The sequence below is a fragment of the Phocoena phocoena genome, chromosome 14 (genome assembly GCF_963924675.1).
Source record: "Phocoena phocoena chromosome 14, mPhoPho1.1, whole genome shotgun sequence".
In the NCBI taxonomy this organism is placed as follows: domain Eukaryota; kingdom Metazoa; phylum Chordata; class Mammalia; order Artiodactyla; family Phocoenidae; genus Phocoena; species Phocoena phocoena.
The window spans coordinates 9,842,745-9,914,833 of record NC_089232.1 but is presented as its reverse complement, the minus strand read 5'-3'; the positions used below and the strand labels follow the sequence as shown (position 1 = coordinate 9,914,833).

Here is a 72,089-nt window from a genome sequence, read left to right as displayed (position 1 = left end):
ATGAGAACACCTGCAGGCAGGGAGTCTTCCCTAGGCAGAGCCAGGACAATGATCCAGCCACGTGGGGTGGGGGAGGGGAGGCCTCCAGAGGTTAGGAGAGTCTGACGTGGCCCTGAAGGCGAGTACCTGTTGGCAGGGGCAGCTCTCCAGGTGAGAGATGCTATGGGTGTGGGCAGTAGCAGGGGTGGTGGGGGAAGAGCGGCGGACAGGCTGGTCTGGGGAGGTGGGATAGACCTGACCAGGTTTTGGTGAACAGAGATCCCATGGAAGGCAGCGGCTGAGGACACGGACCCTGAGCCTGCACACGTGTGTGACCTCTCAGCCTCAGGGCCCTTGCCTGCAGAAGGGGAATATTCATCCTGCCTCACAGGTTGTTGGGAGGATTCAAGAACTTGGTTCAGGTAAGCACCTAGGACCAAAGAAGGCTGAGGAAGTGTCAGCTGGGCTCACCAGCATGGGAATGAAGGAGGGAAAGGTCTAGAATGATCCTAAGTCTCTAATCTGGGCAGATGACGGTTACTGGCATTGTGTTTATTAATTAACCATGTTCCTGACATTGTCAGAAACTCAGACTGACACTTCTGCTTCTCCCCACAGAACTGAACATTTAATCAGCCATGACATACTTTAAAATAGCCCCACCTAGAGAGAGTGGCATAGACATATATACACTGCCAAATGGGAAGTGGATAGCTGGTGGGATGCAGCCACATGGCACAGGGAGATCAGCTCGGTGCTTTGTGACCGCCTGGAGGGGTGGGATAGGGAGGGTGGGAGGGAGGGAGATGCGAGAGGGAAGAGATATGGGAACATATGTATAACTGATTCACTTTGTTATAAAGCAGAAACTAACACACCATTGTAAAGCAATTATACTCCAACAAAGATGTTAAAAAAAAAAAAAGCCCCACCTAGTTGATGACAGACTGAAATCATACGGAAGTAATCACAGCTCAGGAATACAAAACAGGGCAGGTGGCCATTGAGAATCTTGTCTCAGACACGTCCCTGCACCACTGAGAACTTCAACATTTTCTTAACTATATCAAACCAAGGACACCAGTTGTTTTTAAAACAACATCTGTGGTCTCAAGGTTGTTCCCCCTTCTAACTATACAATCACTTCAGACTCCAGCTGATCCTTACCTCCTGCCGGCTCCAATTATAATTCTTGATCAACAACTCGTAACTAACTGTGGCCTTGTGGGTTTTGCCTTTATAAGCGCTCTCCATTTTGTAGTCCAGCAGAACACAATTCAAGTGCTTCTTGAATCTGGCTCTCCTGGGCTGCAGTCCTAAAAAACCCCAAATAAATGCCTCTTTATTTCCATTAAGTCTTCATTCCCCAAATTTTGACTAACAGAGTAAACCAACTTTCAGTCCCTTGGGAAGGAAGCCATTTCTGCCAGAGCCCTCTGACCGCCAAGTGCAGGTCACTGTCATGGTCATGGTCATCTGACCAGACCCTTCAGTCCCTTAGTTGCCCAGGCATGAGTAGCCAGACCTAACAAGCTTCACTCCTCCCTCCTGGGGGCAGTGCTGGGAGGGGTCGGGGACATTCCAGATGAAGAACAGGAGGCTGGAGAGGCCAAGAGACTCACCTGAGCACCCAGTAAGTTAGCGCTGGAGCAGGCACGCAGCCTCAGGGCTCCTGGGCACCCTCCTCTGAATGCTGCCCCCCTTGTCTTCCTGCCCCTGCCACCCTCCTCTTTTTCCCTCCAGTTTTATTAAGATACAATTGTCATATAACATTGTAGAAGTTTAAGGTGTACAACACGATGATTTGATCTATGTATACATATACTGTGAAATGCTACAACTGGTTTAATTAACATCCATCACCTCACATAGCTGACACAACCTTTTCTCCTTGGGATGAGAACTTTTAAGATTTACTCTCTTAGCTACTTTCAAATATACAGAAGAGTGTTGTCACCTATTGTCATCATGCTGTACAAACATGCCCGGGACTTATTTATCTCTAACTGGAAGTCTGTACCTTTGACCATTTTCACCCAATTCTCCAATGCCCTAGCCCCACTTAGGCAACCACAAAACTGATCTGTTTCTATGAGGTAGTTTTTGTTTGTTTGTTTGTTTTAGATTCCATATGTGAGATCATACACTGTCTTTCTCTGACTTACTTCACTTAGCATAAGGTAATCACTATCCCAGAGAGACACCTGTACCCTCATGTTCACTGCAGCGTTATTTACAGTCGCCAAGACACAGAATCAATCGAAGTGTCCACTGACAGGAACTTGAGGGCGTTGTGTCTTCCTCTTTTAACATATCCCACCGCTTTCTGCCACTTGCACTGAGGCAGAACAGAGAGAGGGGCTAAATTAGCAACCTGCACTGACCACAGGGCAGGAGGTCAAAAAGAGCCATCCCTGTGAGTGTGGAGGTTCAGTGCCCGGGCTCTGGGGCCCACCAGCTGCCCTGAGGACTTCAGTTTCTGGGGTAAGAATGGATGACGACCTTGCGAATCACAGGACAGCATCCACCAGCGGCTCGGGAGGGGCACGGCCGTCCCTGAGAGTCATGCACAGATCACCCAGCCCACTCTTCGAACACTGTACCACGAACGTCTGTGACGATGCCGACGTGTCCCCACACCCAGCCTGCTCCCGGTGTCCTGCTCTCCACACCACCAGCCTCTGCTCTTTAACCCTACGAGCACCTCGCCCACCCCCACCTCCCAGGCAGATGCCCTGACTGGTTGCTTCTCTGCAGATGCTCGCCCTACCCACCCCCCAACAGGACACAGTGAGGCTAGAAGGACCGAGGGGCTCTCAACAGCTCCCAGGAGGAAGAAGTTCTTTGGTCCCAAGGGCCCCTCCTGGGACTCATTCCTATCGCCCAGGTCGGGAAGGGATGGCAGGCAGGGCAAGTGCAGGTGGACAGACAGCATATTTTTGCCAAGCCCTCACTTCTAAAAGTGGGGCAGGGGCCTCCAGTCTCGGCCTGTGCCCTGCCTTGAGCAAATAATGCCTGGAATGCACCCCGAGACAGCGTGCCTGGAGAGCTGGCCTCTTCCACCAGATGCTCTGATAGGGCTGCCCGCCCTTCGCCCCACTCTCCTAAGTCAGGTGTATTTCTGGCCTCTGATTCTAACAGGGGAAAGATCCTGGACCCTTTCGGGGGTCTCCCGACAGGGTGTCCTCCGTGGCCCGGCACAGCCCTCAGCGGTAATGGAAGGCGCAGGGGACTCTGGCCTCACCAGGCAGGGAGGTGGGGGAGGATTAGGGGGAGAAGAAGCTGCCACGTGGTCACCATAGGGCCCCATCCTGCCCCCCCACACCCGCTCAGCTCTGCTCCCTCCTGGGATCCACACGAGGGCCCCCAGTGGCTGGCGTGAACCCCCAGTGGGACGGAAGCTAAGAGCTCCCCACGTGTTCTGTGGCGTCACCTCACGGCAATCCTACCAGGCAGGTGTGATCACCGTTTCCACGGCGCAGCCTCGGATCACGCCCCGCTAAGGTCGCTGCTAAGAGGCTGAGCCCAGCCCTGAAGCAGGGAGGCTGAGCGGGCGCCCAGGCAGGGAAGGAGCCATCCCCGAAGAAGCATCGCATTCCCCACCTTCCCCGGTCCCCTCGAGCACCTGCCTCCCCCGCTCCCCCAACTCCATACAGGTTCTCAGCTGCCCCCGTTCGCCTTTGGGGCTTAAAAGGACTACGGCCCCCGAGGATGTTGCATTTTAGCAGGAGACTCTGAAAACCTGCAAGGAAGGATTTAACAGTGTTTGGCCACCAGGATCCCATCCTTCCCGGCCCCGAAACCTTTCTCTCAAGGAGACTCTTCTTCCCGCTGGGTGAGAGAACAGACCCCTCACACCCCCAACCCTGAGGAGCAGTAAGGAGCCCCAGCTGGACCCCGCGAGCTCCCGTCTCCTGGGCCCAGAGAAGTCATTTCCCAGAACAGCTGTGAACAGGAACAGACGCGGCTGCAGAAGCCGCCGGGGTCCGGAGTTGGCAGGAGGCAGGGAGAGGTGCCCGGGACAAGGCCAGCAAAGCGACATACAAGACGGCTCTCCTGTCACTTGCCCAGAGGGTGGGCACTAGCGTCACTGGCAAAGCTCATTAACAATTCCGAGTATATAAAAACAGAATCTGAATAATAAAGTCTAATCTCTTTTCCTCCTCTCTTTTCCTTTGTGCTCAGTCTGGTGTCACTTGGTCAAAGGGTGCCTCGAGCAGTGGCTTCGCACCCGGCACTTCAGACGGAGCTCCCACAGCCAGGGGCTGCGCCTGACACCTCAGCTCGGCGGGCCGTGTGCTGACGGTGCCCAAGACACTCAACCCGAGATGGCGGCGGCGGGCGGTGTGCAGAGACGTTGCCCCGCCCTTCAGTGTTAAGTGCAGTGAGCAATGCGCCTGCGCTGGACCTGCAGGAGCCCACCCGGCCCTCCATGGAAGAGAAGCTGATTGAGCAGCCCGGCCCGTAGCCTTTCGCGAAAAGCGTGTACTCTGAGGCCGCTCACACCTCTCCATTCTTTCATCAGAGAATAAAACTTCCCTTCGCTTCTGAATCGAACTCCCTCTCGTTCTACTGGCACAAGTGATGCCGGACAGAAGGACCTTTGTTGGGGCCTGAATCCAAAGTGTCGGTAACATGACTACTTTTCTTTTCCTTAAAATAATTTTATTTCCCATAGGGTTAATATCTGTGGTTTTTTGTTTTGTGTTTGTTTTTAAAGGGGAGGGATTTATTTTTTTCTATTATCATTAATTCAACCAAAATACTGTAGCAGTTTTCTAAATCTCTCAAGTTGTGAGATGTGTTGGATATTCCCTCAGTTTTTTTTGACGTTAATAAGTCTCTCCCAGAGCTCTGCAATCTGAATTGGTTGTCCTGTTGGGACCTTGTGCCCAGCTGTCCCCTCATCATCACTCTGCACGTTCCCTCACCTCCCTGCCACGTTGCTCTCTGGTTTCCTGTGGTCCATACAACCCTTGCTCCTTGTTTGGCTCACTCCTTCATTTGGGGGAGCACATGCTTTAGTTACTTCCTAGGAAATAGTTCAATGGGGACTGAGGTGGTTGCTTTTAGACTGCTTGTGTTTGAAAATATTTTATTCTACCTTTGCACTTGATTAATAGTTTAGCAGGGTATACAATTTGGGTTAAAAATAATTTCCCTCCAATCATCAAATAAATAACAGCTCTGAAATCTTGAATGCAACAGAGCAATGCTTCACATATACATAGCAGATATACATTTGATTATCATCATTCACAATAACTAGGTTCTATAAAGTCACCACAAACACTGGCTTGGTAAATACTGAACTACTGCTCCTAGGATAAATACAGCATCAGGTTCTATAAGCCTATGGTCACTACGTTTTCACCAGCTGGCAAATACATCACCTTGTTTTATCTGTGTTTCTGTTTAAAGACACCTTATTTAATGTATTTGGTTGATTCATTAACACCGAATTCATGACGAACAGCACTATAATTCATTCCTGAATGAAGCTTACCTAACACAGGTATTTTCCCCATAAGGCACATTACAGCCTTTTTGCGCTTAGGGACACTAGTCAGCACTAAGTGTGCTGCACTAACTGTGCACCATTTTAAAAAGTAAAATCACCAACAGAGAGCACAAAAATGCAAAACACATGGCGCTAAATAGACCGTGAAAAGGATACTTGGCTACAGGACAAGGGCTGAAACGTGAAAGCAGAGCACCACCTTGTTCAACCTCAGCCAGAATGTGCACATCAGGCAACTCAAATTCCCAAGTACTCTGCCCATGTCCACAAATGACCCAGAAGTACCATAAGGATCCACTTCAGGGGTAAAATGAATATGAGCAAGTTGGCAAATTCACAGTACAGAACAAATAATGAGAAGCAAGTGTACGTATTGTCAGAGGGATGCATGACCCAAGTTGGATACAAGTCCTTTGTCAGTTATATGCATTGTGAATATTTGCTCCCAATCTGTGGCTTGTCTTTTTGTTTTCTTCTTCTGCCTTTTGAGAAGCAGAACATTTATTTTTATGAAGACTGGTCTACCAATGTATCATTTTTATGATTTGTTTTTGTGTTTCTAAGACATCAGTTATTGCCTACCCGGAGGTCTTCAAGATTATCTTCTAGAAATTTTATTGATTTAACTTTTATATTTAGGTCTATGATCCATTTCGAGCTAACTTTTGTGTGTAGCCTAAAGTAAGGTCAAGCTTTTTTTTTCCATATGAATATCCAAGGGTTCCAGGCACTAAATGTTGAAAAGACTATTCTTTTCCTCCTTGAATTACCTTGGAGTCTGTCAAAAATCATTTGACAATATATGTGTAAGTCTGAAATTGCAGAAAATCAGAGAGTTCCATGATGGCCTAGTGATTAGGATTCCAGGCTTTCACTGCTGTGGCCCGGGTTCAACCCCTAGTTACAGAACTAACATCCCACAAGCCACGTGGCCAAAAAAAAAAGTACCCTCTGAAATTTCAGAAAATCAAAGGTAAAGAAAAGCCTTGAGAGAAGCCAAGGGAAAAAATATCTCACCCATAGAAAAGCAAAGATAAGAATTACATCCATCTTCTCCTCAGAAACCATGCAAGTAAGAAGCGAGTGGAATGAAATGTTTAAAGTATTGAGGGGAAAAAAATCTCACCAAACTTGAATTTTGTATCCTGTAAAATTATCTTTCAAAAGCAAGGGAGAAATAAAGACTTTCTCAGACAAACAACAATTAGGGAACTTGTCAAGTAGACTTGCCTTGCAAGAAATGTTAAAAGAAGCTGTTCAGAAAGATGGAAAATGATATAGGCCAGAAACTCGGGTCTGCATAAAGAAAGGAAGAGCATTAAAGAAGGAAGAAGTGAAGGAAAAATAAAAATTTTTTCTTAGTTATCTAACATACAACAGTTCCAAATAAAAATAGTCACAGTGTATCACTGGTTATAAATTATGTATAAGTGAAAAGAATGACATTAAGGGACGAGAGGGAGGAATTAGAAATACTTTATTATTATAAGGTACTTGCACTACCCATGAAGTGGTACAGTGTTATCTGAAAGTGGACTTGGATTAGTTGTAAGTTTATGTCGGAAACTCTAGGGCAGCCACTAAAAAAAAAAAGTATAATGACATGCTGAGAGACGATGAAATCATATAAAATGCTCAATTGTAACAACACACACGCAAAGCAGATAGGGGTGGAAGACAACAATAGGAACCGAGAACAAGGGCAACAAGAAAGGGCTCTCAGAACCCTTTGGTTGTAGCAGGCACCAGGGATCGGTCTCCCCATCTGAATAACAACTGTGCTGGCAGAATGTGATGTGACTGTTTGGAACTGTGGAGTCTACTGAAGGTTTCTGACGTTCAGGGAAATGCACGGATGGTGAATTGTGGCTAATTTTGGTCAGCTTCATCCCTCAGCACAGTAGCAGCTCCCCACCCCTGCTTTAAGCCACCTGGCAGGCAGCTGTGCCAGTGCCCTGGGAGCAGCCTGCACACAGCTTGCTGAAGCCAGGGTGAGCAAAAAGGACCCTGTCCCCCAAATACCAGGGATCTCTGCTCTGATCACTGATTGTTGCCTCTGATCAGAGAGGTGTAGACAAAAAGGCTGGTGGCTAATTTTGTTGCACCTCCCACAACTGTTCGAAGTCCCTCCACCTCCAGCTGAAGTGACTTTAAGGGGATTTAAAGGGATGATGCCCTTTTCCCCTTCTCTTTATTTTTCTCTTTTTCACCTTTTGGGGGTCACACATTAAAGAGTAGGAGGTTCAAAAGGAGCTGCATATACAAGGAACATTATAAAGTGACCATTCATACCCAGGGAAAGGCACAGACTCAGAAAAGACCTGAGAAGACCTTAAGTTTACATCTTGGCATATTCTTGACATAGAGGCAACCTACAACAATATAAATACATACATACATAAATTTAAAACATTTAAAAACATCAAACCCTGGGGAAGGAGGAGAATCTGATTTCTGGAGTTACCACATTATTAGATTAAAATGTCTACTTTTGAATCTGTCCCTGAGAAAGACCTAATGGCAGATCTAACAGACAAAGACATTAAAACAACTGTCTTAAAGACACTCAAAGAACTAAAGGAAGATGGGGACAAAACCAAAAAACACAATGTACGAACAAAATGGAAACACCAATAAAGATATCGAACACCTAGAACGAAGCAAACAAAAAAGTTCTGTAGCTATATTTTAATAACTGAAATGGAAATTTTTATTAAAGGGATTAAAAGGCAGGTTTGAGCAGGCAAAAGAAAGAGTCAATTAACTTAAAGAAATTATCAATCTGAGGAACAGAAAGAAAAAGATTGAAGAAAAATGAACAGCGCTAAGGGACCTGTGGGACAGCATCAAACAGATCAACACACAAATTGTGGGAGTCTCAGAAAAAAGAGAAAAGGGGAGAATAAAACACTTGAAGAAGTAATGGCTGAAAACTTCTCAAATTTGATGAAAGACATGAATATAAACATCTAAAATATAAATTCCAAGTAAGATAAACTCAAAGGGATCCACACCAAGACACATTACAATCAAATTTTCAAAGGACAAGCACAAAGAGACAATCTTCAAAGAGGCAAGAAGTAAATCATCACATACAAGGGATCCTCATTAAAACTACCAGCAGATCTCATCAGAAAATTTGGCTACATCATATGTTAGGCCAGAAACTGTCATACAGATTTTAAAAGATAACTATTATAAAAAGTAACTTATCCAACCACAACAAGAAGTCAGAAATCAATAACAAAAGGAAAACTTGGAAATTCACAAATTTGTAGATATCAAACAACACACTTTAAACAATCAATAAATCAAAAAAGTAATCACAAAGTGAATTAGAAATACTTAGAGATAAATAAAAAAGAAAATACAACATACCAAAGCTTATGGGACACAACAAAGCAGTGCAAAGGGTGAATTTCACAGCTATAAATGCTTACACTGAAAACCAAGAAAGATTTCAAATTGACAACCTAATTTATAAATTAAGGAACTAGAATAAACTAAACCCAAAACTTGCAGAAAGAAGGAAATAATAAAGATTAGAGCAGAGATAACAAAATAGAGAATAGAAAAATAATTGAAAAACATCAATGAAAGCAAGAGTTGGTTCTTTGAAAAGATCAACAGAATTGACAAACCTTTAGCTCGATGGACTAAGAACAAAAAGAAGACTCAAATTATTAAAAAATTAGAAATAAAACTAAGGTTGTTAATACTGACTCTATAGAAATAAAAAGGATTATAAGAGAGTATACTGGACAATTGTACACCCATAAATTGGGTCAGCTAGATGAAATGAACAAATTCATAAAAACACAAAACCTACCAAAACTAAATCACGAAGAAATAGAAAATATGAATAGACCTATAACTACTGAGGATATTAAGTAGGTAATCAAAAATCTTGTGACAAAGAAAACCCCTAGACCTGGTGGCTTCACTGTTGAATTCTATCAAACATTTAAAGATGAATTAATATTAATCTTTCTCAAACTTTCCCCCAAAAATTGAAGAGGGGGGAATACTTCCTAACTCATTCTATGAGACTACCATTACCCTGATAGAAAAGCCAAAGACACTACAAGAAAACTACAGACCAATATCCCTTATCAAATGGAAATTGCAAAAGCAATTTCATTTAAAATGGCATCAAAAAGAATAAAATACTTAGGAATTAATTTAACCAAGGAAGTGAAAGTACAATGAAAACTATAAAACATTGCTAAAAGAAATTAAAGAAGATGTAAATAAGTGAACACATACCCACGTTCATGGAATGGAAGACTTAATATTGTTAAGATGTCAATACTACCCAAAGTGATCTACAGAGTCAATGCAATCCCTATCAATATCCCAAAGATATTTTTTGCAGAAACAGAAATACCCATCCTAAAATTCATATGGAATTTCAAGGGACACCTGACCAGCCAAAACAATCTTGAAAAAGAAGAACAAAATGGAAAGACTCATACTTCCTGATTTCAAAATATCCAACAAAGGTATAGTCACCAAAACAGTGTGGTACCGGCATAAAGACAGACATGTTAACCAATGGGATAGAATAGAGAGCCCAGAAATAAACCTCTGTATATACGGTTGAATGATTTTTGACAAAGGTGCCAAGACCATTCAATGGGGAAAGGACAGTGTTTTCAACAAATGTTGCTGGGAAAACTGGATATCCACATGCAAAAGAATGAAGCTGATCTCTAACACCATACACAAAAACAAACTCAAAAGAAATCAAAGGCCTAAATGTAAGACCCAAAACTATAAAACTCTTAGAAGAAAACATAGGACAAAAGCTTCACGACACTGGATTTAGCAGTAATTACTTGTACAGAACACCGAAGATACAGGCAACAAAAGAAAAACAGACAAATTAGACTTCATGAAAATTTTAAAATTCTGTCTCTCTTCCATCTGGAAGTTCATCTGTATCCTTTATCATATCCTTTTATAATAAACTGGTAGGCGATAAATAAACTGTATTCCTAAATTCTGTAAGCCACTCTAGCAAATTATCAAACACAATGAGGGAGTCATGGGAACCTCTGATTTACAGCTGATGAGTCAGAAGCACAGGTGACAACCGGACTTGCAACTGGTGTGAAGTGGGGTGGGGGCAGTCTTGAGGGACTGAGCCTTTAACCAGTGGAATTTGATGTTACCTCCATGTAGACAGTGTCAGAATTGAGTTAAATTGTAGGACAAGTAGCTGGTATTGCAGAGGACTGCTTGGTGAGGGGAAACCCCCCACATCTGCTGTCAGAAGTGCTGGGAGTGTGGTAGTACTGTGAGAGTTAAGGAGACACACAGGAGGGGACCTTGGCTTTTCCCCACTCAAAATGACAAAAGGACTCTCGGAATATCAGGAAAGAAGAACGACTGAAAGAGCAAAAACATGGGTAAATAAAATAGGCTATTTTTTTTTCTTCTTTAGTTTTTTTGTTTTTGTTTTTTTTTTTTTGCGGTACACAGGCCTCTCACTGTTGTGGCCTCTCCCGTTGCGGAGCACAGGCTCCGGACGTGCAGGCTCAGCAGCCATGGCTCACGGGCCCAGCCGCTCCACGGCATGTGGGATCTTCCCAGACCGGGACACAAACCCATGTCCCCTGCATCAGCAGGCAGACTCTCAACCACTGCGCCACCAGGGAAGCCCTGCATATTATTTTTTATTAGGTCAGACTAGAAGCCCTGCCTCCCTAATTTGCTAGTTTAAATGAATATTTAAAGTAGTTTTAAACTAAGATATGTATGTAAAGTTCCTATCACAGTAATTGGTATATATGATGTGCTCAATAAATTAAATCTATAATTATTTGTTATTTGTAAATAAAGAAATGTAAGGTTGGCCTTTCCTTTAAAAAAAAAAAAAAAAAAGTGACAATCCAAAGTGTGAGGGGTTGAGGGCTTCCCTGGTGGCACAGTGGTTAAGAGTCTGCCTGCCGATGCACAGGACACGGGTTCGTGCCCCGGTCCGGGAAGATCCCACATGCCACTGAGAGGCTGGGCCCGTGAGCCATGGCCACTGAGCCTGCACATCCGGAGCCTGTGCTCCTCAACGGGAAAGGCCACAGCAGTGAGAGGCCCGTGTGACGCAAAAAAAAAAAAAAAAAAAAAAAAAAAAATCAACAAAGTGTGAGGGGTTGAGTCTCTCCTAGGTGCCAGAAGCAAGAGATGCCAGGCTGAGCCAGGCCAGAGGGAGGCCTAGGTGGCGCCTCTCTTTAAACCTGACCACACAGAGCGCTTCATACCCTGGGCAGCCTTCACTTCTTCCCAGTCCAGTTTGATGTTTGGAACCTCATCTTCCGGCTCCGGATCCTTTCTCAAGGCCCCCTTGGGGGAGGCAACCACGATGGGCAGAGGGCCACATTCCTCCCGGAATTCCACAACATGGAGACTCTTCTTATCAGCCAGCTGTTGATGGGTTTCCTGGACACGACCAAATTGAGAATACGAGGTTAGATCTATGAGGCTGGTCTAACATGGTCCAGCCCTGATACTTATCTTGCATGGCCAAAACTGTTTTGTTGATTAAAATGTAGCAACTCTTTAAAATTCATTAACTGAGGGTGATTATTACAGCAGGAAACATGGCCCAGGTAATATAATATCAAGTTTAGCTGTTTACTGAATTATTTAAGTGATTAAAAACAAGATCTTAGGGCTTCCCTGGTGGCGCAGTGGTTGAGAGTCCGCCTGCTGATGCAGGGGACATGGGTTCGTGCCCCAGTCCGGGAAGATCCCACATGCCGCAGAGCAGCTGGGCCCGTGAGCCATGGCTGCTGGGCCTGCACGTCTGGAGCCTGTGCTCCACAACGGGAGAGGCCACAACAGTGAGAGGCCCGCATACCGCAAAAAAAACAAAAACAAAAAACGAGATTTTACTTAAAAAAAAACCCACAATAAACTTAAGTCTGTAACTTAAAAAGCAGGGACTTGCTGTGGCTAAACTATGGTGACCTGCTGTGGGCGGAATCATGTCAGCCTCATCTCCCCACCCCCAAGTGGGATAAAGGAAGGGCCTTGCCCTCTGGGCTCTTGCCTTACTAACCCTCCTGATCATGTGCCATACTGTGCCCAAAACTGAACCTGAACCTCATCGTGTCCCAGCTCTAGCTACCGATTTATAGGACATGCAGGGAGAGATGTTAAGGATCCTCAGATGTTTAGCACCAGGCTGGGACAAACAACCTGATTTCTTCAACAATAAAAAAATGCAAGGAAAAAACAGAGGGGAACTTACAGATTAAAAGTGATTTAAAAGACAGCAAAGATTTAAAATGTATGGACCTTTTCTGCAATCCAATTCTAACAAATTGTATTAAAAAAAGTTTTTTAGGGCTTCCCTGGTGGTGCAGTGGTTAAGAATACGCCTGCCGGGCTTCCCTGGTGGCGCAGTGGTTGAGAGTCCGCCTGCCGATGCAGGGGCCACGGGTTCGTGCCCCGGTCCAGGAAGATTCCACATGCCGCGGAGCGGCTGGGCCTGTGAGCCATGGCCGCTGAGCCTGTGCGTCCGGAGCCTGTGCTCCGCAGCGGGAGAGGCCACAACAGTGAGAGACCCGCATACCGCAAAAAAAAAAAAAAAAAAAAGAATCCGCCTGCCAATGCAGGGGTCACGGGTTCGAACCCTGGTCTCGAACGATCCCACATGCCGTGGAGCAATGAAGCCTGTGCACCACAACTACTGAGCCTGCCCACGTGCCACAACTACTGAAAGCTGCGCACCTAGAGCCCGTGCTCCGCAACAAGAGAAGCCACCGCAACGAGAAGCCTGTGCACCACAGTGAAAGAGTCGCCCCCGCTCGCTGCAACTAGAGAAAACTCGTGCACAGCAACGAAGGCCCAAAGCAGCCAAAAATAAATTAATTAATTAAAAAAATTTTTTTAATCTGACAAATGGATACATTTCTATGAACACTGACTAGATGTCTGATATCTCGTTACTGTTAATTTTTTACGTATGATATTACTATTGTTGGGTCCTTTTTAATCCTTATCTTTTAGAGATACATGATAAAATATTTATGAGTGAAATAAATTGATATCTGAGATTTGGGTCAAAATGACTAGGGCTGGTTGGGGGCGGTTTAGAGAAACAAAACTGGCCACGGGCTGCTAACTGTTGATGCTATATAAGAGAGCCATGGGGAATCATAACAGAAGGTAGCCATAAAAGTCGGAAAAAGGCGAATAAACTTAATAGATGGTTTATTGATAGTAATTAAAATACCTAAAATACCACGAGAAATGTACAATCTCATGCTTCCAGACTTTATGCACACCTTGTACTATACTAATTCTATATACGTTTGAAATTAGAAAAGAGAAGAGCTGATTCATAAAAAAAAACAACATAAAATAATTTAAATTGGAGTGTCTTATAATCAGTGGCATGTTGCTCACACTGCTGTCATTTTTTTTCTTTGAGTAGCACAATGCGACTCTCTATAGCTGATGGCATTTTAGAACAGGTCTACTTGACCATAAATATGACCTATCTAAAACAAATAGCTTAGCTACATCAAACAGTTAAACCTCTTAACAGTAAGTGTAAATTTAGAAGTGCTTTTGAAGGGTGTTTTAGATAGTAGTAACACACACACACACACACACGTTTTAGACAGTAGTAACACACACACACATACACACACACACACACAAACACAGCTGTTCAGAAAAGGTTTTTTAAGCAAAGCTTTTTCTTTCAATTAATTTTCCTATTTTAAACAGAGACGGCTACAATTATTCCATGGATCACTTTATTCAGAAACAGCCATCACACTCTGTCAGGAAGCCTGTCAAAGTCCTCAGCAAGTGGAGGTCAGCAAATGTCTCTTGAACCTGGCTGTCTTTCTGCTCACCCAGCTCTGCTAAGGTCCACCCATCCTTTCAAGGCACAAGCCATCCCCACCGAGCTGGCAGAGAGGCAGCAGGCAGCCCAGAAGGGGGGGCCCGTGCAGCGACAGCCCTTCCTCCCTACCGCTGGAGTGACTGTGAGCCTAGCCGAGGCTGAGGGGGTGAGCTGGGCAGGGGCCCAGAGCTCCCATCTATGTGGAGAAATAACCTGAACTACTAATGTTCGTATTCCTACTGACTCAGATGTCCCTCTGAACTACCGATACAGGTGACATGAAAACTGACTGTGCTTCAGTTGAAGACCGCTCTCGAGTAGAGGTGCCCGAGGGGCTTCACCCCAGTTCCAAAGGAACGGACGAAATTAGGAAAGAGACTTTCTCTTTTTACTTTACATCTTTATGTCGTTGAAGCTTTAGAACAAGCGGGTATTCTTTCCATAATAAAGCAGATTATAATTACTGGCTTTTAAAAATACTTAATTTTAAAACTTCAAAACACCCATAGAGTATTTTTTTACAGGATAATTCTCATGAACTAACTCGTCAGCTGGATTAACTAACCTGATGCAGCCACAGACAACAAAGAATGCCGAGTCCTCAGGTGGCCCGAGAGCAACTCCAGGACAGCCCAGGAGACGGTGGTCTCAGAGCACACAAATGACATACAAACTAGCCCTTCTGTTTCAGAGCCCAGGGAAGTTACCTGGCGGGAGAGCCCGTGGAAGAGGCCCCGGGTGAGGTTAAGCATGTTGACGGAGCCAGAGACCTTGGCATACATGTCTTTGATGCCAATGAGCCGGCAGATGGTGATGATGGCCCGGTGGCAGCGGAGGCCATAACCTAGAAAGAGGAAGAACAAGTCAAACACCTGCCCACCGCCCACGGTGCAGGCGGCATCTCACCTGCTGGCTTCGCACAGCTTCCAGTCTGGGTTTAGGGGATGCTGGTTCACATTCCCGCTTCACCACTTCCCAGCTGGGGGACACTTCACAACTTACTTAACTTCCACAATGACACTTATTTAAATGAGATGTTATAAGGATTAAAGAAATAATATATGTGTTTCTTAAACATACGGGCAAAAAAACCAGGGCTGTTAAGATTAACAGAGATGCCTGAAGGTTCTTGGTGCCCCATGTCCATGTGAACTAAGACTCGAGGGACACATCTGTTCTCAACCTCCTTGAATGCTCAGAGGCACTGAGCAGAGACATCCACCTCCTCCCGGAAAAACTCTTTTAGCTTCAGGTAACACACCCTCTCCCAGACTTCCTCCTAGCTACTGGCCCATCCTTCTCACCTCCTCGCTGGCCTCTAAATCTTGGGTGGTTTCCCCTCCAGCCATTCGCCTACTCTTGTCTACCTGTAATCCCTTCCCTAGGGAGAGCTTTAAAAACACAAAGCAAACACATCACTCCCTATTTAAAGCCCTTCACTTCCCACTGTCCCTTGAATTAAAATAAGTACAGTTGACCCTTGAACAGTGTGGAGGTTAGGGGAGCCGACCCTCCACATAGTGGAAAATCTGAGTCTAACGTATAGTCGGCCCTCCATGTTCTCAGTTTCTCCATATCCAAGGTTCCACATCCATGGATTCAAACAGCCACGGACTGTGAAGCACTCTAGTATTTAGAAAAAAAGCCAAGTATAAGTGGACCCGAGCAGTTCTAACCCACGCTGTTCAGGGGTCGACTGTAACAAAAAACTCCATGGCCTTCAAAGCCCTCTGTGACTGACACCTCACCGACTTCATCTAGAGACACCACTCTCCGTGTGCTGGCCTTCCCGCCGCAAGGACTTTGCACTCAGTGTTTCCCTCAGCCTGCTCTCCCTGCACAACCCCTTCTTACCTTCAATGTCTCATTCAGATACGTCCTCCTCAAAGAGACCTTCCCTGACCACACTAGTGAAGGTGGCCTCCTTCCTCCCTCCCCACGCCCTCCCCTGCAAACCAGACCCTGATGGCTGCTTTCAAGCACTCAGCCGAACTTGTTATCCGATGTTTCCCCTCAGCAGAATGCAAGTTCCATGAGAGCCAGGATATTGTTTGCTTCCTGCTGTATCCCCAGAGCCTAGATCAGCCCCTGGCAAATGCAGGTGGGAATGATGCAGAGAAAAAGCCCAAATTTAGACTCTTAACATTCTGATTAACCAGGCATGGACCTCAGCACGTGCCTTAAAGGCAGGACTGAAAACTACAGCTTTGATTAGAAGACAGGGAAGATAAAAAAGGTAACTTCTGCAATTAAAATGGTAGCAGTCTTTCCAAAATCATTCAGATAAAGATGTATCCAAAGTGACATGTCTAACAAAAACACGACACAAGCCACAAATGTAAGCCATATATATGATTTTAAATTCTCTCACAGATATGTTTTTTAAAGTTTTTTTAAAAACAGGTAAAACTGATTTTAGTAATGTATTTTATTAACCCAATATGTCTAAAACATTATCATCTGAACATGTAATCAATACAGCAATATTTTTGAGGTATTTCTTATTCTTTTATACTAAGTCTTTGAAATCTGGTGGTATTTGACACTTCCAGCGTCTCCCAGAAGCCACATTTCACATGCTCCATAGCCACACAGGCCGCAACTACCACATGGGACACACCTTAGCACAGGTCTAAACCTTAATGTCTAAGTGTTCAACTCAATACTTTTTCTAATAATAAGATAAATGGTTTTTATCTGGCATATAAATGATTAATTATGACTTTAAAGCAGAAGGCAAGTTCTGGTACACTAATAAATAGGTACTGTATTTGATTTTTATTTCTCTTGGTTTATTTCCATGCCATAGCTCTAGCAAAGTTGTATGAGAAGCTTTGACATGAAAAATTTAAATACTGTTTAATATTTTATCTTCTGATCCAGACCTTGTAAGTATACCTAGAGTTATATGAGATCATTTTTACTGTAGAACCACAGGTGAAACACAAATCAGAATGTTCAAGAATTCTACACCTCGAGACCATTGGGCATGACTGGCATAGCTCCATGACCCTGAACTCTGCCTGCTTGCTCTTTCCAAGACAGGAAGAAGGTCCATCTCTGAAACCTCAGAGCTCAGTGTAGCACCTGGTTCACAGAAGATGTTCAGTCAATACTTGGTGATGAGAATAAATGAGTGGAACTGAACAAGCTGTAAGAAAAGAACCATCTGGGACTTCCCTGGTGGCACAGTGGTTGAGAATCCGCCTGCCAATGCAGGGTACACGGGTTCGATCCCTGGTCCGGGAAGATCCCACATGCTGTGGAGCAACTAAGCCTGTGAGCCACAACTACTGAGCCTGCGTGCCACTACTACTGAAGCCCGTGCGCCTAGAGTCCGTGCTCTGCAACAACAGAAGCCACTGCAATGAGAAGCCCGCACACCGCAACGAAGAGTAGCCCCTGCTCGCCGCAACTAAAGAAAGCCCGCGTGCAGCAACTAAGACCAAATGCAGCCAAAATAAGCAAATTTATTTAAAAAAAAAAAATCCACCTGCCAATGCAGGGGAAATGGGTTCAATCCCCGGTCTGGGAAGATCCCACGTGCCACAGAGCAACTAAGCCCGTGCGCCACAACTACTGAAGCCCACGCGCCTAGAGCCCATGCTCCGCAACAAGAGAAGCCACCACAACCAAGAGTAGCCCCCAGCTCGCCGCAACTAGAGAAAGCCCACGCACAGCAACAAAGACCCAACACAGCCATAAATAAATAAATTTTTAAAATTAAAAAAAAAAAAGAACCAGCTAGTAGCATCAATGAATTGTCTAGGAGTAACCAATGTTCCCACTACAAACCCAACTATTCACTCACTCAGTTACTTTTTTTTTTTTTTTTTTTTTCAGACGCGGGCCTCTCAGTGTTGTGGCCTCTCCCGTTGCGGAGCACAGGCTCTAGACGCGCAGGCTCAGCGGCCATGGCTCACGGGCCCAGCCGCTCCGCGGCATGTGGGATCTTCCTGGACCGGGGCACGAACCCGTGTCCCCTGCATCGGCAGGTGGAGTCTCAACCACTGCGCCACCAGAGAAGCCCCAGTTATTGTTTCTTATTCATTAAGTGCTCTTCCCACCTACAGTCACCCCTGGAAGTGTTTTAATCATGAGAGCCTGGGTAGGATGACTGCTTTTTATTTCCCCAAAAGCCTCAATCTTCTTAAATCTAACTTGGGCCTTTACATTTTGGTGTTTTCAAAATGAGTTCAGGTAAAGGTGAGCAAAAATAGAGGGCAGGATGAAATTGGTACAGTTTCTCTGCTTTATCTTCAACAAATTATGAGTTTTTTTAGTTACCTCTGGTTTGTTTCTTCATCTTGATATGCGTCCTTTTAAATCTTAAAGAAATATCATGGTATACTGGAGGGTAAAAACATAAATATAAGAAGGGTTAGGGGTATAGAGTTAATGCCCTTGCAACTATCACAAAGCAACCAATAATACCCTGAGCAGCCACCACATGTTGGCCAAGGATGAGTAACAAACTCCGATTTCACTCGTTACTAATCTTCTCAGGAAAGAAAGTTTGTTTCTACATTTTATATATTTATGTGTAAGAATGCAGTAACAAGCAGGGAAACACAGAAACACCCACAGAGATATACAGCCACACATAAATAAAACAAATATAATCCTGCAAAGTTTAAAAGAAAAGATTAAAACTCACTTGTACGGTCTTCATATCGTTCTATATAATGCAAATAGTGAACTGCCTTGTTCTTTGCCTGAAAGAAAGAAGGAAAACGTTTTTCTTAAATCTACTGTTAGAATTTACATTTCTTCAGGGATTTCAAAAAATACCTTTTATAAAATATTTTATTATGGAAAATTTCAAATTTACACAAAAATTTCAGTATATACTTCTAAAAGCTAAGGATTTAATTAAAAAAAAAAAAAAAAACGTAAGTATAACATCACTATCACACCAGAAAACAAACCCAAAACAATTCCTTAATATCTCTGACAGCGTTCAAACATTCCCCGCTGTCTCGTAATGTTGGTAAGCAATTACAAGTCTGACAGAAATGATGCAAGAATACAAGCACTTCTGAAATTGCTTTTTCTGAGGTAAGTAACCTTTGACAGTTAAGTATTTTTTTGTGGTTCCCACAATGTCTAGCATACAGCTTATTGGTCTTTTACTGTTAACAAAGGGAAAATGCACATACTTTTCTGAAAGCATCTGCCCGTTCACTGGCTTTCCCAATGGCAAAACCTTTAAAAGAAAAAGCATAAATATGAAAAGGGGCATAAATTTGCCACATAATGTCTTTTACCACATTTCAGGTTTCAGTTCCTACAACATTTCACAGTAGTTCATCTTTCTTCTGCCCACAGAAAACCCGCTATCCAAAACAAATGACAAAGCATGAGGCTACAGAGATTTGCTTCTTTGTTTTGGGGCATTTTGGAAACATTACATTTGAACGTACCTATGAAATTCAAGGTTAGATGCATAACATTACCTTTTATAAATTTCTAGATAAAACTACACTGAATAAAAAAACAAATGAAAAACCCAAAAAACCCCTAACCATGCTAAATTAATAAGGTAAATGGTTTTCACAAATTCTGAAAACAGATTAAAATAACCAGAACAGCTGGGAAAAAAACATACACTGCTAGACATACACGGAAATAAAAATCAATGATTCCTGAGTTTGTAAATGCTTAATCCTGTGAAATGAGGTTTACCACAAGTTAAGAAAATGTTTGCATTATTTGCTATCACCATTATTTATTTTGAAGAATGTATTTTGTTTTTAAATTATACACAGAAAAGTAACATAAGACAGTACTGTTCCACGAGATATGCAAGACATCTGAGAAGCTGGGGCAAAAGGGGCTGTGGATTACAATTACTAGTTTAAAAAAAATTAAACCATATGAGTCCTTGAGGAATATATGGGTGAACTTACTTGCTATAGAAAGGTATAAAGCTTCTGTGATTTAAAAACTTTCATGTGGAAAAAATTTAAAACTAAGTCAAAACATATGATAGATAAAGGGCTAATGTCCTTAACATACAAAGAGGAAAATCATTGAGAAGAATAATCACCCAACAGAAAGTGGGTGAAACACATGAACTAACAGATCTCAAAAAGGAAATTATAGCGGCCAACAGACATGCAAAATGGTGTGCTAACTCTCATAACTAAAGAAATACAGATGAAAACTAAGAGTTATGTTTCATATCGCCACTTACTTACAGCCAGTAAAGTCTGACTCTATCCAGGCCTGGCAAGGGTGTGACGGTGCAGATAAACATAAACGGATGCAGCCTTTTGGGAGGGCAATCCGGCAACACTCATCAACATTTCAAATGCATGTAACTTAAGAGGCAATTTCACTGCAAGAAATTTCCCCCATCGATATGCTTGCAAAAGTACAACATGACATGTACAAGAAGCTCACTGTTTTCATAAATAGTAAAAAAAAAAAAAAAAAAAAAGTATAAACAACATAAATACTCAGCAATAGGAAAAAGGTTACAAAAATTACGCTATCCATACACTGGAACACGATGCAATCAATACAAAAAAATGAGGGGGAATCCACTTATGCTAATATATAAATCTCTGGGTATAATACTAAGCGAGAAAAACAAGCTATAAAATTATGGATATAATATGACCCTTTGTATAATTTTTTTTAAAAAGATATATGGTGATATTTGAACAAAGAATTTCTGAAAAGATATAAAAGTAACTGTTAAGAGTGGTTTCCTTTGGCAACATACTATCTACAGGTATTAATTGTTTTGAAAGTGTCAGTATGGATTTAAATAGGCAGTTTTCCATTTTTCTTTCCACTTTTCTTTCCCTTTTGAAATGTATTCATGTATACATTTCAAAAACAGATGTTCACTATGGAAACTTTAGAGAAAAGTATCAAGAAGAAATTTAAATGATTGGCAAACATACTAATTAAACATTTTTAATCTTTTCAGTGTATATCCTTCCAATCCTTCCAGTCTTTTCTTTGCATATAAACATACTTGTAAAAAACTGGGATTATATTATACAGTTCTATATGAAGTGGGTTTTTGTTTGTCTGTTCATTTGACTTACCATTATTTTGTAAGTAATTTTCCATAATTCTTTAATGGCTATAGACTATTACAATGTATAGCTATACTCTTCTTGTAACTGTGTCCCTACTGTGGAACATTTAGTGTCCACCCCCCTTGTTTTTCACTATTATACATAAACAATAGTGTCTTAAGCCTTTTAAAATATTGTCTTCATGGAAAAAGGCAGATGTAGGAAGATCCTTCTTTTGACTCTAAGGGATTATATGGGTTTACCACAAGGTATGTGAGCCCAAGCCGCTGAAAGATTTAATTAGTCAAAAAAGCCTGAACCCACTGACTCCACAGCTGAGCCCAGGCCACAGCTGTCCCTCCACCACCAGCTCTCCGTATATGATCACAGCCCCATTCACCTGCAGCTCCTCTGCCATTCCCCACAGCGACCAGGACACGGACTGATCTCTTTCTTCCCTCTTTTGCTGTCATGTTGAAAACATTCCTCACCTAAAAGAAAATGTTTCACAAATATTACACCTTAAGAAAATTCTGAAGGAGGGAACTGGAGTGACCTCCTCACACACACACAGGCACACGTGGTGGATACACACATCATCCCTCAATCCCACGAGCACCAACAGCACACTTTCTCCAATGGGAAACCTCCATCTGGACTGTTTCTTCAGGAGTAAAACGGAAGTAAGGCTTTCTCTTCTTATTTCACAGCCTTGTTAGAAAGTCTGACTGAGAAACCTTTTAAAGGATTTGAAACTGTAAAACTCAATGCACCCTATTTTAATGAACGCACCACAAGAAAGATAAAAAGTTGCCGATTAAACTCTGACATAGTTTATAACTAACTGATTATAAAAGCACATCCTTCGAATTCCCTGGAGGTCCAGTGGTTAGGACTTGGCACTCTCACTGCTGGGGCCTGGGTTCCATCCCCGGTCGGGGGACTAAGATATAACCAGCTGCAGGGAGCAGCCAAAAATCAATCAATCAGTCAATCAATCACATCCCAATATCACAGATGTTAAAATATGAAAAAATGTGCATCTTAGAAATGATAAAATGCAGTGTATAGAAATAATTAGCACAGGACTGGATCTCTATGGGTTAGGCTCAACTGAAAATAGAAAATTTGGAAATACCTGCTTATTATGAACTACAAGAAAATCTGCATCTTTTGGGCATATTTATAAATTTACCAAGAACTATGAAACGTTAACTAAACTGCTTACATGGCAGCCCCTTTCCCATAAGGTAAGAAAAGGGGGCTCAAGCCCACTCCTGTGGATAATCCTACAGTAAATCACCCAGACAGACAAGAGTTCTTCAAAGGAATTAATTTCAAAAGGGTGTAAGCTAGGACCCAAAGACTTAAAATACTTGTAAATATATCTTAAACTCTGTAATGCAACTGATATTGAAGAAACAATATACACATTCAATCGCAAACTCAATACATGATTATTGCATATGGCATTTAACACAGCATGCAGCACTAGCTCAAAGGGAAGCTGACTATTTTAGGAAACACCCTGGAAAGAGTGATTGCAATTTACCTGATACAGGCTTCAGTTTCAAGGGCCTACAAGCAGCCCAGCAGATCATTTCCCCACCAAGAGCTGGACATACACAGTAACTCCAAGCTTTCTACCCTTCCCCATGGCTCCCCTCAATCTCTGCCCGCTGAACTGAGCGTCAGATACACCAAATTCAAGGAGAAATTGCTACTGCAACCTTTGCTTTAAGAAGGAGGAAATTTAAATGCAATCTCCAAATTCTGTTACCAACCATACCACTGAAGTTGCTTTGTCTTGAGACCTTACTGGGTGGCCCCCCAAAAGGGCAGCAGTCAGAAAAGCCAATATGATCAAGTAACTGAAATTAAAGTTTCATTATTTCCTTACCCAAAGCAACTCTGTAGCTCAGAAAAAGTCATGCATCAAAGGCTTTTCCTCACTGTTCCTCTTACCCTCTCCACCCACCCCACTCCATCCATCCCAACTTCTCCGAAGGCTTAACTGGGTATTTAATTCAGCATGCCCACCTCAAGTATTCTGGTATCGAAATCATCATATGTTTCTGTAGGGAGAAAAGAAACAGGTATACAGATAAATGTGTCTATATAATTAGTGTATGAAAGTTTTTTTTGTTTTCTTTTTTGTTTTGTGGTATGCGGGCCTCTCACTGCTGTGGCCTCTCCCGTTGCAGAGCACAGGCTCCGGATGCGCAGGCTCAGCGGCCATGGCTCACGGGCCCAGCCGCTCCGCGGCATGTGGGATCTTCCCGGAGCGGGGCACGAACCCGTGTCCCCTGCATCGGCAGGCGGACTCTCAACCACTGCACCACCAGGGAAGCCCCATCACTGACTTTTAACTAAGAAAGAATCTCAGATATTTTGGTGCCACTATCAAAGCAACACCCTGGTCCTCCATCATCACCAGAAACTGTTCTACCACTAAATTCATAAACTCAACCATTATCTCCCTGACTGCATCCTCCCACCTCTCCAGCTCTCACTCAGTGACTGAAAGGTGATGGTCCTTGGGGCTTCCCAGCACCTCCAGACTCTTCACCACTGTTCCCCTTCCCCATCACCCCTCTGGTCTTCCAGTCTCTCCCACTCAGTCAAGACACCACAGTCCAACACTTCCACCAGGTCTTGTGAATATCCTCAACTCCCTCACCTCTTCCCCTCTCCACCACACTATCCAGGATGGAATCAATGCAGCTGTCTGGGCACACCTGACCTGCCAGGTGCTGCTGTAGAGAAGTCAAAGCATGGGACACACTTGGGCCACTAAAGACTCATGGTCTCCAACTCAGTCAAGTCCTCCCTGCTGCCTGCTGGCCTTTTACATCCTTTTAGTTAGGTCTCTCTCCTCTCACCACAGCAGCCATTTCAAACACTCTCTGTGTTCTTTTATTTTTAATGACTTTTTACTATAGAAAATTTACATTCATAGGCAAAAAAACACCCCCAAAAACAGTAAAACGTGAGCTTATGTACCATTAGCTAGCTTCAACGGTTATCAACTCACAGCCAATCTTCTTTCCTCTAAACTCTGTCCAAGTCCCACTCCACTGGATAATTCTGAGGCCCGTCGCAGATACCCTACCTTTTCATCAAAATATTCTGGTGGCCATGCTCATCCATGCCCATCTCCCCCTCACAGACTAACTGAAGGCTCCAGAGAGACAGCATTCACACAGGCCCCACCCCCTCCTTCCACTACCAACAACACAGCTTACCTGGCTCTGTCCCCTGCCCTTTCTTCCATCACAAGTTCGTCCATTCATCTATACTCTAAATCTGGGCCCTCCCTAGGGACTTAAGTTCATGGGTTTTTTCCTCTCCCTCCTGTATCTTCATTCTCCCAGTGGAAGCATTCTGCTCAGTCCTAAGCATGCTGGCCTGAGGCTCTCCACCTCAACTTCTCGTCTCCTCTTTGAGCCAAACTACAGAAAGCAGCGCAACCCTTGTCTATTTCTTCATCTCCTATTCATTGACAAGAATGAATATTTCAGATGATTTTTACTTCTTTACGTACTCAGGAAGCAGTGGGGAGATGACTTTGTTTTCTAATTTACTCTGATAAATATTATCAACTTTTATTTCATGTGTACTTTTATGAGGCTTAATGACAACTATTTGGTTTCTTCTGTTATCAAAATAGCACTCCCAAGCCATGCTGCTCCACACCCAATGACCAATAGCATTTGGGAAACTGCATCTCACAGATGACTTATACAGAGCCATATGCACACCACGAAGTTCAAATGCTCTGAGAAGCCACACCATAAACACACCAGAACCCAGTGCTTTGCCCCCTATTTGTGGATTACTTCTTGGCTTATAGGCCTCTAGTGCTCCATAAAATACATTTGGGTAATAATGTGAAGTTATTTCAATGATGCTCAAATCCTTTTTAGGAAGAAGGCAATCTAAACAGACGAGTAAATAAAATCATATCAAAGAATTCCAGAAATAGGAGTGCTTTCTCTGTCACAATGTAAGCAAAACCAGGACTCTGCTACCTCCATTGGGACCAGGGTCAGGGGGGCCAAGACTGACGCCTCCCCATGTGTTTCCGCTCCATCCTCGCTCCCGTTTAACCTTCATCTTCCTCTTCCAGTCCCACTCTTCTCTCTGCCGGACCATATCCGCCTCTACCTTCTCCTGCTCTTCCTTGCTTCTTTGGGCAATGGTCTGCACAGCTCCATTTCTCATAAGAGGGACATTCAGACCAGGCCATAGGAAGCCATAACGCCCTGAAGGTTTAATAACATACATAAATAAGGATTTTTTAAAAGCATTCATTTCTTGAGTATTAAAATGCCAGGCAATGTGTATATAGATAATGATACCGCTGGTGGGAGCTTAAGCTAACATAATCACTCTACAGGCCACTTGGCATTGTTCATTAAAATTTTAAACATACCTACCGTTAACAGTTAGTAATTCTACTTACTGGTATTGCCTAGAAAAACACTCCCATGCAGGTATGAGGCATATGTGGGCTTGGACAAGGATGTCCACTGAAGTGTTATTTGTAAAGGCAAAAAACAGAAACAATCTAAATGTCCAGCAATATTGGAACAGTAAAATGAACTACGGCATATCCAACCTATGAAATACTCTATACTAAATTCAAAGAATAAGTTAGCACTATAGGTTCTGATATAGAACAATTTCCAAGACCTATTATTGAGTGAAAAAAAGCAAATAAGGCAATATGTACCATATGACATAATCTATTTTTAAAAGAAAATATATACTCCTTTTAGGGTATTTATATATATAAAAGCATTAGAAAATGTCAGAAGGAAACACATCAAAATGAAATCAGTGGTTTCCTTAGGGGAGGCAACTGGGATTGGGGGAGATAAAAAAGGCATCAAGGGGGACTTTAGGTTTCTCTATTTTTTTTATTGAGAAATTTTTTTTACTGAGTAAGTATACATATATGATTGTTTAAAATGTTAAAAAAATAAATAAGATATAAGGTAAGTCATGGAGAAGAACATGCAAGTAGACATGCAACAGCTACAAGTGCAGTGAAAGGTGTTTTCTTTACATCCAAAAGCCTATTACTATCAAAGATAATTTGTCAGCAACCACAGTTAAGAATGTTGATTCAAGTATACTATTTTTATTCTTTAAAAAACACAAGTATAAACAATCATGTGTTCCAGAAGTTGGCAAAGTAAGGCCCACAATCCAAATCTACTCCACCACTTTTTTTTATTTTTAATAAATTTATTTATTTATTTATTTATTTATTTTTGGCTGTGTTAGGTCTTTGTTGCTGCGTGCAGGCTTCCTCTAGTTGTGGTGAGCAGGGGCTACTCTTCGTTGCGGTACGTGGGCTTCTTATTCCAGTGCCTACTCTTGTTGCGGAGCACGGGCTCTAGGCGCGCAGGCTGCAGTAGTTATGGCTCGCAGGCTCTAGAGCGCAGGCTCAGTAGTTGTGGCGCACGGGCTTAGCTGCTCCGCAGCATGTGGGATCTTCCCAGACCAGGGCTCAAACCCGTGTTCCCTGCATTGGCAGGCGGATTCTTAACCACTGCCCCACCAGGGAAGCCCTAGCCCACCACTTACTTTTGTAAATAAAGTTTTATTGGAACACAGGTATGCCCATTTGGTTATGTATTGTCTATGACTGTTCTTGTGCTACAACAGCAGAGTTGAATAGTTGGAAAAGAGACCATGTGGCCCATAAGGCTAAAAAAGTATTTACTACCTGGCCCTTCAGAGAGAAAGTTAAGCCAGTTCTCCAGTTATTCCACCTTCTACCTCTGAATCGTAAGTTCTTTGAGGATAGGGACTTTTGCAGCAGATGCCACACAAGGGCATTTAAGGATTGTTGAATGAATAACTAAATGAATGAATCCCTTTCTATGGGATTTTCCTTTCCCTGAATCATGGGGCAATAAGCCATTTGGCTGGACCCTAAAATCACAGAACCTAATACCCTTCATGAGAAATGTTTTATGCTTCTAGTTCGTAAAATATCTATAAAATTTTGGAGAAAAAAATCTTAGAAAGCACATTAGCTGTTTTTATAAATAAGTTTACCTTCACCGATGATCTGACCCCTGTTCAAATCTTTTCTTTTCTTTTTCTTAGTTCTTTTGCCTCTTCCTTTTCTTGTTCCGGCACCAGACTCTGCTAAGGCACCTTTCCACAGCTCATCTGCTGTCACTATAAAGAAATAGGTTTTTAAAAATTTCTTCAAGAAATGATCTACGGTCTATTGATTTATTCCTGTTGAATACAAAGAGCTGGAAGAAGTCGGGTCACATATCATTACGGCAATGAAAGCAAAATTGAAACATTCTTTGTACACATCACATGGTTACATTTGGAAAGCCCAAGAGGAAGCGATTCTACTCCTTTTACAGAATATGGCCTTCCCCCACAAAAGACAACCATATTTCAATCCCTGTTACTTTCCAGTAGATTTGTCTCCCAGACATTTTAACAACTGTGTGACCGGTCTCTTCCCTGCCCTCTTGCCTCCATTATAACTATTGAGATAATCAGTAACTAGACTTCCAAAATACAGATCTCTTAGCCCAAAGTACCAACACTGCAATTTGAACCCAAAAATCTTAATAATTTGGATTGTTTGCTCTATTCTGTAAATGCCCTAAACATCTCTGTATATCCTTCAAAATGAGATGCCCAAATTCACCTTCAACTCTGATTATAGCCTAACCAATACTTGCAAAAGAATGAGTATGTAGAGGTCTGACAGTTAATACCTGCATGTGTATGTGTGTATTTCTTAAATCATTGTTGTTGTCTTTTTCTTTATATATAGACCCTGACACTGCTGATTTATTTCCATTTGTGAATTTCCAGGGTCCCCAGATCTTTCTCTATCATAAATTGCAAGCAGTATTTTCCCCTTTGTACTTGTGGAATATTCAGATTCTTTACTTTTGACCACTTCTGAATTTTATTGGTCTATGTTGTTTAGCTAGCTATGCTGTTTATTAGATTTAAATTGTCTTCACAAGGACTTCTACCTTTCACAGTATCACCAATTGATTTTATGACCACAGATTGTTCTATTACCAATTTAATAAAGAATCAGAGCCATACAAATGTTTTACTAGTCAAAAATCTAAGATACATATATCTACATGCCTGAAATATTAAACATATTCTAGAACTCAAATGAGTATCTTCATTCTCCTCTTCTGAGTTCTTAAGCTTTAAAAGTTCTACCATACCAAGGGGGTAAGAGGGGGTGGGTGGGATGAATTGGGAGATTGGGATTGACATATATACACTATATATACACTATTGATACTATGCATAAAACAGATAACTAATAAGAACCTACTGTATAGCTCAGGGAACTCTATCAATGCTCTGTGGGGACCTATATAGGAAGGAAATCCCAAAAAGAGGGGATATATATTATACATATAGGTGATTCATTCTGCTGTACAGTAGAAACTAACACAACATTGTAAAGCAACTATACTCCAATAAAAATTTTTTAAAATAATAAAAATGAAAGTTCTACCTGCTAGCCTCCTGAAAGGCCTTACACCTTGATCCTTTGGGTAGATAACATGAAAAGGGAAAAAGCTTTGGATTTATAATATTTTTTAATGCTTTATAGCTATACAGTACCCTGTTTTTAAAAATACAGATGTATTTTTACAGATGATCTGCATAACTGAAGCTCACAAAAGTAAGTAAGCTTCCACATCACATGCTGCTTTGTGTATCCCTGATCAAAGCAAAGGGTTAACTTCAAACTTTAGGCTGACACTGATTCTTTTAAAAGAACCACAGGTTTGAAATAAAATTACCAACCTCAAACTAAACTCTCACTAAAGACTGATTTTCTTTCCTAATTGCTTAAAAATGATGGTATCTATAAATGCCATCAAAAACTTGAAAGTTCACAGTGAGAGCACTTTTAATGGAGGCATAAGGAGGTCAATCAATTACAGTTTCTCTTAGAATCAGAATAAGCAAATCACTCATTAAGACTAAAAGGGATTCAATTTTAAAAGAAACAATATTAAGATGAAGATTTAAAAGACTCCACCATTTAATGGTGGACCCTCTATGGCAGAGGGATAGATTTACAAATACAATGTTAAACATTTTTAGGAAATCTTAATGAGTTTTGAAAAAATTATGTTTTTTTTTATTTCTTGGAAGAGATTTAGAAAATCAAAGACTATTTCCTATTAAAACAGCAAAAACTAGCCCCATGCTGGTTTCAACTGAGTTCACCCCCACCCTGCCCTGACTTGGGAGCAATAAACTCATAAGGGTACAGAGTCCTATGACTGAGGAAGCAGGGAGGCTAATGGAGAGTCAGAGGCAGGTGTGAGTGGTCTCAGAGGGCAAGGGGCACCTCTAGAACAAGAAGAGCTAGAGAAAAGGCCTTTCAGGGCAGGGAAAAGACTATTTTGAAAAAGGCCTGTAAGTCTGATATACACCCGCCCAACACCCCCCAACCACCACCATCAAAGCACAAAGTCAGCTCTTAGAAAACACTGGGGCTGTAAGTCTGATATACACCCGCCCAACACCCCACAACCACCACCATCAAAGCACAAAGTCAGCTCTCAGAAAACACTGGGGCTGGGGGCACCAAGAGCCTCATGGCTCCAACTCTACCCACCTCTCTTTTCTCTTTACACCAAAATCCTCTGATACAAGGAAGACTGTGTTACTTGCAATTCCCCATCATCTGGTCCTCTTTTCTGCATAGCTACACAAATGACCTAGTAGGTCATTATTTAATTTAATCCAAATTAAAGTGATCTGTACCCACACAATGAAATATTCTACAGTTATGACACTGCACTGGAGAAGCCCATGTACTGTCATGGGAAAATGTATAGCGTACTGCTTGCTGCATGAAAAAGCAGCAAATCCAGGATTTCAGGGTAGTAGGATTACAAGTGATTTTTTGCTTTTTGATTCTGTATTTACCAAGTAGTCTAAAATGGACTGGCTTTATAATCTTAATTTCTTTTAATTTGCCTAATGCTGAATTGTGGATTCAATCTCCATTTCTTACAAGCTAATTTCAGTTCAGACTGGACTCTCAAATACTATCTCAGATAGGAGTAATATTAGTAAAACAACATCTACTTAAAATTAACTTTTCCTGATTAGTCCTATCTCCTCAACTAAAGTGCAACTGAAAACAGATTTTGAGTATATTCTTGGTGTGAATCTAAATCAGCAGGGATTTGGGCCACAATTCCATCCTGGAATTCCAGGGACTCCACAGGTCCTTTAGACCTCAGGTGCCCCAAATGAGGGGATTAAAGTAAACTAGTACTCCCAAAAGTGTGTATAGTACAACTGGTAGCATGTAAGATAATTCTAGGAGGTACATGGAGGAACGTTTTTATTTGAATAGCACAGGCGTACCTTGGAGATATTGTGGGTTTGGTTCCAGACGAAGCAAATGTCACAATAAAGTGAGTCACACAAATTTTTTGGCTTCCCAGTGCCTATAAAAGTTATGTTTATACTATACTGCAGTCTTAAGCATGCAATAGCATTATGTCTAAAACAACAATATATATACTTTAATTTAAAAAATATTCCAAAAAAATAAAATAAAAAATACTCTACTGCTAAAAAATGTTAACCTTCAGCCAGTCATAGCAGCAACATCAAAGACCACTGATCACATATCACCATATCAAATATAGTAATAACTAAAAAGTCTGAGATATTGCAAGAAATACCAAAATAGGACACAGAGACGACACACAAATGCTGTTGGAAAAAATGGTGCAGACAGACTTGTTCAACACAGGTTGCCACAAACCTTAAATACGTCAAAAACGCAATATCCACCAAGCACAATACATATATTAGTCTCTGAAGTGTTAATTCATTTAAGGAGGAAGAAGAAAAAGAAGAAAAATTAAGATACAAATCCACCTTTTATTTTCCTGTTTCATGAAATGGGAAGTTTGTGGCCAGTCTACGTACATTTAGTGAAGAAACTATAGAATCTATACTGTTGGCCCATCAAGTTACTGGGAGAAGAAATACAGCACTGTGTCTGTAGCGCACGGGTCAAGCTGGTAAAATGACGGTTGTCTCTGTTTCCTGGAGATGACAAAGAGCCTGCAGGTAGATGGAATAAAACTTTGTTAGATGCTCCACACCTATGGAGAAACACTGCCAGCACCAAAAAATTAACTGTTACTAATAAAAATAAGTCACTAAAATCCTGAACTTTTAAGAATCTTTTTTTTTTTTTTTGTGGTACGCAGGCCTCTCACTGTTGTGGCCTCTCCCGTTGCAGAGCACAGGCTCCGGACGCACAGGCCCAGCGGCCATGGCTCACAGGCCTAGCCGCTCCGCGGCATGTGGGATCTTCCCAGACCAGGGCACGAACCCGTGTCCCCTGCATCGGCAGGCGGACTCTCAACCACTGTGCCACCAGGGAAGCCCTAAGAATCATATTTTGAGGACAGTCTTACTTTAAAAAATAAAACTTCTGGAGGCTGGCTCAGATGACATAGTGAGGTCTCTCTGGACCTATTAGCTTACTTTGTAAATTACTCAAAAGTAAATAGAAAATACTGGCTTTTCATGTTAAATAAATTCAGATCTTCAATAATCAGTCTAAATCCCATTATGCTGGACACATTTTAGTTTTTCCTGTAAGCTTCTCAGGCTTCAACAAAATATCAAGTGCACATGAATTTATTCTTGTAGTTTAGAACTACAATCCTTGACATACTTTAAGAGTGTAAAAATCACTACCATCAAATTTAGAATTCTTTAATCTTTTTCTAAAGACCAAAATACTATTCACAAGTAATAATGCAGTCAGCTTACAAAGGTCCAACTGTCAAAAGTAAAGAGAAATCAACTTCAGAATTCAGAAATAATCTCTTTCAATGTACTGTTGCTACAACTGAGTTTGCTCAGATTGCATTGTGCTTTTTAAAACAGGAGGTGGCAGCAGCTCATGCTAAATCACATTTGAAGTCCAATTACAGATTATCATCCACCAACGATCAATGAACAGTTCTGCTCTGATCCCTTGAATGCTTATTAATTTCAGACCATGAAGTCTTCATCTCAGGAATAGCATGGAGTCCACAGAGGGCCAAGCCCAGGAAGCTCCCTTGGGTGGACTTCTTCAAAGACAGAGTCTGCCCTTGAAGGTTTCACTTCAGTGTTTAACTGTTCACCATGAAGAATTTCTTCCTTCTAATTTAAATCTCTTCTATTAAATCAAACTGGTTAATTAGTGATGTGTTTCAGGGATGTTAGAAAAATTATTGCTATTTCTGACCAACCTGTTGCAGCCTTTAGGAAAATACTGCAATAGGTACAAAGAATACAAAGCAATTTTTTAAAAACAAGGCAATTACTAACTCTAGGGAAAATAAAATGTTGTAGGAGAAAGGAAACATAATAAGAGAATACAGCTGACCCTTAAACAGCATGAGGGTGATGGGCACTGACCCCCCCGCCAGTTAAAAATCCACGTATAACATATAGTTGTCCTTCCCTATCTGCGATTCCACATCCTTGGATTCCACCAACCTCAAATTGCATGGTACTGTAGTACTTATTTCTTGAAAAAAAGCCACATATAATTGGACCCGTGCAGTTCAAACCCGTTCTGGTTGTACAGGGTCAACTGTACTACCTAGCTCAGCTGTGAAGAACATATACATAACTGCCTACAGATTCGACCAAAACTGTGCTTACAACTATGCTCAGAAAAAGCAGGGATGGTGCCTAATTAAATCTTCAATTAGCATAACGACATTAACAGAGAAAAGAACAAGTATATACACTATCTGTTTAGAAATATAACCAGATGGAAGTTAAAGTGTCACTGGAAGATGAGAAGGCCTAGAAAAGGGAGGTGGTTTTAAGATATAAACCTTTTAGTACTCTTCGGAAGTACAATGTCTCAAGATAACAATCTTTAAAGTAGGAACTACCATCCTCATTTTATAGAAGAGGAAACTGAGGGTCCAAGGGGTGTCATTAGTTCATGGTCGCACGGGCAGAAAGTGGAGGAGCCGAGAACTGTGCGGTCATTCCACCAGTCAGCACTCTCCCCACCCCTTCTACAAACACTGTGTTTCCAGAACACATCACAGTATCCGAGACAGCTCAGGACCCAGTCCTGCCATTACTGGCTGTGTGACCTTAAAGCAAGTCACTTAGCCTCTCAGAGACTCACTTCAGCATCTGTAAAATGGGAATAACAACTCCTCATAAAAACTGGGGTGAGGATTAACCAAGATAACATACTATTAACCTGACACAGTCATTACTCAATAAATCATGGCTATTATTTTTTAAAGCCTTGAATTATAACAGCTGTAATCATTAAAAATTTGAAAACTACTCTTTAGACCTTATCCATTTCTATTATAAAGAATGTACTTCATTCCTCTACATTTTAAAAAAACTACATAAAGTACTCTTAACACTAGCTCTTATAAGAAAAGGTAGTTAGATAAATAAATCTCACCATTGCTGGGAACAGTCTTCAATGCCAAAATGGAAGCTGTTGGAAAGCTGTTTAGGTAAAGCTGCCTGGACCATAGATGACCTATAAATTAAAAAAAAAAAATTAAGATCCATTTCTACATGAAAAGGAACATTTTTTAACACCTAAAGAATAGTATTATCTATAGAATAAAAGAACCAAGACAAGTAAATGAGTAATTTCTGGGCTCCATGACCACTTGCCCAAGTAAATGAAATTACATCACATCGGCTCCTTCACTCACATCTGACCTGTTACCAAGCCCTAGAGATTCTCCTCAAAAATCAATCCACCTCTCAGCTACACACCCTCCTACAGTCTCACTGCCCCTCTTTGTTCAAGCTCCATCCCTCAGCCACGTGGTAAGGACAGTCTCCTAACAGGTCTCCAGTCTCCCTCTAATTCACCATCTGCTGTCAAGCAAGCTCTTCTCTCTCTCTTTTTTTTTTTTTTTTGCTTATTTCAAACTCCTAATTTACCCCCCTCCCCTTTTCCCTTTGGTAACAGGCAGGCCTTTCTAAGACTACAAGTCTAGTCACCGCACAGCCCTGATATATCATTCTTTGGCTCCCTACTATCTGCAGAACAAATTCAAAACTCCTCAGCATCACCTACAGGGCTGCGACTTGGCCCCAACCTTCCACGTCAGCCTCATCTCCACCACTCTCCTCTCCATCCCCCTCTGGCCACACCAGACTCGCAGTCAGTATGGAACACACTCAGCTCTTGAATCCTTTACTGTGTCTCTGACAGGTTCTCCTGGTTTGCCTGAAACACCACCTCTCGGTGAAGGCTCCCCAATTCCCACAGCACTCTGCTCCCCTCTTTCACCAGGAGCCCCTGCAGCGCCAGGCTGTAACCGTACGGTGTACCACTTCACACCGTACAGTACTTCAGAACAGGCTCTGACAGCATTCACTGGACACTAATTATTGAAAAGGGCGCCAAGAAAAACCAGTGGAGAAAGAATAATCTTTCCAACAAATGATGCTGGGACAACTGAGTATTCACATGCAAAAAGAATGAAGTTGGAGCCCTACTTATACCACACATAAAACTAAACTCAAAATGGATCAAAGACCTAAAGGTAAGAGCAAAAACTATAAAACATTTAGAATAAAACATAAGGGTAAATAATTATGACCCTGGATTTTGCAATGGTTTCTTAGATATGACACTAAAAGCATAAGCAACAAAAACCAAAAACAGGTAAATCAGACATTATCCAAATTTAAAACTTTTGTGTTTCAAAGGACACTATCAAGAAAATGAAAAGACAACACACAGATGGGGAGAAAATTTTACAAATCATTTATCTGACAAGGGACTTGTATCTAGAAAATATAAAGAACTCTTACAATTCACTAATAAAAAGACAGCCCAGTTTAAAAATGGATATAGATTAGAACAGACATTTCTCCAAAGAACATATAGAAATGGCCAAGAAGCACAAAAAAAGATGTTCATTAGCCATCAGGGAAATGCAAATCAAAACCACAAATTGATACCACTTCACACCCACTAGGATGACTACAGTCAAAAAGACAGAAAAGAACAAGTGTTGACAAGGATGTGGAGAAATTAAAATCCTCATGCTGGTGGGAATGTAAAAAGGTGCAGCTACTTTAGACAACAGTCTAGCAGTTCCTCAAAAAGTGAAACATGGAGTTGCCATTTGATCCAGCAATTCCACTCCAAGATGTATACACATGAGAAATGAAAATATATGTACATACAAAAACACTGCACACAAATACTTACAGCCACATTAGGCATAATAGCCAAAAGGTACAAACTACCCAAATGCTCAATAGATAAACAAAATGTGGTATATACACACAACAGAATATTATTCAGCCATAAAAAGGAATTAAGTACTGATTTATGCTACAACATGGACAAATTTGGAAAACATTATGCTAAGTGAAAGAAGCCAGTCACAAAAGATCACATATTACTTGATTCCATTTATATGAAATATCTAGAACATGCAAACTATAGAGAAAAAAGTAGATTAGTGGTTGCCCAGGGCTGGGGGCAATGGAGGTCTGGGGGGATGCTAGCTAAAAGAGTACAGGGTTTCTTTTTGGGGTGACAAAGATATTCTAAAATTGACTGTGGTGATGGTTGCACAGCTCTGTGAATACACTAAAAACCACTGAACTGTATACTTTAAGAAGATGAATCCTGTGGTATGTAAATTACATCCCAATAAAGCCACTACCAAAAAAAGTTTATACACTAGAAGAAGAAAAAAAAAAACACACAAAGAAGGAAAGAAAGAGGCTCTGGAGCCAGGTGGTGTGGGTGCAAAAACCTGACATCCTCCCAGTCTAACTCTGAACAAGTTTCTCAACCTCTGTGTGCCTTAATTCCTTCATCTGTAAAATGGGAATAATAAAGGCATCTATCTCATAAAGGCATTGTGAAGATGAAGCAAGGAAAAAAGCATAAAGAGTTTAAGACAGTCCCTGCTACACATAAGAGCTCGTGAAAGAAAGCTACACATGCTAAGTGCTATTTGATCGGGGCTTTGGAAAAGGAGGAGGTGGTCACAACATAAACAAAAGTAAAAAAATGCTCAGGTCAGATTTTCCTACAAACGATTGCAGGTCAAGTTTCCCAACAAAATGAGTTACTAAAAAGAACTTTTCGATTTTTACAGATCTTTGGATTTCGTAATTACGAATGCTGGATTGTGGGTTTACAATAAAATAGAGGGAATAGAGGTCAAATTAATTACGAAGTTGTTCCTAGAGATAAACATCAAGCTGGAGGATAGCATATTGCCTTTCCTCGGGCTGCAAACAACCAACTAGGGGTTGGGGAGGACAATAAAAGCAAAACTACTGACATTCCAAACATCCTTCTTTTTAATAAAGGGCACTGATCAGCCCGGAATCTAAAATAACTGACACTAATCCCATCCGACTCAAGCTGGAGGACAGCCTATTTCCCTTTCGAGCTTCGCTGGCCGCCATTCACCTCGAACCCCACATCAACATCACCAAATGAACCTGTGAAATCACGCCCGCGGGGAAAGCGATGCTCGCCTGCCACTCCGCTGCCCCTTTTAACCGAGCATGCACGAGCGACCTGGTGAACTGAAAGAGACTCTGTACCGCGTCCAGTCCACCCTCAATTTACAGACCCGGGCGCTGCGACCCAGAGAGGATGCGGACGCGCGCAAGGTCACACAGCAGGTCCCAGCGGGACAAGAGCCGGGCGTGAGAGGCCGGGGCTGCGGCTTCTCGCTTCTTTCCACCCGGGTGTCTGCAGGCCCTGGGCCAACCCCCACTCCCGCCCCGCTCAGAGCCCCTGCTCCCAGCGTCCTGGCTCTCACCCGCCGACGCGCCACACAGCACAGGGAGAATTCCCGCGGCGCGCACCGTCGCCGCCATGGTGGAGACCCACGAGCGCCTCTGTCCGGGCAGCCTTCCCACCGCCTGCCGCGACTGCTCCTCGTCCAACGGCCGCGGACCTCGGCCCGAGACTGAATTTCCGAGGCCAGGGGGCCGCCCCGCAACGTAGGCCCGAATGAGGGGTTGTCTGGACGGGAAGCAAAGTAGGATGAGTACGGCGCAGCCTCGGACGGCCCCCGCGGGGGACCTCGCGTTAGGACCCAGGGGCGGGGCTTGGGCTGGCTGCCGGTGTGGGCGGGGCTGGCTCACGGTGTTCTCTCCAGGGACTCGGCGGCACCGTCGGCATCTACAGGGCGGCGGGACCGCGAGCCGGTGACATCCTCCTCCCTCGGAACGGAGCTGATGCTGCGGACTCTTCCCAGCCAGAAGTGCGAGGTACAGACGAGCACGGAGAGGGTCTCAGTGAAGGTCCGAGGGGGGGAAATAAATAGGAGAATGAAAAAGCTATTCATACCCAACTCCAGCAAAGCTCTGGATAGTTGTTTTGGGAGAAGCATTGCGGGCAATGAAGACAAATCCATATCCAGAGTGTCTGTTCCAGTCAGAACAAGGTGCTGCTCCTTCCATGATAGAACTGGCCCGATGTAATCAATCTGCAACCAGATAGCTGGCTAATCCTCGGGAAGTAGTGTCATATTGGGGGCTCAGTGTCGGTCTCTGCTGTTGGAATATTGGGCACTAAGCAGTGGCTGGAGCCCGATTGGCCCTGGTGAGTGGAAGTCCATGTTGCTGAGCCCAAACGTAACCTCCATCCCTAGTGCTTTGTTCTTCAGTCCATCTCTGTGGAAGGAGGCCGACTGACATTCACAGGTTGGTTATTCTGTCCACCTCATTAAAATCCTCCTCTGTGGAGGTCACCCTTTGGTAAGCATTCATATGGAACATAATTATCTTAACATTCAGAAGTCTGTCGACACACCTCTCCCCAGACTCCTTGTCAGACCTCCTTGAATTTTCTAATCATACTCCTTTCAAGTACCTGACCATCCAGCCAAGCCATTAGCCACAGCGCATGAAAAAGTATGGCTCTGTGCTTCTGATCAGGCAAAATGAACAACGAGGTGCACTGCTCAAATTTCTGCCCACTGAGAGGATTTCCCTTCATCACTGTCCCGCAGAGCCTTCCCAAAGTGAGATGTTGGGCAGCTGTGTCCTTTTAGGTGATGCTTGCATACCATGCAGAACCCAAGAGTTTTCCTCTTCAGGCAACTGGTCAGAAGGAGGTTACCGTGAAGCTGTAGGTAGGGGTTGGAGAGAGAAGATAATGTCGCAAGAGTAGAGGCCACGGTCATGAGGAAATCAGTTTCTTGTGCCTCCAGGATCTGCTTGAGCCCAGCTTCATATATACCACTTCCATTTGATGATGGCGTGCTGCTGTGTGCCCAGCTTTATGGCTTGGTGGGTCAGATGGCACCCACTTCATGATGGACAGCTCAGGTCACAAGGGAACTTGCTGGCCCATGGCCAAGCAGTCAAGTTCTGGTTTGTTTGTTTTTTCTAACTTGTCATTTTGAAATAATTGCAGACTTATAGGGAGCTGCAAAAATAGGACAGAAAGGTCCCATGCACCACTCACCCAGTTTTTCCCAATCGTGACATTTTATACAGTCATCTCTCAGTATCCACAGAGGATTGGCTCCACGGATACCAAAATCCATGGGTGGGTTTCCCTGGTGGCGCAGTGGTTGAGAGTCCGCCTGCCGATGCAGGGGACACGGGTTCGTGCCCCGGTCCAGGAGGATCCCACATGCCGCGGAGCGGCTGGGCCCGTGAGCCATGGCCGCTGAGCCTGCGCGTCCGGAGCCTGTGCTCCGCAACGGGAGAGGCCACAACAGTGAGAGGCCCACGTACCGCAAAAAAAAAAAAAAAAAAAAAAAATCCATGGGTGATCAGGTCCCATAGTTGGCCCTCTGAATTCGTAGTGTTGCATCCATGGATTTAACCAATCGCATATCATGTAGTACAGCAGTATTTATGGAAAAAAATTTGCATATAAGCGAACTCATGCAGTCCAAACCCATGTTGTTCAAGGGTCAACTGTATAACTATAATACAGTATCAAAACCATTGTACACATTGATACAATTCACAGAGTTCATTTGGATTTTATCAGTTTACATGCATTCTTGGGGGTGGTGTGTAGTTCTATACAATTTTTATCACGTGTAGATTTCTATAACCACCACAATCACGATACAGAACTATCATCACAAAGATCCCTTGTGCTTTCTCTTTAGAGTCACATTGTCCCTCTTCTGTCTTCCCCAACCATCCCTAACCCCTGGCAACCACTAGTATGTTCTCTATATCTAAAATGCTGTCATTTTGAGAATGTTATATAAATGGAATAGAGAGATTGGCTTTTTTCACTTAGCATAATACCATTGATGTACATCCAAGTTGTTGAATGCATCAGTAGTTTCTTCCTTTTGTTCCACCATTCATCATTGTAGGATAGGTAGTTTTTCTCCAATTTTTGGCTGTTCCAAACAAAGCTGCTGTGAATATTCATGTGCATTTTTTGACATTTAAAACATTTCAAATTGTGCTAAAATACACGTAACATAAAATTTACCATCTTAACTATTTTTAAGTGTACAGTTCAGAGCATTGAGTCCATTCATATTGTTGGCAACCATCACTACCATCCATCTCCAGAACTCTTTTCATCTTGCAAAACAGAAACTCCCTATTCCTTTCTCTCGCCAGTCTCTGGCAACCACCGTTCTATTTTCTGTCTCTATGAATTTGATTAACTATCTCCTATAAGTAGAATCATACAGTGTTTGTCCTTTTGTGATTGGCTTATTTCACTTAACATAATGTCCTCAAGGTTCATCCTTGTGTAGCGTGTGTCAGAATTTCCTTCCTTTTTAAAGGCTGAATAATATTCCATCGTATGTATATACTGTATTTTGTTTATCTGTCCATCTGCCAATGGACTGTTGGGTTGCTTCTACCTTTTTGCTATTGTGAATAGTACTGCTATGAACATGGGGTACAAATAGATTTTCAGGTCCCTGCTTTCAATACTTAGAGGTATATACCCATCATGTACATGTTTTTGTGTGGGCATAAGCTTTCATTTCTCTGGAATGAATGCCAAGCAGTGAGATTGCATGGTAAAGGTATGTTTTGTTTTTTAAGAACGGCCAAACTCTTTCATGGTGGCCGTACCATTTTATATTTCCACCAGCAATGTGTGAGATCTACTTCCTCTGATCCTCACTAGCATTTAGAATTGTCACTTAAAAAACACTTTTTTAAGCTGTTCTAATAGCTGAGTAGTGATAAATCATCATGGTTTTAATTTGCATTTCCCTAATAGGTAATGATGTTTGGATGTCTTTTCACGTGCTTGTTTGCCATCTGTATGTCCTCTTTGGTGAAATGTTTGCTCACTCTCTAGTTGGATTGCTTGGTTTCTTTTACTATTGAGTTTTGAGAGTTCTTTGTATATTCTAGATGGGAGTACATTTTGAAATAAGTTGTCTGCAAATATTTTCCCCCAGCCTGTAGCCTGTCTTTTCATCCTCTTAATAGGGTCTTTCACCAAGCAAAAGGTTTCAGTTTTGATGAAGTCCAGTTTATCGGTTTGTTTCTTTTATGGATCATGTATGGAAATATTATTGATTTTTGTATATTGATCTGATTGTATCCAGAAACTTTGCTGAATTCATTTATTCCAATAGGTTTTTAGTGTATTTCTTAGGATTTTCTACATATCAGATCATGTCATCTGTGAAAAGAGGGAGTTTACACTGTCAGCCTGCTAATTAACATCTTATTATGTTATATTCTGTTACTCTCTCCCTCTCACATTGCTGTTCACTACTGCAGCACCCTGAACCCTGCCCCACTCCTGCCCCTCACAGGAGGAGAACCTCACGATTGTTTTACCTTAGTTAGGAAACTTTCTGTACCTTGCTCAGATTTACTGGAGACTCCAGTTAAGAATTCTGAACTAATATTTTTTTGTTGATGAAGCATATCTCAAATATGAAACCAGAGGTTATCAAGAAGGATATGGTGTCACTAATTTAAGTTCTCTTTAGAATGTAGCCCTCTACCTGAGTTACAGTCAGCCCAGATGGCAGAACTTATTGCACTTACTCTATACAGTTAGTCGACTGGCCAAAGACCAGAGGGTAAGCACACACACAGATAGGAGAGATGCTTGAGATCAGAACACGACTTTGAGATGCTTTGAAACAAAGAAGGTTTCCTAACCTCTCCCAGAATCCCCATCAAAAACGGACAACAAGAACTTATGGATTCACTCCTGTTTCCTGGAGAGGTGGCTATTATAAGGGCTGAGGCTCATATAAAAGAGATAATATGGAAGTGAAAGGAAATGCACTAGCAGATCATCAGGCCAAACAAGCAGCCTTAACCCAGGTGAGGTTCCTAACTAAACCCTCAAAGGATAAATCTCTGGAGGAGTTCAAAGAGGCCACTATAGACTATCAATGTTTAGCCCCTGACTCTGAAAAAGAAGAATGTTAAAAAATGTAACCTTCACTCAGATCATCACTGGTGCTCCCAACATGGCCACTTGGTGGTGCCAGATGATTTCAGATGATAGCTAAATTTTTCCATGAAACTGCACATCATGATACAAATTGGTTACAATCTTAACACTGGTAAATAAACTTTAAAAAGAAAACTTTTTAACAGGTTATTTTTAGGTCACGTGTCACCTATAATCATAATCTTGAGAAAACTAAAGGTGGGACATGGCCTGGAACCAAAGCCTCCAAGATCCTTGGACACCTTCAGATGGATTTTATCCAGCTCTTACCCTTCATGAAATGGGAATGTGTTTTAGTTTTTAATATGTCTATTTTTATGATGGACTGAAGCATTTAGCTGCTATGAAAAGCTATAGTCCTTACTAAAAGCTGCTCGATTTTGTGTATCCAACCCATCACATCCCATTTTTTATATCAGGTGATCAATGCACACACTTTACAGGAATCAATGACATCCTTAACTTAAAATTAGCAAAAATCTCAGAAACCCTTTAGCTCCCTGGCCAAGGGTACTCCCAGAAGCCCTTATGGCCGTATGGTTCACTCCCTTGGGGATACATCAGTTATCTAAGAACTGAACCCATTTATTTAGAGATTCCACTTCCAATACTAGACTCCACCCTGCTGCATGCAGACATGGCAAAATATTACAAGGGATTCATGTACTCTACCCAGTCCTATCATCAGCAGGTTAAGGACATCTTCCCCCAGCATCTTCCTAAAAAGCCTCTTGGTGATCTTCAACCGTGAGATTTTTGTCTGAGACATCAGAGAAAAATTGTTCTTGAACCTTATTGTATAGAACCTTATCGGGTACTGTTAACAAATACAGCAGTGAAACTCCAGGGGGTCAATTCTTCAATACATATTTTACAACTAAAGAAGAATTTCCGAATTGACACAACTGGAAGCCTATTCCAGTAGAGGACTTCAAACTGAGGATTCTCCCAGATGCTCTAGAAGCAGCTGGTCTTCAGAAGTATACAGCTGACCAAAGACCTTTGGAATAAACAGATGACTTCAGATGACAGATAGCTTCTGCCCAAGATGTCAGACCAAGACCTGTGTCAAAGCCCTGTTTTGCCTAACACAATACTGTATCAGCTATACTTCAAAAATAGTCTTGTTTTGTTTTTCATCTGCTTGCTTATAGTTACTCTTCTCATTTCTATTGATTCCTGGTTGTCGTCCACCCATAACGACCTGTTTTCTCTTTTCTTCCCTCTTCCTTATAATTGTTAGGTCAGAGCGTACTCATTCTTTTTTTTTTAAAGTTTTTTATTGAATTTGTTACAATATTGCTTCTGTTTTGGTCTTTTGGCATGTGGGATCTTAGCTTCCCAACCAGGGATTGAACCCACACCCCCTGCGCTGGAAGGCAAAGTCTTAACCACTGGACCGCCAGGGAAGTCCCCAGAGCGCACTCATTCTAATGCCATTCTTAGATTATCCTAAGTAGTAGCCACTGCTCTAAATCTCACCAACTGCTGGATATGCCAGCCATTGGCAGACCATCATGATAAATATATATGAACGGTTCTGGTCTCACCAAATGAGACTATAGAGAATTAAAGCCAGTGGTTTTTCCATTAGCACCTACAGGGACAAATGACCTTAAACAAAGCAACCTGTGACTTCGCTAGTGTTCCAGAGAAAGAGCCAGTTATCACAATCTGTTGATCAGAATCCAGGTAATTCTGAATTCGAATTCAACAACCTTCATTAGGGTAGTAGGCCAGTTACTTATCAGCTGGAAGACAGTAAAAGGATCCAAATATATAGCAGAGCTAATGTGAGGCTTTGGCTCCAAGCTCATGTCATGAACGACTTTTTTCCTGGATCTCTGTGTGCCCTTACTGGATTCTACTTCCTTGGTAACCAGGTCAACAGGTCTCGTTTTCCTCAGACTAAAAATTCATGCACTTTAGGAACAGCATCTAAGAACTGAACCCATTTATTTAGAGATTCCACTGTCTGTATATAGAAATGTCTGTATATAGAAATCCTAACTTTATACATCACCAGTGCTGGAAATTCCAACCCAGGCAAGAGCTCTGCGCCCACCCTTAACTATTCATGCACTCTGCCTTGGGGAATTGCTGACTCATTGTTTATGTGAACAATCAGAGCAGTATTTCCAATGGTGGGAGACAAAAAGACTATAAGAGACCTATCACTCCCTAACTGCCACAAGTTATGACATCACCTCTTCCCTAGATTGAAGATCTGTAGATTTGTCTCAGCTCATTGGCTCAAGTAGTTATGGGCGATTGCTTTGCACTAAACTTCTTACTGACTGATCATGGGGGCATCTATGCCATTGCTATAGTTGGCTCAATGAAACAGGAGTGGTAGAACAGGCAGTACATCACCTTAAAGAAAACCCTACTTGGCTCAATGCTTCTGCACAGCTTCTGTCTCATCAGATCTGATTGCCATGATGATACAACAAGAAAAAGATCAAAAAGATCTCATGATAAGTTTACTGTGGAGACAACCAAACAGTCCTCCGTAAAGATCTGGCTCTCTAGCATCTCCGAATTGGTCAACCTCTCTCAAGCAAGAAAGTGACCAAAAGGGAGAACTGAGGGACTAAATATACCAGTGGACAATGGATACACCTTATATGACAATAGAACTCTGTCCCACACCTTTGCAGCAACCAGCCTGGAAGCCAGACCACAGCCTCTGCAGCAATCAGCTCAGAACAGCCAAATGACTGCTACTTCCCCCCTATTCTTTGCCCTCACTTCCAACTTAGAACCAACCATAGAAAACCAAATATACTGCCCAAACCAATCACATAAGATATCCTGCTCCGACTCAGCCCCCCTCCGGTTTTCCCATGCCGACAACTTCCAGTCAGGGCATACCTGAAGCTTTCACTTTTTTTCTTCTCATCCTAAAGCTTTCTTAATCCCTTCATGCCTTTGGGTCTCTGCCAGGTGCAGGTGATAGTGGCTGATCCTTTGCTATGGCAAGCTCTGAATAAACAGCCTGTTTCTTCTCATTTGGGTAGTCTTCATTGATTTCCACAAGTGCAAAGCCCTTCATCTTACAGAGGAGAAGACTGAGACCCAGAGAGGATCATGGATATGATCTCATTCCCAAATGGCTTTGAAGTATTGGGGTCTTCAGGCACAGATTCCTGGTCATTTGTCAATATCCATCCTCCTCTTCTTCCTTAGTAATAGAATCCCCCAATTTTCATTGGCCCCATTGCTGCCCAGGACGAAGACTTCCATTTCCAGCCTCCCTTGCCATCAGCCATAGTCCTATGTCTAAGTTCTCGCCAGTGGTCTGCAAGCAGAAGTGGTATATTGCAATTATTTGATAAGGAATGTTTAAAGTACAGTCTTTATGTTTATGACTTATTTGAATAATAATTGAAGAAGCATTTTTACATTGATTTGAATGTGTGTTAGGAGGTAACCTCTAAATCCTTGGAACTTCCTGAGTGATAGGATATCTCTGTTATTCATAGTGACCCCCCAAGGACCATATCTGATACTTTATGCTAATGAAGTGACTCGTGGTTGGCCGCTAGTTTACTCAAATGAGATGACTCAAGATGGGGACTGGCCATGCCTGACAGATCAACCAAGTGATTAGAGGGTTGGGGCTTTGAGCCACATGGTATCAGCCCAACCTGGGGGTGGAGGGCACTGGAGATGGAATTCAACTGTGTGGTCAATTGATCACACCAACGTAATGAAACCCCAATAAAATTCTGGGCAGCGAAGCTCAGGTGAGTTTCCTGGCCTGGAAGCACTCTATGTATTGTTGTTACACATCAATATGCCAAATGGGTAATGTGTTCCTGGGGAAGCCTCACATTTGTGCTGTTCCCAAACCTTACCCTATGTGTCTCTTCCTTAGGCTGGTTTTGATTTGTATCCTTTTGCTATAATAAAATTATCGTAATAAATACAGCATTTTTTTGAGTTCTGAGAGTAGTTATATAGAATTACCAAGTCTGAAAGAGTAGTGGGAACTCCCAAATTTGTAGCCAGATGGTCAGAAGGGTGACCTAGGGACCCCCAATTCATGGCTGGTGTCTGAAGTGAGAGCAGTCTTGTGGGTGACTGTTTCCTTAACGTGTGAAGTTTGGCCCACCTCTGGGTAGCTGGAATGAGAAGTCATTGTAGTGCTACAAAATAAAATAGCAGTGAATTTTCATATACGCATACAACAACCCCAAAAGATGGAACAATGCTAATCTATATTTGAAATTGAAAAGTAATTACAGGAACAATGTAGTATTTTTCTAAGAAAATATTTGGTAGTGTTCTAGAAGGAAAGATTTTCATCTAGTAGAAACTGTGCAGTCAGAGCACTGAGAAAACTTGGGCAATACAAGTTGTTTTTCAAATTAATACGTGGTTAGTGAGGACTTACTGGGTGCTCATTTCTGAGAGGAAGTATGAGAAATGACCTGAAGCAGCTGATAATCTGGTTCAGGAGACAAGAAAGTGGCAAGATGATAAACAACCCGTGACTTAAATAGATCAAGACAGTGATAAGAAGTATCCCTATCTATATGTTCATTTTTAAATACTTATGGATACAACAAATGCTTTTACAATTGCAAATGAATAAGACCTGACTTCTCATCAGTGTTCAAGAGAATTATTCCCCAAGGAGTGGACCTTTGAACAGGGTTCTGACTGATTATTAGGCTTTAGACAGTGGAGGGGGCATTCCAGGCTGGTGGAACGGCCCAGGCTGGGAAGTGCAGAGGCATGTCTTAAATATATATGGCAGGCAAGCTAGTTTTTCTGAAATAGAGGTTCTTGTCAGGAGCAGCAGGAGATAAGGGCAGACTGAAGAGGGCAATAAATGCTAAACTGAGAGGTGAGCATTTATCCTGTAGGCAGTACAAAGGCTTTCAGGGGTGCGAATGGGTGCACACTGATGAGAATGTTTAACGTGGCCAAGATACAAAAGAGGAAGGGACAGATGTTAGGCAAAGACCAGCTACAAAATTGTTGCAGGTGTCCAGGTATATAAAGTGACCTGGGTGGGGTTAGAGAAGGGCACTGGAGGGAAAGAATGTGTGATAGAGCAAACTAAGCTGTTACTAATATAAAATATTTGCTATTTCTGCTTGTGAACTTTGAATCTCTGGGAAGAATTTCCCATGATTTTCAGGCTCCTAGGCTGGCATCATGATCTTAGCTGTCCAGATGCCTCCTGTGCCTACTACCTGCCTACTCCCCTCTGCCAACCTCTTGTACCCCTAGATCCTGCTTGTCTGCATGGCCCCACTTTGAGCTGGTTCCCTGAATTCTGGGCTCAGCTAACTCATCTGGACTTTAAATGTTTGAACGACTGTCCTTAGTGCAAGCTAATTCCTTTAGCCAAGACTCCTCTGGCCTACGACAGCTCTTGGTCTTGGCTTCTCCACATAGGTTGCAGAGACAACATGATATGAACTTGAGACCCAGTAAGCTTAGGAATGACCATTACAGAAAATAGAAAGGGATAGCAAAGACACACAGATGGCTTGAAGTAACAGACGAGATAGGAAAATTGGTTTAACAATAGTTGGTATGTCTGTATATTTGATTTTTGAAAAACAGTTGAGGTATAATTTACATACCATAAAATTTAATTTTATTTGCACATTTCAGTGGATTTTAGTAATTTACCAAGTTGTTCAGCCATCACCATAATCCAGTTTTAGGACAGCCCCACCACCCCAGTGAGATTCCTTGAAATATTTGCAGTCACTCCCAGTTGCCACTCCCAGCCCCAGGCAACCACTGATCTACTTTGTCTCTGAAGATTTGCCTTTTCTGGCCATTTCATATAAAGGGAACCATACAATATGTGGTCCCTGGCATCTGGCTACTCTCACTTAGGATAATGTTTTTGAGGTTTTGATTTTTAAAATACCCATATTTTAATTGATGTTTAAAATTTTTTTATTTCAAAAATCCCAAATATAGTAGCATAAAGATCTATTAAAATTGCTTTTTGCTCGCAAAAACTATAATAAGAGTACTCTACTGCCTCATAAAAGTAACATTACAGAGAAACAAGTGCATGGAGCTTTTATGTAGAGAAGGCCTTCACTCTCTCAATCCCCAAACTATAGCTGTAAACCAGGAGGAAAGAAGTCCAGCAGTTAGGTGTATAGACCAGGGCATGGCACTCTCTGAACCTCAGATTCCTTAGCTGTAAAATATGGCTGGGCTAGGTCACTGGTGCCTCCACCTTCCTCAGCCTTCACTCTCTTCACCCACACAGCACCCCTTCTCCCATCAGTAACAGGATGGGGAGACAACACAAGTGGTTATAAAAACAACCCCCAGCAGGTAGGAAATCACCAGACTAGGTGGTCTTTTAGCTTCCTTTCAACTCTAGATTTATGAATCAACTTTCCTCACATTCATTAAGCTCCCAGGGTTTCCCTTTTGGGTAAAGCCTTAATGTATGCTGAGGGTTTTGGATTTGGAAAGGCTTTAGTTAGAGAACACACATTATTACTAGTGGAGTTCATATAAAGGGAACTATACAATATGTGTAGTTCTGGCTTCTGGCTAGTGGGCTTTCCCAGTTTCACTAAATTCAGAGAGTCACTCTAGTACGAATTCTCTGATTGGCAAAAAGGCAGAACATCCACCAAAGCCTTTCCCACATGCTTTACATCCCCAGGGTTTCTAACCAGTGGGGTGAGCTTGCTGATGTTTATAAGGGGAAGAGGTTTGGCTGAAGGCTCTCCCACATTCACCATGTCCACAGGGTTTTTCTCAAGAACGAATTCTCTGATGCTTAATAAGGGATGTGCTGTGATTGAAGGCCTTCCCACATTTACTGCTTTCTCAGCGATTCTCTTTAGTATGTATTCCTGCTGCTTAGTAAGGCAAGAAGAGAAGTATTACTGACAGCTTTTACTGTACTTGAGGAGTTTCTCTCCAGTATGGTTATCTGGTTTGTTTGTGTTTTTTTTGGAATAATATGTGACTAAAGGCTGTGCTATACTCATTACACAGATAAGGCTTCTCCCCAGTATAAATTGTCTGATGTTGAATAATGTGTGTCCACTAACTAAAGCCTTTCCAAATCCATTATGTTCACATAGTTTACTAGTTTGAATTCTCTGGTGTTTGATAAGGGAGTTGTTGTGACAAAGGCCCACTCCCTCTCTTGATATTAGCAGAGCTTCAGTTTAGTATGTCCTGTCTGATGTTTAACAAGACAGGTCCTCCGACCAGAAGCCTTCCCACATATATTACACTCATATAAAATATATACATATATATATATATATATATATATATATATATATACACACACACACACACACATATATGTATATTCTCTGAGGTTTAGTGGTGTATGTACTCCAACTGAAAGCCTTCCCACATTGTCTGAATTCATAGGGTTTTTTCCCCTGCATGACTTTTCTGATGTTTAATAAGGGATGCAGTGTGAGCAAAGGCTCTTCCACATTCGTTACATTTGTAGGGTTTCTCTCCGGTGTGAAATCTATAATGTTGAGTGAGAGAGGAACTCTGGCTGAAGGCTCTCCCACATCTATTACATTTGTAGGGTTTCTCTCCTGTATGAAATCTGTAATGTACAATGAGAGAGGAACTCTGGCTGAAGGTTCTCCCACATTCTCTGCATTCATAGGGCTTTTCTCCAGTGTGAGTTCTCTGGTGTTTAATAAGGGATGAAGTATGACCAAAGGCCCTTCCACATTCATTACATTTGTAGGGTTTCTCTCCAGTATGAAATCTATAATGTAGAACAAGAGATGAACTCTGGCTAAAGGCTCTCCCACATTCGCTGCATTCATAGGGCTTTTCTCCAGTATGAGTTCTCTGATGTTTAATAAGGGATGAAATATGACCAAAGGCTCTTCCACATTCACTGCACTCATAGGGCTTTTCTCCAGTGTGACATCTCTGATGGCGCCTAAGTTCTGACTGGAAATGGAAAAACTTCCCACATTCATTGCATTTACAAGATCTCTTCCCTGGATGGGTTCTCTGAGAGTTATTTCTCCCTGAAGTCTCTCTGAAATCTGTATCACATTTATAGTATCCTTCTCCCATGAGCACACTGTGTTGGTTAACAGGGACTGATCTTAAACCCAAACTTGTCCCAAATTCACTCCACTCATGATCTCTCCTAAGGGTGGTAGTATATTTGTGAGTGAGTGACATTTCTTTCAGATGTCTCTCCTGCTTTTTTGGATGCATCTCTAACTGGTCATCACAACCACAAGTTGCTTTCAGTTTGGAGGACCAGAGTTCATCTCTAATGTCTTTTTCCACTGATGCTATCTGGAATAATTCTTCTTTGGAAATTCCCTGACTTAGCACTGATTCCTTGGCTTGATGCCTTCTCTCCCAGTCTGGGGAAAAAAAAAAAAAGACAGTCTGTTATTACCTGTTCTATGTGCCAAGAAGAAGTAAAGTCCTATAATAGATGTAAGATAATTAACCTTTAAAATAATATCTAGGGACTTCCCTGGTGGCACAGTGGTTAAGAATCCGCCTGCCAATGCAGCAGACACGGGTTAGATCCCTGGTCCGGGAAGATCCCACATGCCATGGAGCAAATAAGCCCGTGCGCCACAACTACTGAGCCTGTGTCCTAGAGCCCACGAGCCACAACTACTGAGCCCACGTGCTACAACCACTGAAGCCCACATGCCTAGAGCCCATGCTCCACAACAAGAGAGGCCACCGCAATGAGAAGCCTGTACACCGCAACAAAGAGTAGCCCCCGCTCACCACAAGTAGAGAAAGCCCGCACACAGCAACAAAGACCCAATGCAGCCGAAAATAAAATTTTTTAAAAAATTTTAATAAATAAAATAATATCTAAAAGAGGTGTACAGTTTCTTCCAAGAATGGTGTATGTCTGAACAAAGTTTTGGAGGTGTCAAGAATAAGATACACAGGTGACTGGAGACTAGGAAAACCTGAGAGAACAGTGTTTGGACTCCAGGACACAAGATAAGTCCAAAGATTGTAAAGATGAGAGGAGGGTTAGGAAGATGCCCTCCACAAAATCTTCCCTCAGTCCACACCACACATTATTATGTATTATATAATATACATATACCATGTATTATATTACTGCATGTAATTGTGGTGGGCAGAATAATTATCCCCCAAAGATTTCCATGCTCTAATCCCAGGAACATATGTTACTTTACATGGCAAAAGGGACTTTGCAGATGTGATTAAGGGCACAGACCTTGAGATGGGGAGATTATCCTGAATCATTCAGGTGGGCCCAATCTAATCACAAGAGTCCTCAAAATCAGAGAACATTTCCTGGCTGAGTCGGAGAGAGGTGGTGTGAGAAGGACTCGATCCACCATTTCTGGCTTTGAAGGTGGAGGAAGGGCCCCAGTGGCCAAGGAATGTAGCAGTCTCTAGAAGCTAGGAGCGCCCCTCAGCTTACAGCCAGTAAGACAACGAGGAGCTCAGTTTTACAACTACAAGGAATTGGTACTGCCAACAACCCAAAGGGACAGGAAACAGATTCTTCCCTAGACACTCCAGAAAGGAACTCGGCCCTGCTGATACCTCGGTTGTAACACTGTGAGACCCATGCTTGATTCTGACCTATGAACTGTGAGATAATAAACATGTTGCTTAAAGCCGCTAAGTTTGTGACAGTTTGTTTCGGCAACAACAGAAAGCTAATACAATAACAGTGACCCTTCTGAAGAGTAAAATGACTGGCAAGGCCTAACCAGGGCTCCCAGAGGCCAGATTCTGAGCCTTGTGTGACTCCTGGGGATATGAATGTTTATCAAGCTCCCCGAGAGATTCTGAAACACAGCCATGTTTGCAGAACATTGTAAGCAGACATATTGATGATGAGACTAGATCCAGACGTCAGACCCTTGCCCTCATTCTGGAAGGAAACAAGATCAAGAGAGTACTAAATACAGAGGAGATCAGCATCTTCCCTCTCTCTCCTCTCTTCTAGGTTCCCATGACGAGGCCCAGCCTGTGCTGTCAGGATTTGAGCCCTGCTTTCAGGAGCGTTAGCTCTGGCCTGAGGCGGATTCTGCCTCAGAGATGGACACTGACACAGACTGTCATCTCCAGTATGCTTGGGCTACACACGGGAGTCAGGAGAGCTTTGTGTCCAGAATTCTACCTACGGGGTAGAAGGGGTGTCGCCTACGGGGTACTCTCAAATCACCTAGGAATAAACAGTTTCAAAGAGGTTCCATAAACAGCTAGTAAGGAGTAGTCTTTGTTCCTGGAATCACCTCTGTTGCAGCTTAGCTTAACCAAGCTTGAAGTGTCCTCACTTTGATCTTCCTGATCAAGGTGTCCTTGCCAGTAACCCTTTAATTTCTGGGCTACTTAACTGTTCAGTCTGGTCCCTTGCTAACCCTCTTAGCCCTGCTGATACAGGATTGCTGGGCACTTACATCTGTTGATCCTTAGATTCCATCTAATACTGACCGTGTGACATCTAGTGATGATGCACAGCCCCAAGAACCCTGAAGGGTGGGCAGAGATAGGTAACAAGGGAAATATAAACACTAGAGAAGAAAATGAGCATCTCTTCTTTTCCCACCAGAAAAACATTACAAAAGCCTACAAGTATTCAAAATACTGGTGTTGAGGGTTCCTGGCAAGTGACCTCATCTTTTCAAAGAAAAGCCCCCTGTCCAAGGGCTCAGGGGAACTTCCCACTCTCGGTTGGGCCTTATTATCTGCTTTGGTCCAACTCACTCACCTGCGGGGGCACCTGTTGAGATTTCTCTCTCCAAAATACAGGGCTCTTCCCCTTCCTCCAACTGGCAGATCACATACGGTTTGGACATTGGAAACCCTGGTGGAAAGGAAAAGGATCATGACTGTGTATGTCAGAGGTCAAGGCTTGTAGACAGCCTCCAAAGAATAAGCGTTGTGGAGTATCAGGAGAAGAGTCACGAAACTTCTTATTCTGACTTCATATGGAGTGGGACTTTTCCTAGGAACAAGGAATAGAAATACTGTATCTCTGGGCGCCAAAGAGAATGTAAATGTCTAATTCCAGAATCCCAAGGCAAAAATCAGCCAACAGGCCCAGACACCCCTAGCTTTTAAACACCAAGGAAATAAAGATGGCATGATGGGCAGGATTTGGGCTTTGGAGGAGCTGAGCTCACCCAGGGAGGCCAGGTTCTTGAAATTCTCTAGCATCACTTCCCGGTACACATCCTTCTGAGTAGGGTCCAGCTGCCCCCACTCCCACCGGGTGAATTCCACAGCCACATCCTCAAATGTCATCAGGTCCTGAAACACAGAAGACACTCTTGCACCCTCGGGAGCACACTCATGACCCTGGGGAGGAGAGCAGACTGGTGTCTGAGTAGGACCTCAGGATGTACGGGAAGGGATTCCGAGAGTTCCTAGCGACCGCAATGCCCCTGTTCTGGGTTTTATCATCTCAAAACTATGTTAAGCTGCTCCAGGGATTGTGTCATCCTTACTACTTGGCATCCCACCCAGTGCCCACATATGTCAACATCAAGCTGCTTAGAAATGTAATCGGGGTCTCAGGAGAATCAGGCCTACAGAGACATGCTGCTTATATGGGAGAGAGAAATACAATCCATTTCCTCAGTTTTCCAAAGGTTTCACTCTCAATCTGGTGACATTTAAATAGAATCAATTAGAAGTAACAAACTCATATACTCTGCATTCTGAAATGCAATGGTATCAGTAGTTTTCTAATTAAGTATTTTTGAAACTTGTGACGTAGGATTTCAATGACAACTGTTGCTAAGGCCAGATAAAATCGTTTGGGGCTTAGAATAACTTATCCCCAAAACAGCCTGCCGGCACGCAGTTCACTGAAAGTACATCAAGTGGCCTTATAGTGGATCAGTTAAGACTTCTGCGAGTTTGATGAACATAAATCCTCTCCCCCAAAGCCTAATCATTTTTCACTTCCTGAATGTGCAAAGAGACCCTGGATCTCAGGTCCCCACAAGGTACAACCATTCTGTGGGTCCCAACCTCTGTGGGTCCTGTCACTCTCTATAACAGCAACACTCTCATTTGACTTACATTGTACAATAATCCATAAACTATGAACTATAAAGCAGATAAGTGAACGTAGTACTGTTACTTTCCCCCCAAAACGTTTAAAAGTCAAATCCCATTTAGATACTAAGGTTTCCATAGAATAAGCCAAAGTAACAATTTTATATTAAGTTAAAGGCAGTCCAGAATAATCAAATGTGGAAAACTCACTACTTTAGTAACCTCTTGTGATCGATTATTATATTATTTATTATTATTATATTATTTGTTCAAAATATTCATTGGCCCTCCCTACAAAATCGACGGTCCTACCCCACTGTCTCACGTGTGGCCAAATACTCTGCTTTTACAGATGGAATGTGAAGGAAGTGACATGAGCTTCTTAATGAGCAAAAGCCTTCAGGGTCAGTGGAGGTTCTGCAATTGCTTCTTTTTCCTCTGCTTTGAGAACAGCAAACGATCCCAGAGTGAAGATGTGGGACAAAACCACAGCTTGTGTGTAATGTGGACAAGATATAAACCATTGCTGGTGTAAGTCTCTCAGGGTTTGCTGTTGTTATCACAGCAGAACTAGCCTAAACTACTCATTAAAAAAGCTGGTACTCCAAGTAGGGTTCTGCCATGACAAAAAGCCGAAAATACGTGACACTGTCTTCAGGGCCAGGCAGTGAGGAAACTTATTGGCAAGATGGCAACCCACGTAATTTGGTGCTGAACTGTGGGGTAAAGCTGTTGCTGCAGTAACTTGAAAGATGAACAATGCAAGCATGAGCTTGTGATGTTATGAAAAGAGGAGAGAAACATAGTATCAGTAGTATGAGTTGGTTGTCATTGGCACTGTCATTTGACAGTATTACAGGAAAAAAAAAATGAGCTCAAGAGTTTGCTGATTTGCAAAATAAAAATGGAAGGCCAAAGAAAGTGTCCAGAAATTCCAGGACTTGCAGGGTTGGAGATTTAACCAATTCTCGTTTCCAGCTGGTCAAAGACAAAATAAATATGGCTTTTGCATGACAGAGGCTGATTAAAACTCAGCCTAATGGCAAGGACCAAATCATGGGTGTGACTGTCAAACCTTTTGTTTAAACCTCTTATTAATTTCAGATGGCTCCCAGTAAATCCTTTCAGTGGGACCAATCTGTTCAGAGTGACTAAAAGTATGGTTTTCCCAAGGAAACCCCAATTAATCCACAATTAAGTCTAAAGAGAGGGGCATATTTCAACAAGAACTGTGGGAAAAAGCTGTTGACACAGGGAGCTAATGGAAGGAAGTACACAAAAAGCTGGTCGAGTTTTTGAGAGTTACACTGAATGTTCATGATTTGAAACAATCCTTGGGCCGTCAACCTACTCGGGCAGAATGAAAACGCTGCTTAGACCTCAAAAGAGTTTATTCTCCAACGTCACCTTCATATGTGACCAAGGGGGATACTGCAAAAGGAAGGAACTTCTGGAGGGCAGAGCCAAGAGCCAGGGAGAACACTGGACTGGGGAGCTGTACCCAGCGAGCAGAGCCACTGCATATAACCCAAAGACTTCCCCACTCCCGCGGCCAAGGTCCTCACCAAGTCTGCCCAGTGGAATTTTGTTTTTTTAAGAGATCTTTATTGGAGTATAACTGCTTCACGATTCTGGGTTAGTTGCTGTTGTACAACAAAGCACATCAGCCATATGCATACTCTGCCCGGTGGAATTTCCTAACCGTTACAGACCAGGGACTGCTGGGCTCCTCCCATGGTTCCCCTTTCTGAACAGGGCTGTTTATTGTGGTTATCCCGCCCCATTGTTCCACTGTATGTGGGATATATGGATTCTTTTTTCATAGATCTCCATATCCAGAGGAGAAATATCCAGACCCGATGTCCAAAATATCACACCATCCAGGACTTCAGTCCTGATGCTCTGACTGGATGGGGCTTTTGGGTTATATCTCCCCTGGGGAGAGATTTTGTGTGCAGGAGGGAGGGAAGTGAACATCTGTGAGCAAGAGGACAGACAGTGTAATTGTTTGTTCAGAATGTTTACTGCCCCTCCCTCTGGGCCCCTCACTATGGGAGGCTTATACTTCCCACCTCACGGACATCAGGCATGGCCACGTGACCTGCTCTGGCCAATGGGTTGTGAGCAGAAGCACATGCCAGTTCTCAGCAGAAGCCTGGAGAGCCGTCTCCTGAGCCTCACACTGCACCTTCCCCCAGCCACGAGAACGGCACCCCCCAGAGGAGGGCAGATCCTTCAGCCTGAATCCCAGAGTGAAGAGGGTATGGATGGAGCAGAGTCACGGCCAGCCCCCTAATGACAGGTAACGTATAGAAGAAACACACTTCGTTACCGTGAGCCAGTGAGAGCTGGGGGCTGTGGCTACCACAGCATAACTAGACGAAGCTCTCTGATATACCTCTGAATGGTGTACATCAAGGCCAAAGAGGTTTAAGCTCTATATTACTCTACTAATTACTTGAGACGATTCCTTATTGGTGAGGGTTTCCCCTACTGACTAGAAAACTAATTATGAATGTCTATTATCAAGCCAGAATCCCACTAAACCACCATCTTGGATGCTAGGAAACGATGCAGGCTGGCGTTCACAGCCCTCCACTTGGTTCTCCCTCCACATCCAGCCTCCTACAGCCAAACCTGAATCCACCTCTACAGTCTGTCACCATTAACCCCGGCATCCCCATCGCAACTGAAGCTGACAAGGACTAGGCAACTCCATGTGCCAGAAGACTCCAAGAGCTACATGAGGTGGATGTGTTACTGAGCGGTTGAGTCTGGAGCCAGACCACCCAGATCTGAAACTGGCTCCCCCCCGCTTCATTAGCTAGATAACCAGGACCACGTTACTTTATCTCTCTGTGCCTTGGTTTCCTCAGGTTACCTCTCTGTGCCTCAGTTGCCATTCTTCAAAATGGGACTGTTTTAAAGATGCAATTAATTAGTATAAGTAAATTGTGTAGAGTAGTTCCTGATACCTACTTGGTTTTCAGCAAATAATAGCTTTTTATTTTCATCATTATCATCCTCATTTTACAGTTGGCAAAACCAGGGCATTGAGAGTTTAGGTGATTCATCCAAGGTCATGCAGCCAGAAGCAGGGAAGTTAAGTGTGTTGCCACACTAATCCGGGAAGATAATATGTGCATGGGGGCCCAGCCTCAAATGACCTCCTCACCTGTCCGAACCCTCAGAACCTCCTTGTCCCCACTTCTCCGTGCACCTTCCCCAACCTCTCCAGCACAGGCTGGTTCTCCTTTTCCCAAACTCTGATGGAAAGGCCTGTCTATGCCATTCCATCTGCCATCAAACCACACACATCCTTACTGTGATTGGGGCTGCATCCCGGGTGCGAGAGTCCTCTCCCCTCCGTGACTGTGACATCTCCTTCAGGGCCAGGGTGCTCTCACATTACTTGGTACTCACCACAGTGCCCGTTACAGAAATAAACCAAAGAATCTGAGTGAGTGTACACTGAGCAGAGAGGAGAGGGCCCTGGGCAAGGGGCAAGGAGGCCAGCAGAAGCCTTGATGGGCTCGGCCTCCTGCAGAGCAGGAACTGGGGTCCGTTCCCTTTGGCAAACAAGGAAGCTCCAGAGAAAAGGAGGCAAAACTAGCCATAGTTCAGGCAATTGAGGAAAAATCAAGAGAACCCCAACTCACCTGGGGCCTGGCTTTCAGGAATAAGCTGGCTGTTCCCTTTTCTCCTGGGCATCTCTCTGGAGGAAGAGCAGGGTCCTGAGAAGGGAGAACTAGGAAGGTAAAAGGAGCCATAAGGAAGGCTAACCCTCATGAGATTTACAGCTCCCAGACTCCCCAAGTCAGTGTGTCACTTCCTCGGTTCTGGGGACAAGGCTGGGCCAGAGGGAGCTGACGGACGGGTTAGAGGCTGCCCTTGTACACAGCTGCGTGAGGTCCCCACCTGTCCATAGGCCACAGCAAGCTGTAGGTAGCTGAAGTGTGACCACAGTCTGGCCACTCTATCGGAGAGTTATTTACTGGGCCTCCAATAATGCAGGTCATTTACTAGGCCTTTTGAAAATATAAACGTGAATAAGAACTTCAAGGAATTTTAATGTAACCTGAGGATATAAGACAGGTTAACAATACAAAATAAGGCCTAGGATGAGGCCACATAGGGATATAGGACTTTGGGGCAGAAGTTACACCTCTCCCCTTATCCCTGGGAAGCAACGCAGAGGCCTGCTCTTCCTGAGAAGCTGTCCTCTCTGTTCTTAAGCACCGTTAGGTCTCTAGAGTGTATTTTGAGAGCCCCTCTATTATAGGCCTTTGTATCAAACTCTTTTTAAATTCTTCAAACAAACAAAAAACTAACCCCAACCATGCCAGAGAAGTGGCTACGGCCACCACCAACCAACGCAGGGAGGTAGGCAGGCGGCATGGCATAGCACAGGTCAGCACTTTTCGAACTGAGAGCTTGCAGGGGAAGCCTGTGCTGCTGGTCTACAGACCACAAGGCATATAGGAAAAAAGAGGGGGTGAGAGTCCCAGAGATTTAGCCCAGTTCTGTCATTGGCCAGTTTTATGACCCTGAGCATGTGCACTGAAGAACTAAAATGCCCACCCAGGACTTCCCTGGTGGCGCAGTGGTTAAGAACACACCTGGCAATGCAGGGGACACGGGTTTGAGCCCTGGTCTGGGAAGATCCCACATGCCGCAGAGCAACTAAGCCTGTGCGCCACAACTACTGAGCCTGCGAGCCACAACTACTGAGACCACGCACCTAGAGCCCGTGCTCCGCAACGAGAAGCCACCGCAATGAGAAGCCCGTGCACCACAACAAAGAGTAGCCCCTGCTCGCCGCAACTAGAGAAAGCCTGCGTGCAGCAACGAAGACCCAACGCAGCAAAAATAAAATGCCCACTTGGTGAAGGGCAGGAGATTCTAAACTGAGAAAGGAATGGCTTAAAATCTCCTGGGTCACCTGGATTGCGCTCTCCCCAACACTGGGGCAGACGGTGGTCACAGGAGGTGCCCACCGTGTACACTGCTGACCTTGTACCCAGCTGCTCCGGAAGAACATTATTACTTAAGGAAGTAATAAAGGAAGTGGGTGGCAAGGCTCCAAATGGCCCCACTGTCCTCTGATCCCTGGCCAAGGGCCACTCCCTCACAGGTTTATTGCCGTCTCCCTGCCACAGCAGGAAGAGATCCCCTCCTGCTCTCCCCTCTGTCCTTTGGGATAAGTCGTCCATGGCCATGCCCTCCATGGTCTCTGGATGCTGGGACTTCACGCTCATTAGCCTGGAAGGCACCGCCACAGGGAAGGCGGTTGCAGGCTCTGCCTTTCCAGTGGGATTCCCCGGCCCTTTCCTAGGGCCCTCCTCCTCGACCCAGCACTAACCACCCAGGAGGGGTCTGGCCCGCGGCACCCTCGAGAGCCAAACCTGATGCTGTGGAGTCCATAGCTGGTGCTAAGGGACGATGTCCTTTCACTAGGTCCAAATCTCTGTCCTCCGGCCGGGTCCCTGCAGTCCTCCCGGGCTTCAGGGAGCGGGGAGCAAGCTGGGTGACACCAGGCATTCCCACTCCGGCAGCGACGCCCAGCCAACCCGCAGCGCCCAGAGCAGGACTGTCAAACCCGGGTCCACTTCCCAGCGGCGCGCAGCATGGCTGCGGGGGCGATGCTCTTCTCCCGCTCCCACTCCCAGACCCCTCACGCGCCCGGCCTCCGCCCACGGGCCCCGCTCCGCCGCTCTCCTCCTAGGCACCAGGCTCTGGAACCCAGCTCTCACGCAGAGAACCAGGAAAAACGGCCCCAGCCACACCTGCGACCTCGGTGCCCGCTCCTCCACTGCCCGGAGGCAGCAGGGATTCTGGGGAGAGCCTCACAGGGAAACGACCGGCCCCGCAACTCTGCGCCCAGCTCCAGGCCTCCTCAGCCCCTCGCAGGCGGGCAGACGAAGGGACACTCCCCACTATGTCACGGGCTCGGGGCGCGGTGCCCAGGTCAGGCCTGCGCGCCAGGAGTAGCTAAACCCACAAAGATCCAAGGGACGCCCGGGTTCCAGCCCCAGCCCCGTCTCCCGAGACCCGTCCTGAGCCTGCGCAGACCGGCCGCCACGCGAGGGGGCGCGGCTGCAGGGCGGGACCCAGCAGCGCCTGCGCCCTGGCAACTGGGGAATCTTGGGTGCTGTGCTCCCGCAGCTGCGGATGGGGGAAGTGGGCATCAGCTAGGTGGATGGAGGTTTCACCCTGCTCCCAGCCACGGGCAGGGAACCGGAAGCAACCCCCATATTGGGTGTGCCTTTAGTACCTGGGCCGGAGAGCCTGGCTTGGGGCTGCTGAACAGAAGTCACTGGAGATTTGTTAAAAAGCCTGGGCCCTACCCTTAATCTGCCAAATAAGAATTTCTAGGAGGCTCTCCAGACATGTGTATTTCTTATAAAGTGCCCAGGAGATCTGATGGCCCATGGTGAGGCAGGAGATAGATGGGTCCCAGGCTGGAAGGGGCCAAAATAGCAGGAAGGAGGAGAAGCTAAGCGCTGCCCAGGTAAGAGACCGCTTATTTCTCATCTCGAGGTCGAGGAGACCTTCCTGACTACACATGCGCAGAAAGGCTCCTTGAAGGTCAAAAAGGGAGGGGCCGCCACCACATAGTAGGTGATGTCAACCTACCCATAGGCCTCTTCGCTAGAATCCATCTTGGCTAAGAGGTGCATGCGCACATATGAGAGGACCCTGAGATATACCAAATACGAACTCAGAACCAGGCAAAGCAAGATGATGGGCCAAAGGAAACGTAGAAGAAATGCCCCATAAAAGTGATTCAAACTATCACAGGGGCAGGACCCTCTCAGAGCCCACCTGTGTGCCTATCCACACGTACCCTTTTTCCTCCTAATAAATACTTTGTTTCACTACTTTCTTACTCTATGTGGAAATTAATTTCTACACAGCTGATGGGCCAGGGCCTTGCACTGGCCACTGGTCCCTGGTGGTCTGAGGCTAGGATTCAGCACTCTCACTGCCACGGCCTGACTTCAATCTCTGGCTACAAACCGAAACCCTGCTTCAAGCCGCTGCAGGCCGAGGCCACCTGAGATCAATTGCAGGCTACTAACTGCATTCTACAGGCTGTTAACGTGCCTGTCTTTCTCCCACTGCCCCCCGGTTTTGGATTCAGTGAAGGGTGAACTCAAAGAAGGGAGGGCTTTGGACTCCCTCCTCTTCTGGAAACGCGTATCATCTAGGACCTAAATGAAATGGAGAAACAGTCTGGATATTAAAACAGTGGTTCTCTGGGGGCACTCCTCAATCAGAGGGGGGATTTGTGAGGACTGAGAGGTTGATTTATAGACCCTAATTAGGGGTTCAAGGAAGAATAACCTATTAAATCAGGGTAAAAAGTCCACTCTCCTTTTTTTTTTTTTTAATAAATTTATTTTTGGCTGCGTTGGGTCTTCGTTGCTGTGCGCGTGGGCTTTCTCTAGTTGCGGCGAGGGGGGCTACTCTTTGTTGTGGTGCATGGGCTTCTCATTGCAGTGGCTTCTCTTTGTTGCAGAGCACAGGCCCTAGAGCGCGCGGGCTTCAGTAGTTGTGGCAGGTGGGCTCAGTGGTTGTGGCTCACGGGTTCTAGAGCAGAGGCTCAGTAGTTTTGGCACATGGGCTTAGTTGCTCCGCGGCATGTGGGATCTTCCCGGACCAGGGCTAGAACCCATGTCCCCTGCATTGGCAGGCGGATTCTTAAGCACTGCACCACCAGGGAAGTCCCCATTCTCCTTTCTTGTTCTTTCAATCTGTTTCACTTTTCTGCCAGCACTTCTGGTGGCACAGATGGCCAGGGTGGTACAGCAACTGCCCGGCAAGTAAGCCCTCTTTCTCCCAAGCCGAGGAGGTGTGGAAAGGGGGGGCTGCCTGGGAACCATGGCTGGCACAGGAGTTTCTGTTCTCTTCTGTGCTCTGGACCCAAAAAGGGGAGGGTATGGACACATGAGAAAAGAGCGTCATCTCATTGGTGGCTGACATAACTAGAAATAGAACTGCTTCGGATGAACTTGAGGGGCACTGCCTGCCCCTGATACCTTTTCCTTTAGGCATCGGCCTGCTACAGTGCCTGACATTTCCCACTCTTAAATTCCGTCCTTTGGGACAGACCTTGAGCTAGAGGCCCTTGTTACAATGCTCATTTGTTACCCTGGAGAGTTAATCAATAGCTTAACAGTGATGTCTCTTCCCCGACTCCGAGTGCTCTGGTGTGCCATTTGATGCCAAGTGCAGTCAGGGGAGCCCTGGTCCCCAGCAGCCTGATAGGTTTCCCCATTACCCCTGACATTCCCTTTTGCTGCTCCTTTGTTCTCAAACCCTTCTCCCATCCCAACCCTTTGTGACCACTGCTCTATTCTGTGCTGTAGTTTTCCAGAATACCTTATAAACAAGATTATACAGTATGTAACCTTCTGAGAGTGGCTTCTTTCACTCAGAATAAAGTCCTTGAGATCCAGCCATGTTGTCATGTGTATCAGTAGTTCATTCCTTTTTGTTCTGAGTCCAGCTCTCCTTTACGGAAGGTTGTCAGAAGGTGCTGTACAACACATCCACTTACATCCTATTTACCAGAACACATGACCACACCTAGCTACCAGGAAATGTAGTCTTTATTCTTGTGCCTGGCTAAAATTCTATTACCACAGAAAAATAATGGGAAATATCAGATTTTAAGAACAATACTCCTAATATTTTATCCAGAGGAAAATCAGATAGCAAGAGCATCTCCCTAACTCACTTAAGCCTGAAGGAGATGGCTTACTCTAGTTTAAAGAGCCAAAGGAATTTTAAGAACTAATTAAAAGAAACAAAAATGTGAAAGACTGGCTGGTGCTTTTGAAAGGCAGAACTGAAGCACAGAGATTTCTGCAGGTCCAACGTGTGCTCTAGCAGACAGAGCCTCCTTAACTAATGTGGGATGTTAGAGCACCGCCATGTGACTTACCTGGGTAAGGAGTCCCACGGTAAAAACAGGAACCTGTTCACAATTAGGGCTCAGGCATATACAGTCATTTAGGGTGGACTAAAAATCCAATGGTATCTATTTTGAAAAAAATATATTAAACAAACAAAGGTATAGAAGTAGATTACCAATCTGACCTGGAATCAGACCTAGGCATCAGAAGAAACAATGCTTTTCAGGTATAGTGTAAAATCGTGCCTGAATATTCCTCTTCCACCTCATCTACCCAGCTTCTGATGATACACATGCACCCCAGGAAAAGAGAGGTGGCAGTAGAAAATAAAGAATAGTACTGCTAACTAGCCAAATCCCTTTGCTAGGGGACAAACCATCCTCTACCCCATAGACTGAGTGGTAAAACTGAAAACACTTATCACTAAGGGCCCATGCTCTTCTGCTAAGATAACGCCTCTTAGAAGGCCACATGATATAAAAGAATGGTGTTTTCTTTTGACAGAGAGTTTGGAGAGATGTAGATCTGGATACAGAGTACCAGGTAGTAGCAGCAAAGAGAAGAGACGCTCAGAGAAATAAGGTCAAAGGGTGTCCAAGAAGAGGGGTCTTAGAATTGCAAGAGGGGGCCTGGGAGGAGCTGTTAGAAGCAAACTGCAGCAGTTCAGGAGATAACAACACAGCTGAGCAAAACAACGAGACACAGCAAAACTGTCCGCTGAAAATAGGGACACTGCAAGGCCACACTCCACCCCCGCCCCACCTGTCTCATAGAGAAACACCCATGAAAGGAGAAGGCTAAAATCCTATGTTGCAGATTTTTTTTAAACGACCATCGTTTCTTTGACATGCCTCCCTTTGAGAGGTGGGCTGTAACGCCCTACCCTTGAATCTGGGCAAGCTTGTGACTGCTTCAGCCAACAGTGTAAAGCAGAAATGACAATTGATCTTCGAGGCTAGGTCATAAAAGGCCATGCAGCTTCTGTCTTGTTCACTGGGACTCTCTCTCTTGGAGCCCTGAGTTGCCATGTAAGAAGTCTGACCACTCTGAGACCACCACGCTGTGAGGAGGTCCGAGTACAAAGAGAGGCTACGTGTAGGGACTTTGGCCCACAGTCCTGGTGAGCCCAGCCATGGATGCCAGTCCATGTACCAGACACACAAGTGATGAAGACACTTGAGTCCTCCCAATGGAGTCAGTGTGAAGCAGTAACAAGCCACCCTTGCTGTGCCCTGTCCAAGTCCCTGACCCACAGAAGTTATTGGCATAATAAACGTTGTTTTAAGCCACTGAGTTTGAAGTGATTTGTTACACAGCAGCAGATAGCCGTAACATCTTGCAATTTGGCAGAGCCCCCAGCTGGCAGGCCTTGTTTTATTCTAAACAACGTTGTTTCTTGGCTGTTCAGCATCCATATGCCCTTCCTAACTCTTCTAAGAAAACTGGCTAAAATTCTCTTAATCTTTCCAGCAGCATGGCAGATTGGGTTCCCTGAACAACCCTAGTTGAAAAAAAACTAACTAAAAATGCTGAAAACTTATAAATCGTCTCTCTAAACACACAGGCATGAAAGTAAGGAATTTGCAAAGTTAAAAAAAAGAAAGAACGAAAACAAAAAGATACACTCATCCCAATGTTCACAGCAGCATTATTTACAATAGCCAAGATATGGAAGCAACCTGTGTCCAGCAACAGATGAATAAGATGTGGTATAAAATATTCCAGCAAAGAATGGGGGTAGGTTGGGCTGGGTCTCCTTCAATGGGCATCTGCTGCCAAGGAGGACAGTGGACTTGTGTGTGTATACACACACACACACACACACACACACACACACTGCAATACTACTCAGCCATAAAAAAGAATGAGACTTTGCCACCTGCAACAACATGGATGGACTTAGAGGGTATTATGCTTAGTGAAATAAGTCAGATAGAGAAAGACAAACACTTTACGATATCACTTATATGCAGAATCTAAAAAATACAACAAACTAGTGAATATAACAAAACGGAAACAGACTCACAGATATAGAGAACAAACTAGTGGTTACCGGTGGGGAGAGGGAAGTGGAGAGGGGCAAGATAGGGATCGGGGATTAAGAGGTACAAACTACTATGTAAAAAATAAATAAGCAACAAGGATATATTGTACAGCACAGGGAATATAGCCAATATTTTATAATAACTATAAATGGAGTATAATCTTTTAAAATTGTGGATCACTATGTTGTACACCTGAGACTAATATTGTAAATCAACTATACCTCAATTTAAAAAAATAAGGAAGTGTGAGCTACAGCCCTGAGAGGTGAGTGAGCAGTAAACCCAACTCTTACCCTGCTAAACCCTGGAGAACTTAAGCTCCCACTCTGACAGCAACATGGGGAGTTAAGGTAGCGATGAAACCCTAAGGCCTGCCCAAGGGTAGGGAACTCTAAGAAACTCACCCAGGACCCACAAATTTCCACTCTCAGCATAAGGCTAAACGAATAATAAAAACCACCTGGGCTTCCCTGGTGGCGCAGTGGTTGAGAGTCCGCCCGCCGATGCAAGGGACACGGGTTTGTGCCCCGGTCCGGGAAGATCCCACATGCCGCAAAGCGGCTGGGCCCGTGAGCCATGGCCGCTGAGCCTGCGTGTCCGGAGCCTGTGCTCCGCAACGGGAGAGGCCACAACAGTGAGAGGCCCGCGTACCGCAAAAAACAAACAAACAAAAACATCCACAGAAGGGAACAGCAAGAAAATATGTCTTGGACATTATCTGTAACTTTTCCAAGTCCTAATCCTCTTGGAATGTCCAAACCCCTTACTATAGCACAAAATCGTCCTCCATCTGGCTCCAAGTCATGGTTATCAGCCCCTAAACCGTATCCATCAGCCACTCATCTTGCTGCTAATTCTTTGCACTTTTATCCTCTAGCCTATACCTTTGCAGATGCTATTCTCTCTGCATTTTTTCTAATTACTCTTCTTCAAGTATAACAGTTATAGGAAGCTTTTTCCAACTTTCTCGGCCATAGTTAATTGCTTCCTCAGTTGTACTCCCAATAGTGTCTCCCAACAGTGACATAATTGTAGAACACACTGCTTTGTGTTGTAACAATTTCACATTCTGATTTGTCCACTGGAACACGAGTTCCTTTGGGGCAGTAACTGTGTCTTATTTGTATTTGTAACAATGCCTTGCCTACGGCAGGCACTTGAGGTTTTTTGAGTGCAAGTGCAGACTTGTTCCTGACTGTAGAACTCCATCACATTCTTTGTATAATCTCAAGTCTTCCCTGAAGCTATAGAGCAGTGATTCTTCGCTTCAGCTACACATTAGGATCACCTGCAGATCTTTTCAAACTCTCACTCCTCATAGTGGGCCCCAGGAATCAATGTATCAAAGCTCTTCGGTGATTCCGGCGTGCAGTCAAGGTTGAGAAGCCCTGCGAGACTCCAACGAGGGTCCTTCTAGTAGCACCAAGGAAGACAGGCTGGTGTGCACTCAAAATGTCGGGAGTCGGGCTACCTGCCTTACTCCTGGGCTCTTCTCTTTTCTGCACAAAAATGTGCACATACCCAGCCGCACCCTCAGAACCAAACTCTGCGTCACTCCTGCCCAAATTTTACAACCAAATTCCTTAAAGTGAACAAGCTGAAGCGGAAACAAGCCCCTTCCGAGGGCCAGAAGACTCGAAGTCGTTCTCAGTAGGGACCGGCCCCCAAAGCTAAAAGAGGCACATTTCCTTAGGACGGCCCTCCCTCCCATCGGAGGGCTGGAGGGACGTGACAGCACACATAGGCAGCACTTCCAGGCTGACCACAAGCGTCCCTGGCATCCACGACGGTTCCCTCCCCGCGCTCAGGCTGCCGCACTGCCGCGTCGGATCCGGTTCGGCACCGCCCACCCCTTCATTAGAAGGGTACGCTTGCGCAGATCTTTAGACATCAAATTAAAGCTCGCCAACCGCTGAGACTTCTGGGAAATGGAGTCTGCCAAAGCCGAGCATTGGTGGGGAGCGCGGACGTCAGAACCCCCTGCGCCGGCGCACTGCTTTCCCGACCTGAAAAGGCGCCGTCTTCCTGGGTCGCGAGCAGTCTGTGCCGGAGGTGAGGGCTGTGGGTGTGTGTCTTGGCGGAGCCGAGTGAGCGCAGCGGCCGAGAGAAGGGGACACTGAGAACTTGGGGGAGGTGCTGTGGGAGTAGAACAGGTGACGCGGGCGGAGCCAACCTGCAGAACGTCTGAGTGTGTGCGTGTGTGCGTGAGTGTGTGCGTGTGCGTGTGTGTGTGTCGACGTCCCGGCTCGGACAGGTGCGGACGGAAAGTTGTCCCCCCAGCCCCCGTGTGTGCGTGTGTTCCGTGGGAAGTTTGGAGCCTTCCTCTGCACCTCCCGTACCTTCTTCCCATAATAGGTGCTTAATAAACGTGGGTGGAATTGACACTAAGTCTAGGGTGCCGCCCACACCAGTCCCTCCGTCTTTCCCAGAAATCGCATCAGATTGTCTCGTTTAGCTCCCTACCATAGGCCTCCGCACTAGATCAGGGGACCATCGTGGAGGAGGTAGAATTTGATGTGAAAAAAATAGGAAAGAAGTCGCGAAGCATTAGGCAGATTTGAGAAGGAAATGCTATGTATAAGAGTGAAGTATGGAGGAACAGTGGGAGACAAGGGTGGGGAAAAGCACAGTGGGGTCAGAGCATAGAGGATCAGGACGAGACACGGTCAGCAGGGTGGATTGTATGGGACGGGTCGGGGACTGACAGGACTAAAACTATTTTGGTACAGTTATTCTAGAGGTTCCATCCAGGACTAGAGAGGGGAAGGGACTAGTGCAGGCAACCAGTTAGGCACGCTTGGTTGTGGTAGTAGTCCTGAAGCAAGCTGTTGTGGGCCTGAATGATGATGGTGTCGGTGGTGGGTAAGGATACAAATGACATTGCAAAAGAAGACTCAGAAGAATCTGGTGACTAACTAGATTTGGGAGGAAAGATAGCTAGGTAAGAGTTTGAATTTGGGGCACCTGGGAGAATAATAGAACATCTGCTAGAAACATCTGCTAGGGAGAGGAGCTCATGTGGGGAATTGCATAGGGGGAGGTGGTTTTAAGATGCCAACAAAATGCCCGATTGAAAATTCTTAGTCATTTGGAAATGCAGGATGAGTTTGGAAGAGGGGTTGGGACTAGACTCGGGAAGCATTTCTGTAGAGGCGGAAATGGAGCACCAGGTGTGCGTGGACTTTCTGCGGGATAGCGGGAAGAACGCTGTATGCAGTATGAGCCTTGGGCAATATCAGAAACTTGTCAAAACAGTCAAAAAGCTGCAGAGAAATAAGGAGAAAAGGACTATCGGAATTAGAGCTCAGAAATGCATTGGCAGTTTTCAAGCATGCGGTTTCAGGTGTGTGAGGGGTGGCAGGAGCAGAAAAATGGCTTTGAGAAGAGTAGGTGGTGATGATGTGGCATCAGTAGGTATGTAGAAGAAGTTTGATCGTGAAAGGAAAATCTAAATCAGAACTGTTTTGCCAGAGGGAGGCCATGGGATTCAGTGAAGATAATTTCACATCGAGGAGGATTATATCTGTTTGCAGATATGTGAAGAAGCTCCTGAAGCGATGGGAGATGCTGGAGAAAGGAAGAGTGGGTCATGCAGGAAGCAGATTCTGAGAGGAAACAATGGTGGAAAAGAAAGTAGGACACAGATGTAGGACGCTAAGGTAAAGTCCTGGAGAAGAGTCATTTCCATTTTGCTGGCCTCACACCCAGGCTGCCTAGCACATAACAGGTACTTGGAAATATTGGTTGAATGGGTTGGTGTTGGGCAGTAGAAAGGAAAGAAGCTTTCATTTATTGAACAGACTGTAAGATAAATGCTTTACATTAATTGTCTCATTTACTATTATAACTGCCTTGTGAAATAGGTATTAAAAAACAGGGGATGGGGGGGTCAACCGTTAGCTTAAGTAACTTGCCCAAGCCTTCACAGTCAGTAATCCAGGCCTGTGGAATGCTTTCTACCACAGTCCTACCTTGCTCAGAACTCACTCTTGCGAAGCTTCAGTGTGGTGAAGGACAGTGTTCTGCTGAAAATGAAGGGTAGCCATGGAGGTTTGGGATGGCTGGGTAGCTAAGATGGGAATAGTAAAAGCTTTCTAGGCGAGCACTCTTTGAAGGTATAGAATAAGAATTTGAAAAGCATTTTCTCCGGAAATACTCTGAGATCCAGAAATAGGGAGAGGAAAAACAGAGGTGACCCTTTGCTGGCAGTGATTCCATGTGAATGTGGTGGACTTGAGGAGTCCTGAGTACCACTGAGAGCTTACTGAAGTGACTGCTGGTGGAGTCTAGACCTGACGGGGAATGAAGTTGGCCTGGCAGGGAGCCCACAGACGATGAGCACCTTGGGAATACTAGCTGGTCGTTTAATGGCTGGGGAGCTTTTATGCTCACCTTTGTAATTTGGTTAATGCTCAGGGTATTAAAGTTATAATCTAATAAATGAAACTTTGAAAATTGTCTTTAAGCATTTAAACATTGAGCAGTTTCAACAACAATTTCAGATGTAGTTCAGCTGATTTGTTCAAAAAGTTCTAATGCTTTAGACAACATATACAAATACTTTGATCCCAATATTGTGGCTACACTTACACTTAAACCTACTCTAAAACAGCAGCGACACAGTGTAATTAATATTTTCTTTATTTCTACCTTCCTAGGACTCCTGACACTTACTTAGCATATTATTCTAAATGCCTTACACGTATTATCCTATTTAAGGATCAAAATAACTTTATGAGATGTGTACTTTCACTATCCCAATTTTACAGATGGGCAAACTGAGAGGTTAAGAAACTTACCTGAGGTCACACAGGTAGGAGGAGGCAGAGCTGGACTTTGATTTCAAGCGGTCTGCCAGAGCCTTTACTCCTATACTCTCCTGTATCTCTAAATGCTAATTTTGACATCTCCATAGGACCCAAGGGTAATATTTTGAGACCCTCCTGGGGATGGAGGAATCTTGACAGACCAACAAGTATAAGAATACATATTGCCGCAGACAACACAAGTTGGAGGCTCTGGTTGCCAACTGATGTATATTTGTTTCCATTTGTACAGGTATCCTCTTGGCCTCCTAGCAAGATTCAAACCCCAATCTCTCCTCAGGTTGAGATTCTTTTTTATAGTTACACCAAACTTCTTTTTCCAGTAAGTTTTGTTTTAAGTTTTTGCCTTTCACATAGGTTTTAGTTTTTGCAAACTGTTGTTCACTCAAGGCAATATTCTTTTAAAGTTTGCTTGGCCGGTGTTAACCCGTTGTCTATTAAGTATATATTGATCTAGTCTTTTGGCATTTTTGAAAACGTAACTTACCTTATTAGTATCTTATAATTAATAAGCCCAGCTGGAGGGCTCATCTGCTAAGGGAAGAAGGATTAAGTCTGCAGTTATTTTGCCTCTTTAGAATCTGAGGTTGGTTCATTGTGAGGCGCCCATGTTCTTTCTACCTGGTCCCATTGCTGGTTAGTCCTTCCTGTTTGGGGTACGGAATTCCTATTTCTAGGATTACTTTGTTTATCCCCTTTTCCTAGGTTTCTTTTTTCATGCTTATGTGAATGAATACAACTATATATCTCAAGGCTACGTCTATACTTTATGAATAGTCTTACAAATAATAGAAAAAAACAAAGTACTATTATATATAACTAAAGGCTTGAACATTGCCTTCTTTGTATTATAACCATTTTAAAAATACTTTATATTAACCTTTCTATTTTGAATGAAACTCACAGTTTTTCAAAATTCAAGTGATTTCATTTGGCAATAATAATTTTTACAACTTGGTCAGTGGGAGCCAGAGTCATCTGATTTTTTTCCTATCCAGAGATGTGGAAACAGCTCAAATTCTAAATGCCTAAAACTGTACTTCTTAGCTTTCCCTCCAAAACTACTTTTCTGTCACTCATCTCTATGAATGGTGCCATTATTCACACGTTGCTCAGATCCGTGACCTGGAGTCATCCTTGCCTCTCCCATCACCTTCAGCCTCCGCTTCTAATCTATGGTCTATTCTTAATATCTCAACAGTAATTCCCCTTCTCTCTATGTCTGCTGTCCAGTTCTTCATCATTTCTTGCTTAGTTAATTGTAATCGTCTCCTCACCGGTCTACTCACCTCCTCTGCTCCCATTCTGCCACAGCTACCCAGAGTGGTATGGCCGCCTGTGTCGGGGGTGCCCAAGATCACCCCTCATTCAGGGATTTGTCAGCAGGACTCAGGACTCAGCCCATAGTTATACTCATGGCTAAGATGAGGACAGTGATCTCGCAAGGATACACGGCCAGATCATAAGGGGGACAGATGGGCAGAGTCTGGAGGAACCCATGGGAAGTCTTCCTCATGCTCTCTCCCTCCCATGAGGGGTCACACAGAGCCCTTCCTCCTCCGACAATGAAAATGCAGCAACATGTGTGTGATGTGTCAGCCCAAATAAGTTCTTTAGACTCAGAGCCCAAGCTTTTTAGTGAGGGCTAGCCACGTAGGCACCTCCTGCCTAACATATACCAAAATTCCAGGCCCTCTAGCAAGACAGCAGGTGTTCAGCAGAAACCATATTGTTTGCACAAATAGCTTAGGCATAATGGCCCACCCTACCTCTTAGGAAACCCTCTTAAAATTGAAGTTCCCAGACCCCAGCCAAGGGCCAACATTGCAAGTAGATGTTCCCAAGAATGGCAGTCTCAGGTCTGCTATAACTTTCTGCACACCTCCGTTCCTTCCTTCCTGTTATTTTTCCTGTACACCAAAGTAAACACATAACTCTTGTAAAAAAAAAAAATCAGAATATAAGGAATTGTAAGAAATAAAAATCACTTGTAATGCCACCACTCAAATTCCATTTACATTTTAATATATATTCTTCCAGTCTTTTTTCTGTACGTGTGTGCGCGCTCAATTATGTAATTTTAAAAGTGTGCATTCTTCACTTAATGTTGTGTGAATTTCTTTGTTTTTTTTTTCCCTTTAGATTTTTTTAACAAAACATTACAAAGTTGAAGTCTCCTAGGTATCCCTCCCCAATCCTATTTCCCTTCTTTCCCAGAGATACTCACAATCTGTTGCTTATTGTCCCATATAGATTTTTGTAGATACCATTTACCTGTTTTTAAATTTTATATAACTATTACATAGTAAGTCATTCTATAACTTTATTTTTGCTCAGTAATTATATTTCTGGAATTTATATTACTAACGTGAGGTTCTAGTTCATTCATCTTAATCAAGG

General features: G+C 43.7%; 2 protein-coding genes across 3 annotated transcripts; both read right to left on the bottom strand.

Moving 5' to 3' along the window:
- Positions 1–11,713: 11,713 nt before the first annotated feature.
- On the bottom strand, positions 11,714–37,321 carry MRPS5 (mitochondrial ribosomal protein S5). 2 transcript variants are annotated; one of them, XM_065891470.1, is made up of 12 exons: positions 37,264–37,321; positions 33,903–33,983; positions 31,382–31,519; positions 27,467–27,592; positions 25,426–25,659; positions 23,435–23,469; positions 21,795–21,885; positions 19,520–19,566; positions 19,018–19,075; positions 18,648–18,710; positions 15,068–15,204; positions 11,714–11,938 (listed from the first exon to the last, which is right to left on the bottom strand). In XM_065891470.1, exons 1-12 carry the CDS (start codon positions 37,319–37,321, stop codon positions 11,714–11,716), a joined length of 1,293 nt encoding a protein of 430 aa, XP_065747542.1. The 2 variants fall into 2 exon arrangements, with proteins under 2 accessions (XP_065747542.1, XP_065747543.1); XM_065891471.1 differs by lacking the exons at positions 27,467–27,592; positions 31,382–31,519; positions 33,903–33,983; positions 37,264–37,321 and having other exon boundaries at positions 25,505–25,643.
- Positions 37,322–49,256: 11,935 nt separating this feature from the next.
- Positions 49,257–59,321, bottom strand: ZNF514 (zinc finger protein 514). The gene is given in 6 exon segments (XM_065891267.1): positions 49,257–50,242; positions 52,603–52,698; positions 53,018–53,144; positions 57,557–57,645; positions 59,196–59,273; positions 59,276–59,321. Coding segments are annotated over 6 exon segments (1,422 nt in total).
- Between the last annotated feature and the right edge of the window lie 12,768 nt (positions 59,322–72,089).

Excerpts from the sequence above, each read along its gene's own strand:
- MRPS5 (XM_065891470.1), bottom strand. The coding sequence starts at position 37,321 with ATGGCGGCGACGGTGCGCGCCGCGGGAATTCTCCCTGTGCTGTGTGGC. Across the intron at positions 25,660-27,466 it reads GGGTCAGATCATCGGTGAAG|GGCGTTATGGCTTCCTATGG; the intron begins GTAAACTTATTT and ends TTAAACCTTCAG. Across the intron at positions 23,470-25,425 it reads TGACCCTGGTCCCAATGGAG|AAACATATGATGATTTCGAT; the intron begins GTAGCAGAGTCC and ends TTCTCCCTACAG.